Source organism: Aythya marila (assembly GCF_965140915.1).
Source record: "Aythya marila genome assembly, chromosome: 2".
NCBI classification, from domain to species: Eukaryota; Metazoa; Chordata; class Aves; order Anseriformes; family Anatidae; genus Aythya; species Aythya marila.
Genome location: NC_139043.1, coordinates 138932956 through 138993903, shown reverse-complemented (window position 1 = coordinate 138993903; position 60948 = coordinate 138932956). Strand labels below are relative to the sequence as shown.

Sequence of the window (60948 nt, the reverse complement as noted above, 5' to 3'; positions counted from 1 at the left end):
TTTCAAAAGGCCCAAACATCCACAAAATTAAAAATTACCAGTGATGTGGCAAAGCTAGAAAAGACATTTTCGTGGATCAGAATAGTGAGTCTTTGTAATTAAAGTAAATGTGAGAAGAATTACTGATGAAAGATAAAAATGCCTTTGTTTGAATAATTCAACCTTTGACCAGTTACTGAGGATGTGCAACATAGGTTAGAGACTTCTAACCACTCGTTCCCCAGCAACAAAGCACTAAAGAGGAAGGGCACCAGGAGCTTCATACAGGCTTTTAATTTCTTCATGCTATCAGGGTACTTAGGGAAAATGAGAAAGACTGTGCTCACTAGCACGTCATATTCCCATCTTCCACCAAATTCTTTCCCCTTCCGCATTTTTTGTTAAACATGTTTTTTTTGTTGTGTTTTTGCTGTGTGTGTGTGAGGAGAACCTGAACAGCTCTACACAACTGTACAGTACTGGATTATTAAAAACTAAAAAGTGAAATAGATGATACTGTGTTACAGTATATTGATCAGGAGCCATAGAACCACAAGTCCACTTTTTTTTTTTATTAAAATAACACCAAGAAATTGATTCAGTGCAAGGAAATTTCAACTCATACAAAAAAAAAAGAAACGAATTTCGATCATTAAGCATGGAAACTGAGTTCCAATCCTGACACAACTGACATAATGCAGAAACAGTAATACTGTATCCAAGACGACTGCTGTAGTTAAAGGTTGGCATGCTGAGCGAGGAAGGTTCTTATTCTTTGTAAGAGTTCTTTCTTCACACTGTCTGGTACCAAGGCTGAAATACATAAGAAAGCAAGAAATTAAAAAGACAAAAGGGAAAATATGCTAATACCAAGCAGGTTTCTGTATGACCATAGTCAAGAAAATTTGAGAACTTGAGGAAAAGGATTATTCAACAGTAGCAAGGACATAATGACCAGAAACTGCTTTGATCATCCTGGATACTTCTTTCATTCAGAAATTTAAGAGCAAAGATCTCAGCCATGACCACTGAGTGAAGGTATTAAGCACATTATCTTGAATATCTACTTTTTAAGACTGAATGAAGTTTCACCCATTAAAACCAAAGCTTATTAGAGAGTCCAAGAAAAACTATATAAAGAAATGTGTTTCCTGGATCTATGTCCCAGTGGAGGCTGGTAATGACTATTTGCTGGTGTCCCTCAGGGGTCTGTCCTGGGACCAGTACTGTTTAATGTCTTCATCAATGACGCAGACAGTGGGATTGAGTGCACCCTCAGCAAGTTTGCAGACAACACCAAGCTGCGTGGTGCAGCTGATACACCCGAAGGAAGGGATGCCATCCAAAGGGACCTGGGCAAGCTGGAGAATTGGCCCCATGAGAGCCTAACGAGGTTCAGCAAGGCCAAATGCAAGGTGCTGCACCTGGCTCAGGGCAATCCCAGAGAGCAGCGCAGACTGGGAAAACTCATTGAGAGTTCTCATTGCAGCCTTTCAGAACTTAAAGGAGGCTTATGGAAAAGATGGAGAGTGACTTACATTTACATAGGCAGATAATGATAGGACAAGGGGGAATGGTTTTAAACTAAAAGAGGGGAGATTTAGATTAGATGATAGGAGGAAATTCTTTACTATGAGGGTGGTGAGGCGTTGGAACAGATTGCCCTTGGAAGTTGTGGATCCCTTATCTCTGGGGGTGTTCAAGGTCAAGATGGATGGGGCTTTGGGAAACAGAAGACATCTTTATAAGACATTTTAATACATCTTTACCTCATACCCAAAATTTTGTTGGGAGCACCAAATCAATCATCAAGTTGAATACAGACTCATGACTAAATAACATAATCTGCAGAAGTAAACACACAGCTCATTACAACTTTTGAATGGCTGTTACACAACACCCATTTACATGTCTTATTCATAATTAAAATCAAGGTATTAATGTTTTTCCTTGCATCCAACACAGACAAGTTCATAGTTTCCATATATAATACATTAATGAACATACCTACCTGTATTGCAAGAATAACACCCATTCTTGTGTTTTCTTACCTCTGCCTTTTGGAGTGATTTCTGCCACCAGGTCGTCAACAGTGACATGCTCTAATCCTTTTTCTTTGATGACATCTGGGGAAGACCAAGACAGACATTTGAAGTCTTAATTCATTCAGTAGAAGACAAAACCTCTGTCAATGATTAAGATATAAAGCCTGCAGGTATCAGAGCAGCCTAGAGATTCTGACCTAGATGTAGGTTATTAACTCACTACCTACTACATTGCTCAGTGGATTTAGTCTCCAATTTGTGCCATAGGCTTCAGGATGGAAGCTTACTACTACTGATGTATCTCCGCCAGCACATAGTTTAAAATCAAATATTGGAAGGTTTAAGTTTATCTGAGCATTACCAGATGATGTGCACATTACTAGAGCATTTTGGAGTTTGCAAGCTAGCCTAAACATCTCTTCAAAATCATTATTTACATTACAGTGAGAAAGATACAACTGGAAAAAGTTTTTTACTGCACAGAGGCAGTAAACACTTACAACTCTTCCTAAATAGATTATAGAGCTATGTTGCTTAAACTTCAGGACAGTAAAAAAAAACAAGTTTGAAAGGTATAAATCTGCCACAAAATAAAAGCAATGCTTAAGACATCCCATATACACATACCTGCATTTTAACAAATTGCCTACTTATACTACCTAGAGGGCTACTGAAAAAAATGCAGAAGTCAATGCTGAAAAGCCTCAATTCAGAAGCACAAACCCAACACATTTTGTTTAAACATGCACGTTTTAACTGTATGTCAGTATTTTTGAGAAATGGAGAATCCTAGTCTCCAAGGTACCAAATATATTTTCTGAACTGACATCATGATTTGTCAACTATTTTGGGGCGTTAAATTCCTAAAGAAATTTATTTTGGATTGCTCAATTATTGGCCCTTATCCACACAGGTGAGAAGTTGTGGATGCCCCTCCTGGAAAGTGTTCTAAGCCAGGCTGGATGGGACTTAGCAACCTGGTCTGGTGGGAGGTGTCCCTATACCATTCCATGATATAGATCAAGCTACTGAAAACAAACAAACAAAACCCCTCTGTTTTCTACTGGAGGTTATTATGCCCTTAGTAAGGACAACTGAACTTACATCTGCCTTCTCAGCAGCTGCAGTTACAGTTCAAAATACAAACATAAATTCAGTAATTCCAAATAACTTTACTACAGCAGATTACAAAACGTATAGTTGAAAAGGCATATATACGTTCCCTTTATTATCCGTACTATTGAAATGAGTAATCTGTGGCACTGGCATCAGGCAGACAGCCATTTCAGCCTTCTCTGCAACTTCACTTATGAAAACAATTTGTCATACACAGCCCCATAAAAATTTCGGCTGATAGACCAAATCAGAATTAAAACGAAAGCTCAAAGGATATGTTATTTACACTAAGCAAATTTGACCATGTAGTAATACTTCTGGAGGCTGAAATACTATTTATAAAATAACAGTTTCATACAAGTCAGTAAACTGTAAAAATGATAGTTAATTCAACGCTGAAATTGTGGGTATGCAGAAGGTCATCAGCTTGTTTTCTCTCAGTTAGGCAGATGATCTTACTTTCATGAATTGTATTCACAAGTAGTAAAAATGCACATTTTTCACTCCTGTATGCAAATGACACAATTCTTTTATATTTTTAAGTTGTGTAAGAAATTGTCTTTCTCAAAAGAAAATGCTGTATGGTCATGAAAATTTAGGGAACTGATTTCATTTTTTTTTTTTTTTCCTCAGGCACTTATTGAATTTCAGATCAGAGAAGAGTTTCAAGATTTTTTTTGGCAAAGATGGCAAGATGCTTTCTTGCACATGAAAACAACTGCCAGGGATATTTTGCTTCCCTAAATACGATTTAAATCGACTGTTAGACAGTAAAAGTTTTCACATGGGACCTTTATTTGACCACAACCTCAGTTGACTACAAAGGATTATTTATTTGACCACCAATTACCTTTGCAATGTGCCTTCAACTGATCCTTCCAGCCACATTCAATTAACTTGGCTCTCAGCAAATCTTTAAGGCTATTAAGACAATAAACAAAATTATTAGGAACAGCACACATTCCCAGCAAGCTCAAATATGTTTCAGCATGAAAAGTAAGCCCACAGTTACTACTCATAGTAGAATTTCCAGACCAGCAGCAGAAATGGTTGAATGGCACGTGAATCCCACCCTGAACGGGTACCAATTTCAGTGTACAATGTTTGGACTATGAGAAGGAGTTGGTTCAGAAGCTATCTTAACTCAATCTTTCTTAAGGTAGCACTGATGCTGCAACCCCAGAGAAGAGGTAGAAGCTCACAAATCACGTGAACTACCTGAGACTACTCTGTTGCAAATATATGCTGACATTCAAAGCTGGAACATTTAGTTTAAACAAGGCTTTCAACATAAATAAAGCCTTCTCCCATCCTTTCTGAAACAACAATTTTGTGCTACTTTTGTCTTCAGCTGTCTCCCCAAATTGGAGCTGAGAAACCTGACCAATTAAACAACAGAAATCTACTTGTTATATATAAGGAATCTTTTCTACTTAATTTTATCAATTAAACTGAAACAAGTTTTGCATGAGCCAGGAGTTCCCCAACACAACCTACCAGACAAAGAAGCTTTGGAGTTCTCAGGTCAACCACCCCATCCTTTATTTGAAGGGTAAAATCAGAAAAGCGGTCAGACGATAATATTTTTATTCAGCCATTTAAAATTTCGGTGTTTTCGTGGTGTTCTGACCAAGGCACCACTCCCATCTGGCAGCAGCGCCCAACGCCCACTTACCGCTCCCGCTCCCCCGTTTCGATCAGCTTCTGGTTAATGGTGGCTCTCATCTGGGCGTCCTTATTCATGGTGCAAAGCTGACCTAGGCGGGGAAGCAGAAAGTTACGAGGCTACCGACACCGACAGGGCTGCGAGAAGACAACGGGGGGGACACGGGCGGGGGCTGCCCCGAGGAGCTGTGGCTGCCCCATCCCTGATGGGAGGGCAGGCTGGATGGGGCTGTGGGCACTCTGGGCAGGCAGGAGGTGTCCCTGCCCAAGACAGGGCTGGAGTTAGGGCTCGGGTCCCTTCCCACCAGGCCATTTTGTGGCTCCACGCCCGCCCCCTGCCACCGCTCACCCGCAGCCCCCCCCTCCCAGCGCCCCGGCCCCCTCAGCCCCTACCCCGCCCCCCCCACGGCCGGACCGAACCGAGCCGGGCCGGGCGCTCACCACCCGCTCCCTCCTCGCAGGGCCCGCTGGGAAATGTAGTTAGCGCGGCCACGCCGAGCTGGGCGCCCACAGCTCCCGGCGTGCTCCAGGGCTGAGGGCTCCTCCCGGCAGCAGCTTTCGGGGCGGAACTACAGCTCCCAGCGTGCCCCGCGGCGGCGTTGGAGTTGGCGGGCGGTGCTGACGGGCCCCGCGCAGCCCCGGCATGGCGGCCGCCACCAGCTGCTCGCTGCGCGCCAAGCGGCTGCTGCTGGAGCCCCGCTTCGAGGGCTACAAGCTGTCCCTGGAGCCGCTGGCCTGCTACCGCCTCGGGCTGGCCGACGGTGAGCGGCGGCGCTGCGGGCGGGCGGCCCCTGCCCTCCCCTGGCCTGCCCGGCCCTCCCCTCCGCGCTGTGACAGGGCCCCGGCATGGCGGCCGGCCCCGTCCCGCTCGCTTGGCGGACACGGAGCCGCCCGGACCCGCTGGGGGCTGTGGGGAGGGCCGGGGCTGGGGGTGGGTCGGAGGGATCTGGGGTGTTGTGCCCGGTTCTGGCTCAAAAAGGACGGGGAGATGCTGGAGAGCCCAGGGCAGAGCCACGAGGGGGATGAAGTGAGTAGGGTATCTCCTTTACGAGGAGAGGCTGAGGGAGCTGGGTCTGTTCAGCCTGGGGAAGAGGAGACCGAGGGGAGGCCTTATTAATGTTTATAACATGTGAAGGGTGAGCGTTAGGAGAGCAGAGGCAGGCTCTTCTCAGTGACATCTAATGATAGGACAAGGGGCAATGGGTGCATGCTGGACCATAAGGAGGTTCCACTTAAATGTGAGAAGAAACTTCACAGTGAGGGTGATTGAGCACTGGAGCAGGCTGCCCAGGGGGGCTGTGGAGTCTCCTCTGGAGACATTCAAAACCCGCCTGCACGTGTTCTTGCGTGAGCTGATCTACATGCTCCTGCTGCAGCAGGGGGATTGGACTAGGTGATCTTTCGAGGTCCCTTCCAACACCTAACATTCTGTGATTCAGTTAGCGTAGTCTTACACAGTCTTTTGCAAACTGCCATTTTCCTTTGCTTGTTGTTCACAGGTGGATGGTCAGGCTCTTCACTCCATGCTCTGTTTCTTCTACTAAGCAATATCAGTGTTTAAGGTGCTGCTCTGCCAGTGGGTTAATTACCACAGTCCTCAATTTGCTGAGCCATATGGGGTATGGGCCCACATACATACCCATGCCCCCCTGAAATTGCTCAGCATTCTAGCTTTATTGATGTGTGAAATTTGAGTCTGTTGTAAGGTACATGAAGTATCTACTTTTCTTCTTTTTATTTCCTTTCTTTTTTTTTTTAAGGACCAGACAGTAACGTACTATTTGGGCAAGCTGACCTTGTCTGTACATGTACCAGGCAATACACCAGTCTTCCGAGTTATCCATTAAGAATTGCTTTTACTTTTGTCTTAAGTACTTTATTTTAATAGCGGGGCACAAGATGTGTTGTATGTGAATTGTGTATCAAAGGATGAGTGAATGAAAGTTAGACAATACTATATGTAGACCTATGATAGGACTGAAAAACTTAATGACAGTGCCATTTTTGTTATGTAGTTTAACATTTCCACTCTAAGGCTTTACTCTATGGTGTAGGTGCTGCCTTTTAAAATACCATTCAAATGTAAAATTGTGTGTGTGTGTTAGGAGCGTGTTACAGCTCTATCAGCAGTAGCAAGAACTCATGTAATGTAAGTACAGCTTCTTAGTTCTGTGTCTTGGTTTCGAGATTAAAGTTTTGCAAAGCTGGTTTTTAAGATATTTTTGGACTGTCTTGCTAAAATACAAATGTTCTTTTTGAACAAGTGAGGTGTTTCATGTAGAAATTAAGTTGTCCATTTTATTTATATACAAACATATATAAGTATATATAGTTTTATCCTTACTATGATGTTCTGTCTGTAAAAAGGTCAAACAAGCTGTGTGGTTCTCAGATAAGTCTACTGCATACCTGCTCTACACAGATGAGGATTATAGAATTTGATTAGAACATGTGACTGATGGGAGTTCCTAATGGATCTCTCCATTGAGATGTTTTCCATAATAGTTGCAGTAACCTGTGTGATAGAAGTCAGTGTGTTCTTTTTTTTATCTGCTTCCCACAGCACAAAGACCCTGACTTATTTTCAGTCCAACTTATATGGCTGTCCTGCTGAATCATTAATACTAAATTGCTGTCATTAATCATTACTACTACATTCTGATGTGTTTGCGTGTGTGTACAGCTATCAGTCTACTGGAGAATAGAAACCCATTTTCTTTTTTTCTTTTTTTCTTTTTTTATTTTCCCCCTTTTAATTAGTAATCTGAAATCTAAACCAATCCAGGCTCTGTATGTGTCTTCTAGATGTTTTGTTTGTCTCATTCAGCCTGTCCTTGGGCCATGCACTGGCTCTTTCTCCCTTTTGTTTTTTTTCTGCTTACTTCAAGGCAGTTTCCTTATACTACAGAGATGGTCTGTACCTGGACTTTGTATTTCCTGCTCTCTGTGGTCTCCATTTGTGTTATACTGAGGGCATCTTCCCATAGCTGGGCTTGCATGTTGGGCAGAAGTAATGGGGTGAGTTGTAAAGACCAGGTATGGCCTGTAGGCCCTGGCTTTTTCAAATCACTTCACAAATCAATTAACACACAAATTGACATTGTATGACAGGGACAGGGAGTTTGCTTTTATTTCCTTGAATTGGGAGTGAATAATAAAAGATAATAGCTGAAGAAAATGTCAAATAAATAAGAATGCTGTCAGCATGACTAATTTATGATTTTATTTACAATTGTGCACAGAGATGTGATAGTAGAATCTAGAAGATTAATGGAAAATGGATGCTGAATTTTGTCTTTGTTTTCCAGGAAGGTGCTTCAGCTTGCCTCAAATGACCAGGGATTTGGACTTCTGCCTCTGTGGCATCCCAAATTTCATGGCAGTGAGATGAGCATGTAGGTTTTGGAGCTACTTGGAATATGTGACAATAAATAGGTCTTGTTCTTAAGCAGAACTGAATTACCCCTTCTGTAGCTGACATATGTGCAGTCTTATGACAAACTTGAGCATTAACCATTACCTTCTTTGCTCATTAAAAGAAGTATTTTTTTATTTCTTTGCTCATAAAAAGAATGTCACATTTGCTGTTTTTAAGTTGATCTGTCTTATGAATTTAACTGCCACCTTTACAATCAAATGAGAAAAAACCTTGTTGTATGGAATCAATGCAGATTTGTACTCGTGGAGCAGGTGGCCAGCAGCATGTGGTGTTGCTGGGCACCTTATAGTGTTGTGCTCGTGGCTACAGCAATTTTCAGTATCTGACCATCGTGTCAAACTGAGTTGCAGGTAGACTAGCAGTGAATACTGTCAGGCTCTGGTTGCCATGAATTTGCTGGTCAGATGTGCAGCTGAAGCTGAAAGAAATGTAAAACCTTGGTTTATTCATTGGATCTAATGGGAGAGCGAAATTTAATTGTGAATTTCTTAAATATATGCTCACAGTGGAAAAGAATGGTGAAATTTCGTTACAAGACATTCCCCTTTAAATACTCTGATGAGTGTGTTCTTTGTCTTCCTTACTGGCCACCCCTTCTGTCTAGTTCATCTCAACTTTCACTGGCTGTTGTCTTTCTTCACCTCACCCTGATAATATGTTTCAACTAGGAATGAGTCACACAGTGGTATGCCTTTAATGCCCAACTCTTCATGCTAAATTTTGTGTATTTTTCTCCTTATTCTCTCTAGTTTGTGTCCATAACTTTTATTCAGGTGCTACCCTTGCACTGAGTTTTGTAATGGCCTTTTGCATTCTTGAACAATGGTGTTAATAAGGTACTGCTCTGCTTGCAGTCTGCTTAGACTAGAAGTTCTGTGCTTCAGTGAAAAGTAGTTCCCCATTCACTGAATTTCACTGGAAAGTACCTGCCCCTTAGCAATGCTACAAGGCAAAATGCATTTGTGTCTTATGGAGACAAGGAAACTGATGGTTTCAAACTTTTATGGAGGTTTCCTTTTGTAGTATACTAGAAAAGTGAAAAATTACATGTAGAAAAAAGAACATCTTTAAAGTCATGTTTGGGAAGTAAAGTGCGAAGAAGAAAGTGCGAGGCATGGTTTCCCCGGGCTTTTTACAACTGTAGATCAGAAATCTAGGTTTAGATCTCAGGGATGTGTGACTGTTCTTATGTTTTACTTTAATTTGTTGAGAAAGAAAAAGATAACGTACAGGTGAGTTCTGCTGTACAGCTGCTGTTAATGGAAATGGTTCTCACAATTGGCACGAGTCAGCTTATAAATGAAGGTGTGTTGCCAAAGTGACAAGTGCCTTGCTAGTTTTTGCAGCTTCTTCAGTTTTTATGTTCATTTGAGTGTGCAGTAGAGCACATACATTCCATACCTGTGCAAGTAATTTGATCTGATGAAAATACCTCCTGACAATGACCTATAATGAAAACATGCATGTTTTCAGCAAGCTGTATGCTTGTTAAACAGTAAGCTTGTGTGTTCTGACTATTAACATTTACTACAGTAGACAAAGCAAGCTTTTTACTCAGCAACAACACAATGATGCTGCCATTAACAATAAAAACAGTTTTGTTAATGTTAAAAGAAAAATAACTGATGATGGGTTAGAAAGATCTCTGATAGATCTCTGAAAGATCACTGATACTAGAAAATAAATGAATATTTTCCATCGGTATGAAGTGTATATGAAATACTAAATTGCTTCCACTGGGTGGCACTGCAAAACAAAGAATGACATGGAAGCATGTATGTAGTATTTGATGCCCCAAACGATATGTTAGTATAATTATTTTACAGATTTTCCAGTATTTTAAAGTCATTGTGATGTATTCAACAATGAACAGTGTGGATTTCACACATTTTCTTCACTTTGTTTTTTCAAATTTGCTTTATGGTGTTTAATGACAGATGCAAGACTCAAGTATTCAGACAAAGTATGATAGTGTTGATATCCTTGATAGTGTTTTTTATTCAGAGGAGATATTTTGCGGTACAGAGGAATAATTATAAGGTGATCTCATTAGGATAGGAAAATCTTGCTGCTTTTGACTCTTATGAGTTGCTTTGTGTTAGTGCTTCTGCTTTTAGGTAAATTAGATATTAGTGATAATCTTGGCTTAATTAGTTTGGACATATTTTGAGTCAAATTACTTTTTTTAAACATTGTGTTGGAAACATACAGTTCTAGACGAGTGGTGTAATTTTCTTCAAGCCAGCCTGAACTGTGACACCTCACTGCAGTTGTATAATAATATTGAAAGCTGAGATTTAACGTATACATTCTGTACATTCTTTCTCATTACTGATGTGACAGTTTGAATTGATGTTCTTGGGTTTCAGCAGTGCAGATTTGGCTATCAGAAACTTAAGTAAGACTGTGTATCATTCTGTGGGAATAGCTGTCATAAACTGCTGCTTGGCAATTGGACCTCAAAGGTTGGTGCTATTGAATCAGTCCATGTTCTTGATCCAGTTCCTTAAGGCTCTTTTTCCTATGTAACTGAATCAGATGATGATCCAATTGAAATAATTATTTTCCCTTTATATTAGCTTCTATTTTGCTGGATTTTTATTTATTTTTTAATTCTTATTTTTTTTCATCTTGTACTTTACTTTTGCACTCTGCTCTGCTGGCTTTCTCCTCATTTTTTCCAAGGACCATCAGGAAAGTTGAACTTGGAAGGCCCTAGAAAGGAAAGAATGTAACTTCATCCTAGTATGAAATCTATAAACTGCCTGAGCACGTGGTATGTGATAGCAGATGGCATTTGTGTGCAGGTTTCACTTGATCACAGAATGAGTTTCAATTAATTAAGGCCAGAATAGTTGCTCTAATTATTTCTTCTTGGCACAGGAATGTATACACAGGGTACATTCTGTGAGCATTTGATAACTGTATTTGAAGCGTTATGTGACAGGACAGTACACACTTGCTTGATTTCCTGGTTTAAAATCACACATTGTATAGTTTCTGACTTGTATTTATGAAGAATTAATTACATAAGGCATCTTAAGGGATTTGGATCTCCTTTAACTGATGTCTTTATTCAGGGCTTGTCAAAACTGCAGCTGGAAAACTTCATCTTCTTTCAGCTTTTGCAAAGCTTATAGCCTCACAATCAGCTAATCAATGGTACATTGTTCCAAAGTTTCTTTTGAAAGTTATAAATTTGTTTAGGAAGCTTTTGATTTGGACTATTTTCAACATGTGTGTATATTTTAGTTAAAATTATGCCCATAACAATGTGCTTAGGGGGGTAGAGGGGAGAAGCGGAGAAACACTTTTTGTAAAGTTCTTTACAAAATGAGCCAGTTTTAGCTTTTCTGTGCTGAAAACGCTTTACATGCTTCAGTGTGTGAGTCGTAATTTCAGAAGATCAGGGAATGGATCTACATAGAAAGTAGGTGATAACTACTTGGTTTTGCTGAAAATAATTGTCTTGAGTTAGGTTTGTTTTTGTCTTTGTTTACAGAATATTCATGTCACCTCTTGTCGTGCTGGGAAATATATCTCTGTGATAAAGCTTGATTGTCCAAATGACTTTAAAAGGCATTTTCACAACGCAGCCTTTTAATTTCTTTTACAGTGTCATTTATGGTGAAACATTCAAATTAGTTAAAGCAGAAATCAGAATGGGTAGCATCTTCCCCATTATGAGGTTTTCTTCCTGCTCCTTTTTTTTTTTTTTTTTTTTTTTTTTTTTTTTTTTTGCTATTCCAGCTCTTTGTGGAGGGCCGTGCTTCATAGAACAGCAAGCTATGAATTGCAGAGGTGCTGAAATCTCTCCAGTGTGGTGGATGTGAATAATGATGTGAGCTGAGTGGAATTAATGCTGTCGGTTTGCAAATATCAGCAGTGATTAGGAAACTAATTGTACCGTCATTTTACAAACGTTTTCTATTCTGTGACTGGATTTTTTTTTTTTTTTAATCAGGCAGGATATGTTGCATAGTTTCCTATGGAAAAAAATAACTGCTGCTTCAGTAGGCTTTAAATAGATGCTAACGAAAAGTGTAAGAAATCTTGGTTTAAAAAGTGTAAGGTGAGGACTGCTGGATGGAGTTGTGAATGGTCCTTGCTCTGGTAAAGACAGAAGTGAAACTGGCAATTACTTCACTCTTTTTTTTTTGAGCTGAAAAGAGAAGAAAGTGTGGAAACTGGAGAAGTAGAAACTAGAATAACTATTGGGATGGGTTCACTTTGTTAGCCTTGAGGTGCTCTTCCCATGCTGGAGATTTGAAGCCTTTTCATCATGGGCTGACAGAGTTCCCATCTCCTAACTTTCTGAAGGACTTTTCTTGGCATATGAAGGGTGAGAGAGACTTCCCGCAGGGAAATGGAGGATCCTGGGCTGACTGTGGGGGCGGCTGAGCAGTTGCAATCTGTCTGAGACTATTTGGGAAGGATGGGCTAGACGCTTGCTCACGTCTTTGCTAGAACTTGAAGATTTTCTGCACTTGGATACATTGGGAGCAGAGCTGTTCAGTCTCCATATAGACGTGGGATAGCAGGAAGGAGCTGCAGCTAGGTTAAACTAGGTTAGTCTTGCAAAGATAATTCCAGCTGAGATTACTGGTAGCTGAGGGGAGGTTTTTAGTTGGAAACATGTTGCTCAAGGATGCTTTTAAGTAGCACAATTCCTGTCCTCAAGGAGGCATCATTATTAGTGAGCAGCTGTTCTTTGCAGCCTCCTTCAGACAAAACTTACACTGTAATTTTGATGGTGGTATCCTGGAGATTTCTGAAGATTTCTTCAACCTCAGTGGAAGTGCTAGGAACATATTGTTTCAGTAATGACCATGTGCTAATTCTGCTCTGTACTGTATTAATCTTTTGCTTTGCAAGTGTTGGTAGTTTGGTTCAGAATTTGAGATTATAAAATTCACATAGTTGGATGTTTTTTTTTTGTTGTTGTTTGTTGTTTTCTTTGAGTTACAGTAGAGCAGGATTGTTTTCCTTTACTGTAATACCATGTGTTTATCAAGAATGATTTTTCCTCTTTACAAGTAGACTTAAAAGTGAGTTTTACTCGGTGGTTTCTTGGGTATTTCCATGTTGTGAGGATTATTGACAAACTGGAGAGATCCAACACGTGTTGGAATAGGCAGTGTGGGACACCTTTAGTGGTGGTAGTTGATCCATTATCACAGTGAGTGATTGTGGTGACCTTTGGTGTGGATGGCTTGCTTTCCAAATTTATGGTGAAATTTTAAACTATACATAATGTATTTTTCTTCAAATAAACCAAGGCTGTGGGCTAAGGATGGACAAATTATTTTTAAATTCTTAATTGGAACTTTAAATTATTCAATTTTCAATTTTAAAACGTTGTTCTTTTTTCACAGCTGTAGCAGAAGTGAAACTCCGTGATGATCAATATACCCTTGACCACATGCGTGCTTTTGGCATGTATAATTACCTTCACCTTGACTCCTGGTCCCAGGATAATGTCTACTATGTTGATCAGTCTGGAAGGGTTATGAATTTGTCAGTGACTCTGGTAAGAACAAACTTATTTTTAAAATAACTGAATTTGAAATGGTAGGGGTAGAAAAATCAAGTAGAAAATACTTGTCAAGGAGAATCTGGATGCAAAATCAGAGGGAAAGCTAATGCCAGATAGAGAGGTAGATCAGACAAGAATGGTGTTTACCAGGAAGGATGAAGGGGGTTAAGTGAAATTTCTGACATCTTTCATTAAAGGTACTTTACTAGCATTGCGCTGCGTTGGTATTGCAGTCGTACGGCATCGTACTCCGTGATGGGGAAGGCAGACATATGGTGACAAGCTGAAGAAGAGAGCAGACGCTGCTTTTCCAGTTGCCAGCTGTTCCTCCTCTATTTTTTTTGGATGTTTGTCTGTCTGCTAATGTGAAAATCCAGTCCTTGTAGATATAATTCTAAACTGCACAGCTTCTTTCTCCCTTTATAAATAAAAGCGTGCATAGGCTAATAACTTGATCTGGGCATCACTCATTGCAGGCAAAAAGATGCCAGTGGCCTTGGGCAAACATGAAACAGTGTAAGCTAGACCAAGTCTGGAAAACAGGACAGTTCTTTGTTGTTATATTGATGTTCTTACACAGTTGTAAATTGTTTTCCATTTTTTTGAGGCATTTTGATGCATAGATATGCTAATTCTACTGCAAAGACATTCTTTATTCTGAAGGGACATATGGACACTAGGTTTCTGGTATGTGCAGTGGTAGTACTTGTTTATTAAGGGATAAGAGACTTACTGGTGGTGACTTTGGAGCTATCACAATGTCTTGGAGTGTATAATTTAGAGTAAGATTGTATCTCTGACGATTATGACTTGTACCCTGTTAAAGGTGTGCTTACAGTTTTTCATTAGAAAGTAGGGTTTTGTTTGTTTTTGTGACGATTTTGACTCAATCCTTCTGACTCACCAAGTATAGCTTCTTAAATAATCATCTATGCAGAAAGGAAAGTAAAAAGTCCATAATTGTAGACACTTGTTAGCTAATTTGAATAACAATATTTCATTCATCACCAGTTATTTGGTTAACATTTTATGTTGAGAAAGGTCATAACGTGTAGGTACTTCCATTCTCATCCTAAGATGTGTTCTGGCACTAATTGATTCAGAGCTGCTGTTTGATTTTTTATGTTTAAAAAAACTAATTTTATATAACAAGTCAGTTGAGATCTGCTATGGGTTTAATATAATTCTAGAAAATACAGCGTGCATCACATTAGTACTTCCCTCCTTCATAAAGCTGTTCCTGTTTCATTCATGTATGTTGGTGGGGCAGCCTCTTCCAGTTTCTGGATTCTGACTTTTGGAATCATGTTGGTTGACATAAAATTAAATAGATTGTGAGAGTGTGAAATAGAAGGTATCTTTACATCAGTTAGGAGGAGGAGAACATATTTAACCTCTTGTTAATTCACAGTAGTGGTATACTGCTGTGTTGTTTAAGTTTGTGGAGTCTGTTCATGTGGTTCTCTCTAGACTCCACAGAACAGTTTGCTTTGTGTCGTGACCTAAGCTTACTTCCTTGCTGTAGTTGGCTATATGTAATTTTCACATTTGGAAAGGAAAATATCCATTGTCATGCTACCCAGGAGTTTGAGTGTAACTCTGTGGGACAAAAGAAAACCCACGATACTGCCTGGTTTTTAAGAGAACGTGGCTTGTTCTGTGCAGGGCCCTAGGGGAAGAATTACAAGGTCAAGGCTAAGCTGAAAGAAATCCTGAGATGGTGGTTGTAGAGTTGGTGGGAAATACAGGTTTTCAGAGTATGGTGGGCTGAGAACTGGAGCTGCAAAATAGCTCCTTCACTTTTCAGAGAATGTACAAGCAGTCTGTGTGTTTGGCAGACTCTCATTGAGATAAAATAATAGAGGACTTCTTCCAAATCTTTGGAAATCATCTGGATTCCCAGCAGAACATCCAAAAGAAAGAAGTTTATCAGGGAAAACCTCCTGTGATCAGTGCCTTGTCACAATCTCATTTTTTGTGCTTTTTTCCCCATGGTTGGCTAACCTCACCTGGCTGCCATGTGCCCACTGCACTACCCTCTCACTTCTCAGCAGGCCAGGGGAAGAAAGTAAGATGGAAAAGCTCATCGGGTGATGGGCTTCGTGGGCTGCAGGGGGAGAGCCTGCTTCACCGTGGTCTCCTCCCCGAGCTGTGTGGGCATCTGTGCTCTGGTGCCTGGAGCACCTCCTCTCCCTTCTTCACTGACCTGCAGGGCTGTTTCACAATGTTCTCACCTCCTCTCTGTCACTGTGCAACACCTTTTTACTACTTCCCAAGTATGTTTTCCCAGAGGTGCCACCAGCCTGAGTGATGGGCTCAGCTGTGTCCTGTGGGGGTTTGTTACACAGCCAGCTGGAACCCGCTGTCCCTGACGTGGGGCACCCCTGGCCTTTTCTCACAGAGCCCACCCCACCTGCTGCCAACACCTGCATGTATAAACCCAGCACATCCCGTTACTAGGAGGGAGCTGCATCTGTGCATTTCATTCGTAGCAGATAAACCCGGGTAAAGGATTTTACAACAGGCAACAAGTTGCATTTATATGTGCGATACCTTTAAATAGATATTCTTGAAGCTAAAAATCCCTTGGACTGGTGTGTCCCTTGAAGTCTTCAAGGAAATGGCATTTTATTAATATAGTACAGTAGGTTTTAGTTATAGCAGACTGTCAAATTGCCACTGTCTTTTGTCCTAATATGCAGCGAAGTGCTGTTTTGCAGAGCCTATGTATTTGCATATGTATAAAGAGGAACTTGTGTTCAGAAACATCAACAAGGTCTCTCATTACAAATGTGCCTGCCCATATATTAGTCAAATGTATATCATAAATCTCATTACAGCCAAGCGTAGCTTACAAGTGAGCAAAGGCCACAATTCAACTGAATTTCAGTATTTTCTGTAACAGAAGATTCACCGTGTTAGCATGCTTATGCTAAATTCTTACCCAAAGAACGTGTGGGCTTTTTAACAAGTAATTATTTATAGTTCTGATTCCTATTTCTGTTGCAACTTCAGTTTTTGTTTGGAGGCGTGTTGCACTTACCCTTAGATGACAAATTATCCCTGCAACTGAAGTGTTTAGAAAGATGTCATCGCTCAATGCAGGAGGTACAGATAAGACTGTCACTTGCTCAAAATCAAACATAAATTGAAAAAAAAAAAGTGAGGAACATGAGCAGATTTTGTAAGTTGATGAATGAGTATTCAGATGTTATTTATACCAAGTTGAGAAAGTTGTTACCCTAACTCAGCTAGAAATATATTTTTGGCATTAACACTCATCTGTTGCAGCTATCAAGACTGTCACTCAGTAAGCCAGTATCGATGCTTTGATTTAAAGACCTAATGGCTAGTGCAGTGACAGAATTAGTGAGCTTGGGGAGGTTTGTTTGTTTTTGTTGGCTTTTTGTTTGTTTTTGCATCTGACTTTGCAAACATCACACAACTTAAAAACTGGAATTGAGCTGGAAAATAGTTCAGAGTTTTCTCCTATAGCAGGTAAATGTTTGGAGTTGTTTTCTTGACTGTCAGCTCTTCTTCCAAGGGAGACTTTTTATGTCAATAGAATGGAATTGAGATACTGTAGCAACAGTAACTCCTAATGGCACTCCTAAATCATGGAATGGTTTGGGTTGGAGGATACCTTAAAGTCCATCCAGCTCCACCCCCCTGCCCTGGGCAAGGACACCTCCCACCAGCCCAGGTTGCCCAAAGCCCCATCCAGCCTGGCCTTGAGCACCTGCAGGGATGGGGCATCCACAGCTTCTCTGGGCAGCCTGTGCCAGTGCATCACCACCCTTTGAGCGAAGAATTTCCTCCTAACATCTAATCTAAACCTACTCTCTTTTATTTTAAAGCAATTTCCCCTCGCCCTACCACTATACCCCCTGACCAAGAGTCCCTCCTCAGCTTTCCTGTAGGCCCCTTTAGGCACTGGAAGGCCACTAAAAGGTCTACCTGGAGACTTCTCTTCTCCAGGCTGAACAGCCCCAGCTCCCTCAGCCTGTAGGAGAGGTGCTCCAGCCCCTTATTCATCTTCATGGCCTCCTCTGGACTGACTCCAACAGGTCCATGTACTTTTTGTGCTGGGGGCTCCAGAGCTGAACGCAGCACGCCAGGTGGGGTCTCACAAGAGCAGACTAGAGGGGGAGAATCACAGTATAACTCAGGGCTGATTTTTGTCACTTCTTTTTGTTATGTTTTATGCAATATTGTTTATTTTTACATTATGGGAATTGTTGATAACAATGTGACTTCTTCATAAAACTTACAGAATTTAAATCTTACAGGCATGCTGACAACCCTACATACAATTTCACTGCGTGACTGTATGAGCTGGCATATGCTCATTTAAGTGGAGCCTGGGTGGGGAGGCGTCAGGAAGAGTAGAGGGAATTTTTTAGCTTGTATTTTATAGTTCTTTCTTAAAGGAACTGTTTGTTGATGTTTAAACCTAATTCCAGTGAGTACATCTGACTAGTATCTCAGCATCCCCTCCTACTTCTGAAGCAGGGAATCTAATACATTCCTAAATTTAAATTGCTGAACAGCAAATGAAGAATATTATAAGAGCATTTCCTTTCTTGACTTCTGAGGGGAGGCTTTGTGATTTAAAGATATATATTTTTTTTAAATTTTCCAGATATATTGAGTCCTGACATCCTTCCTTAGTGCTGATAACCTAATGTGAGCTTTAGAGAATTAAATGGCTGATAGCTGATAGTTTTTAAAAACAGAATTGCATCCAGGACTATTTGAAGCTTATTGTCATGATTCGCTTGAAGGCTGACAAAAGCATGGTCCTCTGTAGTGTTACATAGTGCAGCCCTGTAAATCACTATTCCAGCGCTGATGCTTTTTGTCTGTGATTTAGTTTCTTTTTCCTAGACGCAATGCTCATACAACTTGTTAGTTACAGTGGAACACCTCTATTGCAGAAAATACTGCCTTTCAGTAAAGCCTTTAAGAAATTGAGTAAAAGATGAGGATGCCTAGAGGTTTTGTTCCTAGTGTTTTAGTTTGGGGTAGCTTTTGTTTGTTTGTTTGTTTTTAATTTTCATCCTCTCCTCCTGAATGTGTTCTAAATTAGTCGAATAGTTGAAGGAGTATTGTGATACAACTGAATCTAGAGAGTGAACCTGAATGCTTCTGGTAATTAAAAATCTAATTTGCATCTTTTCCATTGCAGGTTTCATAATTGCCCTTGTGCCTTCTTGTAGTGCAACTGTAATCTCTGATATGAATTCAAGTAGGCGCAGAAGGCAAGCAGGCTCTCTTTGTCATCTGCTCTTTTTTGCTCTTGCTTATTAAAGTGGTACTTACCCAAATCCAATTTATCTTGCCTGCTTTTGAACATGTTCTAAATACACATCTGATTTTAATAACATCTGGAAAAATATGAAGGATTCAAGATTGTCTTAAATACAGTATTATTAAAAAATGAGGCTTATTTGTACTGCAAATGTGCACTTTCTGTGTTACATATACATGCACAAGTGCAAAGAACTATTCTAAAGATGTTGCTTTGTATTTTTCAGTGCCTTATTTCATGTACAAGAAGGAGTGGGTTTCTTTGGCTAGAAGTAGACATGTACATGCATGATCTCCCCCCTGCCTCTGTTGTGTGCTGCCCATTGCTTAAGTGAAGGCAGAGGGACAGCAGATGCTTAGAACATTTTGTGGCTGAAATTCCAGAGTCTGTAACGAGATGCTGTTTTAATCTGATGTTTTTCCACTGCTGTTTCTTAGTCCCTTTCTCACACTGTAACAGAAGGTGCGTTTGGTATGGCACATAATAGGTAGGTAGTTGGTTCCCTTCCCAGGTTTTCAATATTGGCATAAAAGAAAAAAATAAAGTTGCAGTGTGCCGCTGACATGGTATGCTAAATAAATGTATCTATCCTGATGCACTGTGTAATCATAATGTGATAGAAAAGTTATTTGCAAATATGACGTGAATACAGTTTTTTTTTCTAACTGATCACAATCATTACTTCTCTAATTTTCCGAGTGAGCTAACCACTCTAGGAAAGCTGAGAAATGTTTTATCGACTCAAATGTGCCAGTTGAGTAAGAGTGGGGTAAAATTTGTTTTAATTAGGAGTGAGTGCAAGTGAACAATTCTCTGGTTTTCATTTCACGTACAGTCTTGAGGATTTTATTGGGGCTGGAATTATTTGAGGGAAATGTTTGATTATACAGGAATGCTTGGGGAAAAGAAGTGAAAACCTTTTTTTAATGCAAAACATAACTAGTGATATAAAATCAAAGAAAAAAATGGAATGCTGAAATACCAATTACAAGACACTTCTGTTTTCAGTAAACAAACTCAGTCTGTACTGAAATTCCCTCACCTTTTCCACGTATGTGGAAGTGATTCTTGCTACCCACTTATTTCGGAATATGCTCAACTGCAACAAACAGGGGAATTGCCATTGAGATTTGTTATTCTTAATTTGTCTGTAATACTTGAATTGATAAGTACTTCCTAAAGTCTTGATCCATGACTTTGCTTACAGGACACTTCTCTACAAAAGCCAAGAGAAGTTTTCAGGCTCCCTGCAGACTTGACAGCTTGTGATAATCGCCTTTGTGCCTCTATATACTTCCCATCTTCCACGTGGGTTACCCTTTCTGATGGAACAGGAAGACTCTATTTAATCAAAACAGGCAAGCGTGGAGACAGTGCATCAGAAAAGTGGGAGGTAAGTCTTAAAGAATCATAGAATATCCTGAGTTGGAAGGGACCCATAAGGAACATCAAGTCCAACTCCTGGCACTGCACAGGTCTACCCAAAAGTTTAGACCATGTGACTAAGTGCACAGTCCAATTGCTTTTTAAATTCAGACAGGCTTGGTGCAGTGACTCCGTCCCTGGGGAGTCTGTTCCAGTGTGCAACCACCCTCTTGATGAAGAACCTCTTCCTGATGTCCAGCCTAAACTTCCCCTGCCTCAGCTTAACACCACTCTTGTGGGTCCTATCACTGGTGTTTACAGAGAATAGGTCACCTGCCTCTCCACTCCGCCTCGCGAGGAAGTTGTAGACTGCGATGAGGCCCCCCCTCAGCCTTCTCTTCTCCAGGCTGAACAGGCCCAGTGCGCTCAGCCGCTCCTCATATGTCTTCCCCTCTAGGCCTTTCACCAACTTCATCGCCCTCCTCTGGACACTCTCCAACAGTTTAATGTCCTTTTTGTACTCTGGTGCCCAGAACTTCACACAGTGCTCGAGGTGAGGCCACACCAGAGCAGAGCAGGACAATCACCTCCCTTGACTGACTAGCAATGCCGTGCTTGATGCATCCCAGGATACGGTTGGTCCTCCTGGCTGCCAGGGCACACTGCTGGCTCACATTCAACTTGCAGTCGACCACAACCCCCAGATCCCTCTCTGTGGGGCTGCTCTCCAGCGTCTCATCGCCCAGCCTGTATGTAAAGCCAGGGTTGCCCTGTCCCAGGTGCAGAACCCTGCACTTGCCTTTGTTAACATTGTGGTACAATATGGTAACAATGTGGTAACATTGTTGTACAGTAACATTTTATGAATTTTACATATACAAAGTAATTCTTATTCTTACCTTTCTTATAATTATTAAAAATTAATCTTTAAATCTGAACTCTATACTGTTGATAAATGGTTGTGTCCAAGCATAAAAATCATTCTACTGATTTCTTTATATGCAAAATATTTATAAAATTAAAATGGTTGAATGGGAACAGCTTCTTGACGGAAAAAGAATCTGTCTAAATAAAAGTGAGTGTTTCTAAATGGGTGGCTTAGTGCTTGTCAAGCTGAACTTCCAAGAACCATTTCCCCTTTGCAATTCATATGGATCTGCCTAGTTTTTTTTCCCACCATCATTTATTGTTTGTTTTTTCAACTGACCTGTGGAATAATAAATATTTTTTTAAGTCCAAAATTACCATCAGTCAAGCTAATAGCTGCTTTTGTTTTTAAGTTAAGAGACTTCTGAATTGCTTGTGCTGATGTAATTCTGCTTGAAATATTCACCATTTAATTTGCCCCATCATAAAAGTGTGTCCATGGAGACTAGAATAAAACTTATACAAAATTGCTCATTAAAAAGCTTTGATAAGTAGCCCTGTGGGTTACCTGCAGAGTAGATACAGTGCAAACAGTAATGTTTCCACATCTCTGGTAGAGAAAAACTTCACATTGTGCACTTAGCTCTGGCAAATATTGGTGCTTAATATTTTTTACTTTAAATTGTTGGTTGTAACTGAAGTTTGTTTTTGTGTTTCTCATGATGAAATAGTTTACAAAATGGATTATTTTAAGAAGCCTTGATAAGGTGCATTTTTTGTATCCACATCAATGTGGTGTTACAATACTAATACTCGTATCAGTTATCTTGCTTGGACACCATGAATGTAGTTGTTACTTTTCTACCTCAGCTGCTGTGAGCTCATTAGTTTGTCTTCTCTTAGTGTGAGAATATTGATCCATAAATAAGTTGCATCAGAGTTGTACTAAAACATCAAATTTTTATGCTGTCACCATTTAAATTCACCTTTTGAGTGTTTAGAACACCCAGTGGTTTACAGTGACTTTAACATCTCAACCTCACAAATCCTTAAACATTATCAGGTTTCAGTAACAACTAGATTGAGCCTATGCTCATTTATCCACTGCAGCTTAAATTCATTTTCCTTTATTCTCTGTGGCTGGCTGAATGGCAGAGCTCAGAGGGCTATGATCAGCGGCACAGTCTGTTTGGAAGCCTTTAGCTAGTGGTGTCCCTTGGGGTCAATACTGGGCCCAGTCTTGTTCAACTTACTCATCAGTGACCTGGTTGAAGGGACACAGCGCACTCTCAGCAAGTCTGCAGGTGACACAAAATGGGGAGGAGTGGCTGATCCACCAGAAAGCTGTGCTGTCATTCAGAGAGATCTGGACAGGCTGGAGAGTTGGGCTGAGAGGAATCTCATGAAGTTCAACAAGGGCAAGTGCAGGGTCCTGCAGCTAGGGAGGAATAACCCCAAACACCAGTACAGGCTGAGTGGTGACCTGCTGGAGAGCAGCTCTGCGGAGAGGGAACATGGGGGTCCTGGTGGACAACAGGCTGACCATGAGCCAGCAGTGTGCCCTTGTGGCCAAGAAGGCCAGTGGGATCTTGGGGTGCATTATGGAGAGCATTTCCAGCAGGTCAAGGGAGGTGATCCTGCCGCTCTACTCAGCCCTGGTGAGATCTTACCTGCAGTGCTGTATCCAGGTCTGGGCTCCCCATTACAGGAGAGACCTGGAGCTCCTGGAGTGAGTCCAGTGTAGGGCTGCAAAGATGATCGGAGGACTGGAGCATCTCTTTTGTGAGAAAAGGCTGAGAGGGCTGGGCATGTTTAGGTGATCCTCCTGGAGTAGGGCAGTTGGACTAGATGATCTTTAGAGGTCTCTTCCAACATCAACCACTCTGTGTCTGTGACTTTGATTTTAATGTATTAATGTTCTAGAAAATAAAGGATGTTTTATTTCTTATTTGCTCTTTGGATTTATTTTGTTTTTCAGCTTCTTGTGATTTATGCTGAATAAGCACCTTTTAAGAAAAAAAGCTGAAACACATAGTCTCTAGAATTAAAACTTCTTGCTGTAGGTAGTTACTTCTAAATGTCTCAAGGTTCGAGATATGCAGGCCTTCGGTATGACATTATTTCATGATTACAGTGATCCTGCCTAGTCACATAAAAATATAGATGGACTTTGCCAAACCCTATAAATAAAAAGTCAGAAAGTTCTGACTTAAACCCCTAATAAATGTGAATATTATACTTCATTTAATGGTAGGTTCTCTGTTTCTTATTCTTATTAGAGAATATTCCTATTAGCAAATAAGAAGTAAATCTCTTATAGTAATCAAATGAAGAGAGCCGCCTCTCTCAGCTTTGGTTGATGATGAAACACTGATAGCAATGTACTGGATCTTGTTTGCATGTGCCAAGGTCCACGATGATTTTTGGGATCTTGGATTGCTTAGGAGAGCAGTGAGGGTATTGGTGAAATGCCTGCATTTTCATCTTGTATGAGACTTTCTTCCCCAGTTGGTATGCCGTGCTTATGGATCCTGTTCTGTATGCTTATTTACTTTAGTACTAAACAGCTGCGATGTAGACACTTTTGTAGATCTTTGTGCTTTGTCTAATGGGCCATTTCAGTGATTCTGTAATAGAAACAACAATAACAAAAAACATTTCAGAACAGTTTATTGATAGCCAAAGAAGGAAGAGCCAGAAATAGAACAGAATAGAATAGTTCAGTTGGAAGGGACCTTTAGGGATCATCTAGTCCAACTGCCTGACCGCTTCAGGGCTATTCAAAAGTTAAAGCAGTTTGTGGCAAGCAAAAATTAACTGATGTTCGATGAAGCCTTTCGCTGCTTTCTGAGGCTGGGTTTTAACTGACTGACTTTTTGCCAATATTGTGTCTTCTAGATTGTGTTTAATGAAGAACTAGGCAGTCCATTTATTGTAGCACACAGTGTTTCATTTGTAAAATCTGGTACTCATTCAGTAGCTGTGCTGCTGCTTAGGGTAGAAAAAGATGAATTGGACACAAAAGGAAGTGGATTTCATGTTACCTTGGAATGGGTTACAATTGCAGAGATGAGCAAAGAGGGTAAGTGTTTTACATTTATGTTACTAGTGGTTAAGGAGAACTAAAACAAACAAAAACTGAAAACAAACAAACAAACAAAAAAACAGCTGTCATGCTTTCATTCTTTGTTTTAGAAGTTTATTTTTCTTCCGTTTCTGATATGTCCTTCCCACAAAAGCTCTACTCAGATAGGTAATTTTCTTTTGTTTTCAGATGAAGGTCTCAGTTTTAGACCTTAATTATGACAAATATTTGGAAGATAGGAAGAAGTAGACTTATACATGTGTGGCTAAAGTGATTAGAAAACAAACTAAGAACTTTACTTTGTGACATTATGAAATGAAGTTCCTTTAGCTTGGTCCAGTAAAATCAAGGTTCAAGATACCTATTTCTAATAAATATCTGTTGTACTTCTCATAATGTTGTATGAGTTATTACCTTCCCAGTACAGCACTCCTATTTGTCATCTGTATAGTCTGAGGTGATCTGTTTAAGGATGCTCCCTTGTTGCCTGGGGTTTTCTGAATGCATAGGTCTCTGACTCTGTTTCTGTTTAAAATGGCTATGTCTAGTCCATTAATACCCCTCTGCCCACACTCAAAAAAGGAGGGAGGGGGGCTTTAATTAACACCCCCAAGTACCAGAATTACATTGTAGTCTGGTTATTGTTTTTTATTCCACTTCTGAACTAACTTTTAGCAAGCACAAGTATGATAACTAGTTAAACCAGATCTAATTTGGGTCCCCTTATCTGTTATTCTCTGTATTCTGTGACTGTGATGTTTCCCTAAATGTAGCACTGATGTCAACCTGTCAACCAGGAACACATTAGACTGGAGTGGTATAGATGATTTTTACCTTCATGATGTGGTCTTGTCTAACGTCTCTGCTAATAAGTTCCTTTTTTTTTTTTTTTTTTTTTTTTGGCTGTTGTTGGTTTTCAAGTACAACAATTTCTTATAAAGAAGAGTTGAAGCATAGATGTGAAAAATCAAACAATTCTTGAGGATAATTTTAGCACCTGTGAGAATTTTATGAAGTTATTGGTTAATTCCTAAAAATCCGCTTGCACTATCTATTATTATTCAGAAGTCAATCAAATACTTAGGCATCTGAATCCAGGTAAATTTAAATGGAGGAAGAACACTAGAATGTATCGCCTTACCTGTGTTTTAAGTCATCGTTAGTCATGTGTTTGGGAGCACAGTAGGGAATGGTGTGGTCCTTGGTGCCAGTAGTTAACAATTAGGACCTCCTCAACTCTTGTAAAACGCTAGTCATCAACAGGGAAGGTAGGCATTTTCCATCATGAATTGTTGTCACAAGCTATTTCGTTGTTACTCAATTTTTTTTAGCACCTCAAAAATGTTTAGAAGAATTATTTGTGCAGAGACTGAGAGTGGTTTTCTGAATTGCCAGGCTAGCTGTGATCAAAGAAGTCATCATAAGGAAAAAAGAGCGATGTTAGATTAATTTTAGGATCTATATGTGTAATAAAATCATTGAAAAACAAAAGAGAAATTTCCTTTGAATCCATAGTACTGTTATTTAACCAGTAGAATTATGTAATGTTTTTAGGTGTAATGAGGTTCTTGAATGAGATTTTGCGCTGTAGAAAAATAGTACTGCTCAGATTTTTTTTTCTTCATTTTACAGGTGATCATCAATATGAAATCTGCAGAAAGAGAGTTTTACAAGGCAAATCAGTCCCCCATTATGCAGCAATAGAGCCAAGTGGGGATGGTCTAATGATTCTTTCCTACAAACCATTCAAATCTATACAACAAGAAGAAGAAAAGTTAGTAGAAAATGATGATGCAAAAACAGCAAATGAAAAGACAGGTAAAACTTAACTGTCAGGTTATGACAGACTGCTCTTTGTTTTGTCAAAGAAAAGAGCTTGTCAGTTTAGAATCTGTTTGGAAACTCCAGCAGTAAATGTTTGTCTTTAATATCTGCCTTCCAGGTTGTTTTTTTTTTTTTTTTTTTTTTTGTAAAGACAGATAGGCTTTTTTTAACGTATTTGTTTTCTTCCTAGGAAGTTGTGTTGGGTATAAACCTATATGAGAAGTCTTTTTGGATAGGAAGCACTTAAAGAATTTCCTTGTCTCAAGAAAAAGAATATTCTGCAAACAACTGTACTCATTATTTGCTAACAGTTAAGACAACAGTTAAGTTACCTAAATGCAGGTATCTAGCTGAAGTGTTCAAATCCAGAAGCTAGATTTAGGTGAGAGAATGGAGCATGACACCCAAACAGTTGTTCAGCAGAAAGGTATCTCTGATATGGAAATCACTCCCGCCTTTCAAACAACAAAAAAAGGTTTTTTTTTTTTTTTTTTTTTTTTTTAAGATGAAAATCTAGTAAAAGACTCCAGTAAGAAAGTAGTTTAGAGGAAAAAAGAATCAACTTCATCAAAATACACTCATACTTTTCTACTTTTCTTCTAGGAGATCAAAGCAAAATGAAGTATATGAACCCCTACTAAGTATTAATCCTAAATGTCACAGAGTTCACAATATGTATATTTATGTAGCTATATTGTGTTATTTAAGATTTGATTTTTGCTTCTGAATATGAGAGAGAGGCTAATGAACCTATCTTAACTGAATGATACTAGCACAATTTTTTCAGCAGTGCAGAAATCTATTAGCCTAACCTGGGCTATAATTTTGGTTCCATGGCTATATGAAATTGCAGGCATAGCAGATACCAAATAGCAAAACAAGATGTGCTGGCAATAATGCTCTAATTTTTATATGAGTTTACAACAATACATGAGGAAACATTAAGGTGGTTGTGTTGCTTATTGGTATTTTGGCTTTTTCTTTGTCCTTTCAGATTCTACTCCATACATACTTGACAACTAATAAGGTAGTCTAGAAGATAGTGTAGAAAAGAAGGGCCGAAGGTATTTTTGGGTCTCATTCTGTTGTCTTACAAATTAGGACTTTAATATCAGATACAGTCTGTGTCACAATTTAGAATTTTGATGGCCGTTGCATCTCATATAATAATAGTTCTTGGGAAGTGTATTTGTAGCATCTGTGACTGATCCTGTAGCAAACAGGAAACTCACAGTACCAGGCAACAGTGTAAGAGTCCTTCCAGAGTTACAGTTGGTGAGATGATCAGCTAAATCTTGTACTATGACACCTTGAGAGCTTTCAAACCGTTCCAGAGAATGAGCCTGTCCATGCTTTGCTTTCCATCTAACTAGGAAGGTAACATGTAAAAGAAAATGAATACATCTGTGGTTACATTTTCTGTGACCAGCTGTGCGCTACCCAGTCATGCTGTCATAGCCTTTAGATTTTTTTAGATTTAGATTCTCTCCATGTAGAATAACTTAGCTTCAGTTGTGAGGGAAATACAAAGATCAAGTCCAACTGTCAAGACTACCCTGGGGCCGATGCAAAGCTAGAACATATAGTAAAGAGCATTATCCAAATGCCTCCTAAAAATTGACAGACGTGGGCCATCAACATCCTCTAGGAAGCTGTGGTGGTTTTACCCTGCATGGCAACCAAACTCCGCCACAACCATTCTCTCACTCACCCTCTTCAAAGGAAAGAGGGGAGAAAATATGATGAAAAGGGCTCAAGGGTTGAGATGTGGACAGGGAGATAACAATTATTGTCATGGGCAAAACAGACTCAGCATATGGAGATTAAAATTAAATTATTGCTTGTCACTAGCAGACTAGACTACTGAAAAACTAAAAGCAAAACAAAAACAGCTCCCCCCCCCATCTACCCTCTTCTGTGTCCTCCCACTGAGCAGGACAGGGGAATGGGGGCTGCGGTCAGACCCTGACGCTTCATCTCTACCTCTCCTTCACGGTCCCTCTCTGCCTCTGCTCCCCATGGGGTCCCTCCCACGGGATGCCGTCCTTCCAGAACTGAGCCTGCAGTGGCTGCCCACAGGCAGCAGCACTTCAAGCACTGCTCCCACACGGCTCCATCCCATGGGGTCCATCCTCCAGGAGCAAACTGCTCCAGCACGGGTCCCCCACGGGTGCTGGCAGCTCCCCCCAGCCCCCCTGCTCCTGCATGGGCTCATCTCCACGGGCTGCAGCTCCTGTCTGAGGCCTGCTCCTGCGGGGGCTCTCCATGGGCCGCAGCCTCCTCCAGGCCACATCCACCTGCTCCACCGGGGGCTCCTCCACCCATGGGGGGGCTGCAGCGTGGAGATCTGCTCCATGTGGGACCCATGGGCTGCAGGGGGACAGCCTGCTCCACCAGGGGCCTCTCCCTGCACAGGCCGCAGGGGAACTGCTGCTGCCTGCCTGGAGCACCTCCTGCCCTCCTGCTGCACTGACCTTGGGGTCTGCAGGACTGGTTCTCACTCCTCTCTCTCCCAGCTGCTGCTGCACAGCGGTTTTCCCTTTCTTAACTCCGCTCTCCCAGAGGCCCAAACAGCATCACTCACTGGCTCAGCTCTGGCCAGCAACAGGTCCCTTTGGAGCCATCTGGAGCTGGCTCTGCTCTGATGTAGGGCAGCTGCTGGGCTCTGCTCACAGAGTCCTCAACTGCAGCCCCTGCTACCAAAACCTTTCCATGTAAACCCACTACAGAAGCTTATCCAGAGGACTAACTACTGTCTCAGTAATAAGCTTTTTCTTATGTCCAGTCTGAACTTACCCTGTCACAGATTTGAGCCATTCCTGCATGTCCTGTCACAAGAAGAACACCTCGCTCCCAGCTTGTCCTTCTCAGAAAGCTTATAGGGAGCAATAAGGTCACCCTCCTCCTTTTCTCCAAGTTTAACAATCTTAGTGTCCTCATCTGCTCCTTACAGTGCATGCCTTCTAGCCCTTTAACCAGCTTTGTTGCCGTCCTGTGTACAAGTATTTCTTATAGAAGTACAGTTCTTCTAGCAGTATAATACAGATAGGTATGAGGCAGATTCTAGGCCCAGGAGCAAAGGTCAAACATTACCCCTTGGCAGGCAGTTTTATTTCATCTCTGTCTTCTGAGGCAGATGAAGACTACTTGGTGTTTTAAAACCATTTCTGTTGAATAGTCAGTGTAACTTCTAGCAAAGTAGATTAGAGGAAAACGTTCACATTTCTGAACGGCATATACTTCAGAGTATGGAGTAGCTTATCATAACCACTGCACCTGGTGTCTTTTTAACCAAGTTACTGATCATTAATGCTTCAGTGCATTTGAATGTTCTGGAGCATGTCTGGAGAAGGGCTACGAAGCTGGGGAAGGACACAAGTCCTATGAGGAGTGGCTGAGGGAGCTGGGGTTGTTTAGTCTGGTGTAGTGGGTTTACGTGGCAAGGTTTTGGTAGCAGGGAGCCATAGGGGTGGTTTCTGTGAGAAAGATCTAGAAGCTGCCCCATGTTTGGGAAGGGCCCCATTGTCTTCCAGATCCGAGCCAATAAGCGATGTTGTTTTGCGCCTCTGTGAGAGCATATTTAAGACAGGGAAAAAACGCTGCGCCACACAGCAGCCGGGAGAGTCAAGGGAGTGAAAGAACAGCCTTGCACCAAGGTCAGTGTAGAAGGAGGGGGAGAGGTGCTCCAGGCGCCGGAGCAGAAGTCCCCTGCGGCCTGTGGTGAGGACCATGGTGAAGCAGGATGTCCCCCTGCAGCCCATGGAGTACCACGGTGGAGCAGGGTTCCACGCTGCAGCCCGTGGAGGAGACCACGGTGGAGCAGGTGACCCTGCACCGACGGAGGCTGCCGCCTGTGGAAGACCCCTGCCGGAGCAGATTCCGGGCCGGACCTGTAGCCCGTGGAGAGGAGCCCACGCAGGAGCAGGTGACCTGGCAGGAGCTGCTGCCCGTAGGGGAGCCAGGTTGGAGCAGTTTTCTCCTGAGGGATGGACCCCGTGGTACGGACCCATATCTGGAGCAGTTCTGGAAGAGCTGCTGCCTGTGGGAAGCCCACGCTGGATCAGTTCATCAAGGACTGCATCCCGTGGGTGGGACCCCACAGCACAGGGGACGAGAGTGACCGAGAAGGAGCGGCAGAGAAGAAGTGCTGTAGACTGACCATAACCCCCATTCCCCGTTCCCCTGCGCCGCTCGGGGGGAGGAGGTGGAAAAGGGTGGATGGGGGGGGAAGGTGCTTTTGTTTTTTTTTTCCTTTGTTTTCTCACTTCTCTCGCTTGTTAGTTGTAGGCAATAAATCTTACTGTCTCCTTATGCCGAGTCTGTTTTGCCCGTTACAATAATTATTGCGTGATTTTCTCGTCCTTATCTCAATCCTTGAGCCCTTTTCACATATTTTCTCCCCATTCCTCTTTGAGGAGGGGGAGTGAGAGAGCGGCTGTGGTGGAGCTCGGCTGCCCACTCGAGCGGAACCACGACATCTGGAGAAGAGGAGGCTCAGGGGAAACCTTATTGCTGTCTACAGCTACCTGAAAGGAAGTTGTGGGGAGCTGGGGGTCAGCCTCTTCTCGCAGATAACTAGTGATAGGACTAGAGGGAATGGCCTCAAGTTGTGCCAGGGGAGGTTCAGGTTGGAAATGAGAAGACATTTCTTCTCAGAAAGAGCAGTCAGGCACTGGGACGGGTTGCCCAGGGAGGCGGTGGAGTTACCATCCCTGGGGGTGTTTAAGGAAAAGTCAGATGTGGTGCTCAGGGACAGGGTTTAGTGGGTGACATTGGTGGTAGGGTGATGGTTGGACCAGAAGATACTGGAGGTCTTTTCTAACCTTTATGATTCTACGATACATTTTGGCTATCCATTCTGTAATATCTTTCACAATAAGTTTCCCAATTAACTTTAGAGTAATATTTAATGCCCATTGGATAACTCTGTCAGCATATTTGAGTATAGTTATGAATACAAGATGTTTTCCAACCGAGGGACTCGAAATGAACTTGATTGCTTTAAAAAAAAGTTTTTCTATTTTATAATCAGAATATATTTTAAGGAAGTTGTTCAGATTAGAAGCTTATTTCTGCCCTTCCCCAACCATGGCTCCCAGCAGCATTGCATGCTGTGGAAACCAGGACAGCATTTTTTAATCTGGTTGACGTTTTTCTGTACGTTTTCAATTGTAGACCCTCTCTATTACTGGCAGCAGACTGAAGATGATGTGACAATAACAATTCACATTCCTCAAGACATCACTAAGGATGACATAAAAGTACACTTTTCCCCTGAGAACATACGTGTTACACTGAAAGACCAGCCTCCTTTGATGGAAGGAAAACTACATTCTTCTGTGGACCATGAAAGCTGCACATGGATAATTAAAGAGAATAAAAGGTGTTGTATATGGTTTTTAGATTTACTACTGCTGGGAATTGATTTCAGAGTGTGTATCATATCTGACTTCTGGGCCCTCTGGGAATGGACTCATTTAATGCTAGACCCTGAACTCCTCCTTACAAGGTTGTATCTCCTCTGCTGAAAGTAGCTCACTGGCTTCTGCAATTCTGTCTTACAGTACTGTTTCTTTAACTAATTGTGAAAGTAGTTCCCTCTTCTTACAGTTACTTGCTTATGAGGTTATATGACAAGCTATTTTTTACAATGACACAGAACAGCCTTTTCAAGCTAAAAATTTATTTTTCACACAAAAAAATGTATATGGTACTGACAGCTATCCTCGTGTCAGACCAGGAAATTCGTTTTCCACTACTGAGCTGTGAAGCAGAATTCTTCACAGTGTTGGGATACATCAATGCTCATGCCTTTTCACTATTTTCGTATGCTTTGCCTGTGCTTATTGGCAACCAGAGATAATGTGATGTTTTAAAACCTTTGGTTGTCTTTCTATAACAGTATTCGGTGGTGTACTCTACTGAAACTTAACCCATACGTGTCTGTGTTTTTTTTATTCTCTTTGAGAATATCTTGTCCATTCACTTCTAGTTGGTCACAGTGCAAAAGTGAAAAGGTTAAACTGTTAAATGATTCTCACAAAGACCGTTTATCATAAAATCGGGAAACTTTTGGTGATAAATTCAGTAAGGAAATTTAGTAATATTTTGAAGTACTAAAAATGTCCAGGGGAAAAAAAAAAGATACAAACATAAAAAAAAAAAAAAAAAAAAAAAGCTTTGTATCAAAGTAAGGTTAATCGATTATTTTTTTCCTTTTTTTGTTATTTTTTTTCTTCTCATGACAATTCAGGATTGATTAACTGGACTTTCACCCTGTTTTTCACAGACACTTTTTTTTTTTTAATAACAAGAAATTTGATAGAATAGATGGAATTTGTCTTGGATCTTCAACAAGTATAAGAAAAGTAACAAACTGACAGTATATCATATATATTTGAACATTTACTACTTTTGCTCTTAGGATAAAGTAATGAGCCACTATGCACTGAAACAAGCACGTTTGGTTTAATGGTTTCTTAAAGAGTAATTTCCATGTATGGTATCATCAGGTGAAAAAAAAAAAAAAAAGAAGAAAAAAAAAGAAGAAAGTTGTTTTGAAGTAAAGAGTTTTTTTTTTTTTTCCTTTAAAGAAGGTAAAATGAAGTTTTTTCTCTGGAACAGTTTTGGAAGTAAGGTTCCCAGACCTGATGGTGCAGAAATTAAGGACTAATGTTTGGGAAGACTGAATTCTTGCCATTATAATGCTTTAAAATACTAAATGAAAGAAGATATGCTAGGAATGATGACTTTGAGGTGTTTGGGCAAGCTTCACGTTAATCTTGATGCACTGTGTGGACTTGCACGTGTAGTATGTGAAGTACAGTGAAGCCTGTACTTTGTGAGAATTGGTTGTAGTAGGAAAACAACAACTGAAATTGAAAACTACTGGAAAGACATTCCCAGTTAAAGTTTTTTTTTTTTTTTCTAAATTTAATTTGATAAGTTTGTTTTCCTTGAGTTTTCTTTCATAAAAATCTTTGCTTTTTCCCAAAAGGTAGCTAATGAAAGTTTATGTAATTCCTCTGGAGAATAGCTAAAAGACTAATATTTATATGCAGATTATGCTAATGCTGTATACTGAAATGTGAGTGCGTAGTAGTTGATCATTAGACAAATAGCTAAATGATTCAAGTTTGAGCTAATTATCAAGTGGTTAATACTGCATGACTCTCAGGTGTCTGTTTTAATATGAAATAGTATTTACGCATTTGAATGTTGTAAGTAGTACTTGATTTTTAATAGTGACACTGCAATTCCACTTTAAATTTTTTGATTAAAAAAACTTGCTCCAAATTATCTTCTATAAAATAATTGTATTTCTGATAACCAATGTAGTGGTTTCAGTTATAAAATTAAGGTAATTCAGAGGTCACCAAATACTCTGATGCAGTACTTAGTAACTTAGAAAGTTTTCTTGTTGTGTCAGGTAAACAACTGATGTTCTAGACCTTGTAGGTGTGTCTAAAAAGCATGTCTATTGAAACTGTATTTGTTGTTCTACCCATGTGTAATTAAATAGAATTACACTGCTGACACATCCGGTTTTCTTCATTATTTACTTATGTATTTATTTATTCCTTATACCAAGTTCTTAAGTGTTTTTTTTTTTTTCCTCACAAGTTAAAGTAATTGTACATTTTTATGTAGAATTTTATGTAGACAGTGTAGGTAACAGTTGTACTATTTCTGAGGCTTATAAAATACAAATATTTTTGTTCTACACATTATACAAAGGTAGCGTGCGCTTGAGGGGTGGCATTTAGTACCTGTTAGGTTTCAAATAAACTTCTGCAGTGAAATTTTCTCTCTCTGAATTGATTTACTTATAGGTGATCTCCTGCAGTATTTAAAAACTAACAAAACTACTTCAGAGGAAACCACAGTTGAATTGAAAACTCTGAGGGCACTTCCATGAATACATTTTATTCATTATTAAACTTTTAGAAATCACTTCTCTTTCATCTTATTTTCTTTGGGATATTTTGGGATATTTTCCATTAGAATAGTTTATTTTATAAGTTGGTTCCTTGTGTTTTCTGTTACGAGGTTTGCATTATCAGTTTGTAGAGGAGAAGCTCTCAAATCTATATTCAGAGCTTTCTGACTGTCATCTGAAAAAAGGATGCAGTGTGTTCATCTACTACTCATTGTCTTCTATTTGCATTTTAGCTTGGAAATTTCTCTAATTAAGAAAAATGAGGGTCTCCGGTGGCCAGAGCTAATAATTGGCGACACAAATGGGGAATTCATTATGGACACTGAAATGAGTGAATGTCTGATGCATCTGACCTCCGAAGAAATGGTAAGAAGTTGAAAAATAAAATATTTAAAATTCTTGCACATTTGTATGTTGTCTTTTCTTGATACCCTATTTCGCACATCATTGGTAGACCTTCAGTTCATTTACTATTCAGAATCCTAACACCAGATTCATTGTTATCTGAAATTGGTAACAAACTAATGGCACTAGAGTTCTGAACATGTTTAGAACTGTACTGTTTTCATCTGGGACTGAATTTAGCTTACATTATAGTGTCTGTGCAACAAAACAAGTCTGATTAATTCAAAAAATAGATTTTGTTCCCATGATGGGCCAATTTTAAAGCAGTTGATTGAAGTAAATTTTAAGTATGTCCATTCCTTGTTTATCAGTAGGTTAGCAACAACCGTATGCTGTCTTTTTAGGGTTGCTGTACTTGGCTTATATTGACTGTGAGTGTTAATGAAATGGTTTCCTAGGCTTGCCTTTTAAAATAAGCATGACTCACAAACTTTCTGGCATTGTTATACAGGGAGTCTTTACTTGAAATGTAATTTTAAAGTACTGTTTGTTTGATACTTCACCTTTTGGTTTGATTAGAAAGTGGTATCTCATCTAAAACTTGTGAAATATGACTCCCTGTGGATCTTAATATATTAGTTGTGGATTACTGCTTTTTTGAAGAGGGCTGAAAAAAGTTATACTACAATAAATTCTGGTTAGTGCTTAAAATTGATTTCACTCCTCTCTCCCCCACTGTTCATGGGCAAGATACTGTAGCACATCTAAACATATTTTCATTGGGAACTTCAAATGTCTTTGCTTTTGCAACTCATACTGAGGATAAGGGGATTTTTTTGTCACAAGTTTTCAGTTCTTGTGCAGTAATTACCATGATGAGGGTAATTAGGGCTACTTAGACAATAAATCAATCCAATTTTTTTTGTAGCATTTTCAGTAGCAATCTGAAAGAATTTTACAGTGATGTAAATTTACTTTTACCTACTTAGGTTGTTTTCAGGATCATATACTCTTGCTACTTATGGGGGAGAAATATTGTCCATGTTTTGCTGGTATATGTTCCTTTCCTTAAGCTGAAATACATTTTGTTGTACCTGCCACCCATGCTATCTTCCACAACAGAAATGGTGGCTTTCATTTTGGTTAAGTACATCGTAATTTGATCTTTAAGTATAAAGGGATATGCAAATGATTCTTATAGTTCCATGGATTGTTTTTGTTTTAGAAAGGGATTGATACATATACAGCTGTATTTAAAGCTCAGTTTTTCAGAGTTTTCATTGTCTTTCTGTTTCAGAATCCAAACCCCGAAAAGGAAAACCCACCTTGTAATGCACAAGAATTAGAAGAATGTGATGCTTTTCTTGAAGACAGTGCAACTTTATGCAGATTTGATGGTGATACCCTAAAGGTCACTCATGTAGTAAGTACTGTAGATTATTACAGAAATATTTTTAAATATTGTTTTTCTGATATGAACATAAAATTCTGTTATCAGAACAAAAATCTGTGCAAGTCCTTGAAACCACATACATTTCTTCCATAACATAAAATCACAGCAACAATAAAAAATTATCTACCCATGTGTCCTTCAGTAGCACTTTGATGTAAAAGTAAGGCTGCTCTTATCTCGTTTTTACAATATGTATGTGTATGTATATATGCATTTAAATCTGTGTATATCTGTATAGATATATCTACATAGGCACACTTTCACTCAAAGTGAGTCAATTGAAAAAGCAAAGGTATGTCAGAATAATGACATGAATGGAGTCTTCTTCAGGGACAAATTTTTTGTAGGTTCCATAGCTTTTATTTTTTTCACTAACTTTTCAGATAGCCTGGTAGGAAGCTGCACCTTTTTTACTACAAAAATAAAGCATAGATCCATTTTTTTTTGTGATCACTGTTGGTCAGTCACATTGGAAATAGCAGTGAGCAAAATGCTTAATCTAGATTTTGAGCAATGTCCCCCACTATCAGTAAGTTAGAACTTGGTCTGGTTTATTCCCTAAAGGAACAAACAAAATAATCATCTGAGAGCATCACAGATTGTGGTTGTCATTATTATTATTATTATTATACTTTTTTTTTTTCAAGATACCTCTACTAAGCTTGTAATAAATGTTGGTGTTCTACTCAAAGCACATTTAGAACAACCTTTGTTCTGCAGAACACGTCATGGTTACAGAGTAAGATCCTGAATCCTAATTTCCCATTTCCTTAGAAAAGCTCTAGAAAAAGTCTTGAGGATATATTTTTCAGCTTGTGGTTTACTGTCTGTTTAGGTAGTGTTCATCCATTTCTAGATCTCAAAAATATATGTGCTTGCTACTTTATTATGTATGAGAATATATAAAGTTCAACACTAGCACATTGTAGTAGACCTTTTATTTTCACTTACAAAACCAGTTATTGCAGCAAGCTCAGTATCTTTCAAAACTAGTTTTACTCTTTTATGATAGCAAATTCCAAAATTTCTACGTGCTTGGAAATAAAATTATTTTTATTAATTAATAACATTAATAATAAATACAAGAGCTGTTTTTTTGTTGTTGTTGTTTTTTTAATAATTTGCATCTGTACATGTAAGAGATTTTGAATTGTAGGCTGGGAAGGCAGAATATCATGGTATTCAGGCTGAACATGGGGTCTCCCAAATCTGCTTTTTGGAAAGCAGTTGACTATAAAGGTCATCAGTGTCACAGAGAAGGAACTTTTGTTTCCTTGATCATTCACTGAAAGAAGTTTTTATTTATTTTGGAGGTAATCGGGATTGGCAGGATATGCCTGTCTCACTTCTCTTATGATCATTCCTGATGTATAGAAGTAGTTGTTGAATGGTTTTGGTCATCTAGACACTTGATGAACAGAGTGCTAGTCTGGAACTTAGTAATTACTTCATTGTGAGAAAATACAAAACTGTTGACATTTCATCATTTTAGTATTCTAACTAATCCTTTTTCCAGTGCTCACCAACTTTTATTTTTGCATAGGGACAGTATTTCCTTCCCTATTGGCATGGCAGAAAAACAGCACTAATTTTTTAAGTAGAGAGAATCTTTTCCTAACATCAGGTGTTGTAGATTAGGATCCATCCTAGAAAATCATTTCTATACAAAAGCATTTATTCCTGTGTGCTCGTGTAATGGGCATAATCCTTCCCTAAACATTATCCCAAGAAACTACGTTGCACGTGTTTGAAATGTGTTAGCCACCTGTTGTGTACTGAGATCAGTTTGAACACATCATCATAATGTGTTCAAACATTTTATCAACTGGCAAACATTAATCTGTTAAACATCCAACTGTGGCAGCATGTGACAGAATCCGTTATTCGTGCTTTGTATCAGTATTTTGTATTTCTTTTTGTTTTCAGATTAATCTTGGAAGCAACCAGTATCTTTTCTCAGCTGTTGTGGATCCCAGAGAAATGCCTTGCTTCTGCCTGAGGCACGATGTTGATGCTCTTCTTTGGCAGCCCCACCCTGACCAGCCAGAAAACATGTGGGAACACATTGCAACTTTTAATGCTTTAGGTAGGATATTGACTCTGTGTCACATTTCTGAGACATTCCTGCCTGAATTCTCTCAGTATGGCTTCTGTTGATATTTCACTTAATTAAATTTGAATTGAAAGGCACTGTAATTCTGTAGGTAACAGAATGCTAGCTTAATTCTAGAAATACCAGAATACCATAAGATGTTTATGCCTTGAGAAAAATGAACCTATTCAGACTATATACATGACGCAAGCGCAGTACTGCACAGCAAAAAGGAGAGTTCATTGGATAAGTGAACTTGATTTAAAGACTTCTAAAAGCACAGTAAACACCTTAAAAGACAGAAAAAAAACAGGGCAACAGTTGAGGTTCGCTGATGATGTTCATGTCTAATTTTGTATGTGCTTATGGTAAGGTATTTTAGTAAGAGACCATTAAACTTTTCCTATCTCATTGTCCCAGGTGGCAGGTCTGAGGAACTGGAAATGATTGTTCAATGTTTATTCTGTTACAAGAGCTAGCAACATCAAATTATGTTGGTACATAGTAGGTTCAAAAGAAACTAAAATAAATACTTAGCAAAGGCATATTTATGCTGTGGAACTTTCTTCTATAAAACCTTGTGGATGGGAAAAGTTTTAATGAATTTAAAATAAACAAACATGACAGGAAAAATAAAGAGCATAACTGTGCCAGCTATGGCTACAGAAACCACTTTACCTCTGAGATTAGACTGCCAGAAATGTAGGAAAATGTGACTGTGAAAACCCTTAGTTATTGCTGTATTCTTGCACTCAAGTGTAGGATTTTTTTTTAGTGAAAGCTGGAAGCAGAATTCATAAGCTAAGAAGCAGAAAATACTTAAAATAAATAGATAAAAGAGTAAGTAAGAATTGATGTATCAGGTAAAGCAGAATGGTCTACATAGCACAGTGTTGTACCTATAACTTAATAAAGATAAATCAGGTTTCGTTTAATCTAGTGCACCATTTACTATTTATTTATTATAGTGTTCATGTTCTCTAAGTGTGGTCTGGACCTACTCCTTTAACAGTGCCGTGTGACAATTTATTCCCTCTGTCCCCTAAATACATTTGTTTGACCACTCCACTCTGTCTGCATATAAAATGAAATGGAAGGCACGAGCTGTTTTATAGAGCTCATGTAGGTTTCCATAATGCATAATTGATTTTGGTCTGGATTTTTGCAGTTTATTTGGTTTTGTATATGAATGCTCTTTTTTTATAGCCTGTTATTTTCACTTATGGTCATATTAAGCGGTAAGTATCTTAAAAGTTCTCTAACAAAAGAGATTAATTCCACAATTTGTTCTTTGCTCATTTCAACTTTCATTATACTAGGAAAAAAATGGATGATAAGGATTAAGGTGATTTTTTTTTTTCAAATTATTGCTAGTTTCAATTTCTATGCTGACTTTGTAGTACTCTTTTTATAATGTGTTTCAATTGTTTTGAAAATAACAGGAAGGAAATCAGGATATCTTTGATGTTTTTATACCTATGGTGATAAAACAAAATGTTTCTCCAATTCTTTCTCCCTATAGTCCTATCATTTTACAATACTATATTGAAGTTTGTACATCTGTACTAACCTAGTACACTTTTTTTGTGCCATGTATGATATAAGACCTCAACTTGTTCATCTGTAGCCAAATCTTGAAGTACTGTAGAAGAGCTAGAAATAAAAATGAGTATTTTATTGGTTAACAAACTAAATTTCTAAAACTTGTTACTTTGGACAAAACTGTGCTATTAGTGCTAATTCCATCTTTATTTGCTTGAACTTTTGGGATTACTTTTTAACAAGCAATACAATGATGAAGATTGCAAAATTGTTACTTTTCAGTCCAAGTTTTAGACTGAAACCTAAGGAAGGAATCGAAGGGCAACTGAAGCGACCAAGAGTTTTCTTGCTCTGTGTATCTTTCCTAACAGCTTTCTCTTGAAAAGGGGGATAATTTTGAATAAACACTGGTCAGATTACAAGTAAATTCTAATGTTTTGCTGCTGGTTAAAGGAGCAATACTTGATCTTGCCCCTTCTTACTGCAGTTTTCTGAAGGAGCCTCTCCATCCCTCTGATGAGTTTGGTCAGCTGTCTCCTCCCAAGTTCTTGAGCATTCTAAACCTATTGGCTGTGTGGGGCAAAGAGTTGGAAAAAGAGGAAGCCTTAACACTGTGCAAGTCTGGCCATAGACAAACTATTCATGTTTTATCAACCCTGTTTTAGTCACAGATTCAAAATTTTGTTAGTAATTGCTTATTATTTTTGAAGCTAAGCTTGATTTTGACTTAGCCGTTTAAAGTGCTCTTGAAGCTAATATATTGCATCTTCTTCCTATATATCTTTTTGGGCTGTGCAGGTTACGTACAAGCATCAAAACAAGACAAGAAGTTCATGGCTTGTGCCCCAGACTACTCCTATTCTGCTCTTTGTGAGTGCTTGCGGCGAGTTTTCATCTACCGCCAGCCAGCTCCTCTGTCCACAGTTCTCTACAACAGGAAGGAAGGAAGACAAGTAGGACAGGTTGCCAAGCAGCTGGTAGCAACCCTGGAAGCCAATGATCCCATCCTAGGCTTTCAAGCTACAAATGAGAGATTATTTGTTCTCACAGCAAAGACCTTGTTTTTAATAAAGGTGAACACTGGAAATTAATTACTGAGTATATTCTGCTGCAGTTATGTTTATGTTTGAGGAATTGGTAGGTAAAGGATCTGAAGAGTTCAGTATGTTTTGCTGAAACTTAAAGGGATTTTACAGGGGAATCATTATTTTTGTTAGAACTTGTCTGTAAGTCAGTGGGAAAGTTTTTCAACTTTGCTGTCACTGAACCAAGCTTTTTCAGAGACACAGAAAAATACCTTTTGTGCTAGCAGCTTACTCAAAGCAATCTTCAGAGGCTGCTGTTTACATAGGTGAAACAGATTTATGCATTGGTTTTTCCAAATGACTCTTTGCCGCACTTCTAAAATTTGAGAATTCACTTCTGTTTTTAATCGACACTGTTTACCTCTGAAAGAAGTAATCAGGTATAGAAAATAAAGCCTTGAGTTACAAATGTATGGTGTGCGAAATAAAGAAGTGTGTATCATAAAGAAAAAACTAGAAATTCAAATAGTATTGGCCAAAAAATGATTGAATATTATGATATTCAATACCATTGAATGGAATGTGAGTGGAATGAATGGAGTATTGTTTCTTATACAGTTATTTAATCCAAGTGGAATGATTTCATTGTATATCCAATATGTAAAGTCTGTGACTTACTCATGCTTGCAGTGGAATCTAGTCACATTTTAAGAGATGTTGGATAGCTTCTGGTAGATTTTTCTTGAAAGAGAATCCAGGATGACTGCATAGCTGGTGACAACGTAGTGAAAGGTACAAGGCAAACTCTCATACTCTCAATTGTTATTTTAATTGGAAGAACTTAAGTGACTAATTTGCAATTAGAAAACTGCTAACAGGAAATGTACCTGTCTTGTAAAATGAGATGGGAAACTCAAAGGTTCTGCTTCTGCCTTAAATAATGTCATACCACCCTAAATAATGTGTTACTTGATAACTGTTTTGTCCCTGATGTACAAGTCCAAAAGTGGTGTATTTCCAATGTGAGAGTATGAATATGGATGCTTTAAAGATGCTGTTTACCAAACAGGCATGGTTAATTTTGTTGAAAAGCTGTATTTAAAGATTTTATTTTTTTTTTTAATTTAAAGTGACCATGTCAATACAGTTAAACCAAAAAGGGTCAGTTGTGTAAGTCCTGCTCCCCACCTTTTTTTTTTTTTTTTCTCCATAATTTGCTTATAACTCCATAGGAATGAATGCCTAATGAATACATTGTGTACTAAAGCTGCCATGGCCTGGGCTACTGGAGTACTGAGACAAACAGTGTGTGTCCCCTGGTAGTCTGCATCTCTGTCAATATTATTTCGGACCTCTGTAAGAATCTATTGAGAAGAAAATGTGTTCCTTTTTTATGGACTATCAAGTTTTTGGCTGTGGTTCTTTTGACTATTCCATAAATTCTGCAGTCTTGTATCAGTGAAATGATTAAATGATATGGTGGCAATTTAAGAGGGAGACAAGCAGTTGTCTTGGGAAAAAAAATAAATCCAAATTTAGCAGCTTTTCCTCAAAAGCAAATTCAGCCTGATTTTCCTTCTCTTTACTGCAAACCTTCACTTCTTTTATTTTTTAAACTGGCTTGAAAATACTTTTTAATAAGTCTCAGTGAATGTATTACTGTTTCATGACTTTGCTTCTAAATTTCCGTATTGGGCAATAATGCCAACAGCGTGGTGGAAATCATGTAGTGGCCCATGCAGTCAATTACTTTGCAGCATAAAGTAAGTGCATTGAGATTTATTTGAATATTACTTAGTAACCTGAATATAGATGAGACTTTCAGCTCTTTTTCAAATTCCCCCTTGCTGTGGCGTGCACATCTGGGAACATACTTCTGTTGTTTTCTGGAACAGATAAAAAACAAAGTCAAGTAAAATGGTCCCCTTTTCAGAGACTGTATTATCATATGTAGTGACTTAAAATATTCTGCTCCAATGTGTGTCTGTTTCAAGGGAGTTATTGTTTTCTCATGGGAACAACTGAACATGGTGAAGAGGTTCATTCATGTTCTCTGTTACTTGTCTATCTGCAATCATGGGGTTCTCAGAAAAGATGTCAGTTTCTTTTATTTTGCTTTCCCTGTGAATTAAGGACACTATTATTTAAAATATTTGCTGCCTTCAGGAACCTTGCATGCTGTCGCACAGCAAGCTATTATAATTAAATGGCTGCAAGCCGCAGGGAGGCACTTACTAGCAGCATTTCCAATTCTGTGTTCAGTTAATTGTAAGGCTTATTTGTTTAGTGTATTATTGCGGGCTTATACAAAGTATTGGGTGTATTTAAGAGGTGGTTTTCTGAGAACCACACTTCAATTTTTCTAGAATTTTACTTCTTGAAATCTAACATTTTAAGACAGTACTTCCTGAAAAGTCCCAATCACAGTCTGTTTACAGAATTTCTGAGAAACTACTTGGCTATTACAGACTTGCATTATTTATTTCAAATATTCTCGTTAGTGTTTCCCTTGGTTGGCTGCACATTTGGAATGTATCATGTATTCTTCTACAAGTTTAAATAAATGGAAACAAAATGTTACATTTATTAATAAAGTTTTTTAAATTATTTTAATGGATTTTTATTCCTTTCAAATGTACATCCGTCCTACGTTACTGAAACAAAATATAGAAATAGAAACAAGCGGTTTCTTAAAATAAGAGTGGTTATGTTAAGGACTGTTCTGTTGGGGCAAAGTTCTGATGGTTGTCAGCACAGCAAGGTCATGTCTTGGTCAAGGACATACGCCGTATGTCAAAGACTGGCTCTTCATTAATGAAACAGCAGATGCTGAGAGAGTAACAGGTAATATTGAAGGTTATATTTCATTTCAGTTTGCTGTGCTTTGTTTCAATAATAGTCATTATTCCCACTAACTTTTGAATTTCCTTGCTTTCTGTTAGTTTATAAATTCTGTTCTCATCATGCAGATTAGATGGACTTAAAACCTGCAGCCAATTGCACATTAGCAAGTAATAAGAATCTTATTATATACTGGAATTATTGCTGTCTGATTCTGCCACACAAAATATTTTGGGTGTAGTACTCAGTACTGTTTTGCTTGGAGAAGTAGCAAAGTATTTTTTTTGGCCTTTAAAAGTAGCTTAAATCACTTAAAAATAAATAAATAAATAAATAAAATATTTACCATGATGTGGTAGTTGGATATTAATATATTAAAATATAATGATAAATTAACAAGTTTGGATTTAGACTTGGAAAACTCCATAATCATTACTGGTCTAATGCTATAGGCAAAATATTGTTTAAAAACTATTCCAGTGTGGTTTTGTAATCTATAATTGGCACTTGCAAGCAATTGCCAAGATCAATGCAAGGAATCCAAATTCTAAAAATGAATTATCTTAGGGGGTGTTGGAGAACAGTCAGACTTGTTAGTGTCACTGATAAGAATGGGGCTTGGGCGAAGGGGAGCTGAGCAGCTTGCTGCTGCTCATCTCTTGCACCAACTTTGTGCGTTGAGGTCTGCAAGCTTGGCATGAGGGGATGCCGAGGCATGTATGTAAGTAGATTCTTTGAGATACATTTCTATACCAGATGTGGTTTATACCATAACAAATTGTTTATGTGTTTTCAACTTTGAGTTGATTAATGTTTACAATTAATGGATTCCCACAACTCAGATTTTCTAGCGGAATTATTCTCAGAACTTTATGTAAACATATGAGAACATTAATTCAGAGCTTGTGATAATTAGCACTTCTCATTAGTATTTCATTTTCAGTCAGTTACTCAATCTTCATTATGTAAACTAAATTTCTTGAAACCTATAAAAAATAGAGATTAATGAGTACTTTATGATGCTTTAGAAGCACGCTTAAAAGCACACTGCCAATGCAAAGGGAGAACAACTGCTAAAATCCTACCCTTTCTCAATGTTCCCTGAGCTTGGTAGCCCTCATTTATATCTAAATGAGACTACAGTCTAGGAAGAAGCAACTCGCTGTGAATCACGTCCTCTTTTTCTATTTAAGCCAAGCTCATCTCAAGTAGTGATCGCAGTTCCTAACTTTCTGGTTCCCAGCACAGGACCCATCTGGCAGTTTTAGCTGCAGTCCCTGGGAACCCAGCCCTTGCCGCCATGTAGCGCTGCGAAGACTCTCACTGTGCAAAATTGGTAACATATGTGGAGCTGCGGAATACCACTGATGTCCAGCTGTGCCCATCTGCAAAGGGTTTTCCTCTGAAATGCACTGCATATGTGTGGTTGAGTTTGAAATAAAAATCTATAACTAGGTGGTCAGATCAAAGAATCGTAGAATATCCTGAGTGGGAAGGGACCCACAAGGATCTTCAAGTCCAATGCCTGGCTGCACACAGGACCACACAAAATTCAGACCACATGTCTGAGAGCATTGTCCAAACACTCTCTTGAACTCCAGCAGGCTCGGTGCTGTGACCACTGCCCTGTGGAGCCTGTCCCAGTGCCTGACCACCCTCTGGGTGCAGAACCTTTCCCTAACCCCCAGCCTGACCCTCCCCTGTCCCAGCTCCATGCTGTCCCCTCGGGTCCTGTCGCTGTCCCCAGAGAGCAGAGCTCAGTGCCTGCCCCTCTGCTCCCCTCGTGAGGGAGCTGCAGGCCGCCATGAGGCCTCCCCTCACCCTGCTCTGCTCGGGGCTGAACAAACCAAAGGACCTCAGCTGCTCCTTAAATGTCTTGCCCTCTAGACCCTTTACCATCTTTGTGGCACTCCTTTGGACACTCTCTAACATTTTTATGTACTTTTTATTCTGTGGTGCCCAAAACTGCACACAGTGCTCGAGGTGAGGCTGCACCATGTCTGCAGACATAAGAATTATTTCTTCAAGAAATCTGGTCAATAATATGCTTTGTATGTCAAGGTTGTTCCTAAATCAAATGTGTATACCATTCTTAAGACTTATCAGGTAGCCACTATTAGGGAAAAAAAGCAAATTCCTTTTGAAGTAGAATGGGGCAGTCACTTCTGAAACTCGGCCTCTTCCTGTCTTGTGGCCCTGTAGAACTGCTCACATGTTCCTTCCTGGGGACATTGCTCAGTCCCTTCATGGGACTGAAGTGTTGCCAGAAGCCGAGTCTAGCAGCTGTGTGAAAGGCAATGAGCTCCTGGGGGGGGACGGTCTGTGTCTCTGAACCCTGGCTAAAATGTCTTCTTGCTCTGCCCTCCCCAGGCTAGCACTCTCCTCTGTCTGTTTCAACTGAGGCCACTTCCATTGTGGCATGAGTTACAGTGCCTGCAGTGACAGGACAGAACTAAAATTCAGCGAAACTGTTCCAAAGCAAGGTAAGGGAGGGTGCATTGCTTTTTATGCTGTTTTGATACCCCTCCTCCCTTCATTAAAATACTTGAGAGAAAACAGGATATATGATTGCTGCCAATTGAGAAAAACATTCACAGAAAGCTGAGGGTATATTTTAAACAAATTGAGTATCATATGTGTTTATATGTATGAAAGCGTGCGCAGAAGATGAGGAGAGAAATGAGCCATATGGCAGTGGGTTACCAACGGCTGCACTGCTTAGGGAAATTAATAACTCTGAGCATTGATATATATGAGCCTGCTGGGGTTCAGATGTTCATGTTCTGGTGCTTCAAGAAACTAGGTGAATCAATAAACAAATACTTGAAAGACAAAAAACAAGCCAGCATCCAGCTGAAGATATCTGAAAATAAGCCCTTAAAAAAACTTTTTTAAAAAAATAAATCTGCACTTCTACTAAGATTCTGAAATATGCTGTCTTTAGCTACTTAGAAAGCATCTGTTTTCTGATGTTTGCTGATATTTTCTCACTCAAAGTATTCTATTAACATCAATATAACTTCTGTAATTACTGAAGCAGAATTGAAGATACCTTTAAAGCCAGCAGTCTTAACCATGGACTCCAAAATACATGCTTTTTTCCTTCATAAAAGAGAGAAATGTATTTATACAATACTTCATTTATATATACTTCCTCTTCCTTCCTCTGTCTTTTATTTGGCAGAAATATAGTCCTTTAGAAAATAAATGTTCTGTAAGCCCCGTAAAAAACATGAAGTTTGAAGCAAAGCTGTCAGCAACTTTTTCTTCACCGATCCACAGCAGCAGCAGGGTGTCTAAGGATCATTTAGGTTGGATTTGGGCATTCTTCTAACAACACTTTGGTTTCCTCTTTGAGCCCGAAGAAGTAGATTGAAAACTTGATTCTCTCTTTGACCTAAAGTACTCCATGTTGGCTGCTTTCCACAGACTCCTGTGAAGAGTTAGCCTCACCATGCACCTTATGAGGGATATAGCTGACTCTGCTGTCGAGGCTTATATTCTCCCTGGCGTAAAAGTTGAAATTCGTTGTTATAGCACCTGGATGGGAGCTGTATGAGGAACACGATGTCTTCATAACAGACCATAAGTGGCCTGGCAAAACTGTGTGATAGCATGCTGGTTTTCTCTTCAGCCAAGGCCTGCTTGCCCTAACCTGCATGAATCAGACTTTTTAATGTTGTAATTTCCTAGAAAGAAAATAAATATAAATAGTTAACAGTGCCACATTGTTTATTTAGATTTATAAATATAAATTTATATTATGAATATAAGGCAATATAAAAATCACTTTATATTCATATGAGAGTAGTATCACTTGATTTATAAGGAAGTAAGACAATCAGATTGTAGTTAAATAAAATTAACTGACAGCTAGCAGCATTCAGTGTCTCCATTAACTCAAACAAGCAGCTTTAGTAAGTGCATTGATGAGCTATCAGTGAAATTAGTTTTCACATGTAGCATAAGCCAAGTGGATGGAGTGACACAGTGGGGGTCTCTCCTGGCCCCAGGCTGCCCTGCAAGGTGATGCAGAGGCTGCCTGAGGCTGTCTGAGGGCTGGCACCTGGTTTGAAAGCCAACCGAGAGGCACATCAACTAGCTTCTGTTGTACCTCTGAAAACAGACTACGATTTATAAACTCTTGTCTCTGCCTATCAACATCTCTCTTCAAAAAAGTAAATGTGAGTAAAGCCAATGAAAAGAAGGTGTCATGTGCTTTTATGTGTTTATTTTCTGACAAAGACATAACCCTGGCTGCCCAAAGTCCAAGGCAATTCATTTATTTGATCCCTTTGTAGAGAAAACTAGTAAAACAAAGCAATATGCTGATAAGAGGTTTATATTTTTAACTCCTTTAGTTTTACATAGCTTGTAGTTTCTAATTTATAGTTGATCCTTTTAGTTACAGAAGGATTTAAAGAAATAAACCAGTGTTACATTCATGTATTCCTTGACTTTTTTTTTTTTTTTTTCTTTAACCTGTTTCCCATTTTCTGTGAATCTCTGTGTTTAAACCCTGGGAATGGTTCTCCAGCTTTTGCTACCACTTCTAAGGTTACTCTGTGTCTTTGTTCAAACTGGGCACCAGAACATTAAGTTTTTACATTTTTACACAGTTTTTATGAGAGAATGGATTACTTTCTATAACTCTTATATATTAGGAGGTAATGTTTTTATTTTCAGAAAAATCTTGTCCTAGTGAACAGAACTACTGTGTGACTATACTGAAATGCACAGGAAGAGAGCAAAAGGCCATAGATTTGTAGTGTTAAACTGCAGGTCTGATGTGCTCTGCGGTGGCAGGAACTGATAAAACTTTGACTAATAAAACTTTTATAGTATCTGACTTTCTATGTAAAATTTTGCTCCAGTTTTACTATAAATTAAAGTATCCTGGTCTCCAGAAAATCTCATATTGTGAACCAGACCTGTGGCCATGTTATAATATATTTCAAGCTTAAAAACCTGTTACCTAAGTGAGATCATGGCAATGTCCTGTTTTGAAAGCTAGAACAACTGATGCATATTAGAAGCAGCCTGCTGGTTCTGCTTGCTGTTTTTACTGAACACACCCTGACTGTATATACTAATATGTATAATTTCTCTACCCCTCCATTCCAGGCAGGATAAGAAAAGCTTAGCTTACCACTAAGGCTATGTACTAATATACTTCAAGATCCTGATTGTTTTGGGTAATTGTGAAATGCCTTCTTTTGGTCATATTCATTGCAGATAATCTCCCTAAATTTCCCTAAGTCTTTGGTGTACATGATGAGCACTTATTACAAGAACAGGTCTGTGTTTACTAAGCACATTGTGTTGGTTGAGGTACTCTCTGCTACCCCACAGACCTAAGAAAGCAGAAGACACACATGAAGTCTTGGGCTAAGCAAAATGCATTTCTTCTTAGCTGCCAGGCAGAGAAGGACCTGGGAGTGATGGTGGATAGTCGGCTGAATATGAGCCAGCAGTGTGCTCAGGTGGCCAAGAAGGCCAACGGCATCCTGGCTTGCATAAGAAACAGTGTGACCAGCAGGGCTAGGGAGGTGATCGTCCCCCTGTACTCAGCTCTGGTGAGGCCGCACCTCGAGTACTGTGTTCAGTTTTGGGCCCCTCGCTACAAGAAGGACATCGAGGTGCTTGAGCGGGTGCAGAGAAGGGCGACAAAGCTGGTGAGGGGCCTGGAGAACAAGTCCTACGAGGAGCGGCTGAGGGAGCTGGGCTTGTTCAGCCTGGAGAAGAGGAGGCTCAGGGGCGACCTTATCGCTCTCTATAGGTACCTCAAGGGAGGCTGTAGAGAGGTGGGGGTTCGTCTGTTCTCCCATGTGCCTGGTGACAGGACGAGGGGGAATGGGCTTAAGTTGAGCCAGGGGAGTTTTAGGTTAGATGTTAGGAAGAACTTCTTTACTGAAAGGGTTGTGAGGCACTGGAACAGGCTGCCCAGGGAAGTGGTGGAGTCACCATCCCTGGAAGTCTTCAAAAGACGTTTAGATGTAGAGCTTAGGGATATGGTTTAGTGGGGACTGCTAGTGTTAGGTCAGAGGTTGGGCTCGATGATCTTGAGGTCTCTTCCAACCTAGAAATTCTGTGATTCTGTGATTCTGGTACAAATCCATTGCTCTGAGAAATGGCTGATGTGATCGTCACCTACTCATCTTGTCTGTTTCTCCTTTGACTGCCAAACAATCTGTTATTCTGCACATACTGCTCATCCCACAAACCTTTCACCTTCAGTGGGCCAGTTGGCTCAGCTCAGTTGCATTCTTGTCTCTCTCCTGTGTCTCCAAAACAGCTTATTTCTTTCTGATCCACTCCTATTCTTCCCTGCAGCCGCTGTGCCCTCTGAAGCACAATTCTCCCGAGCCTCAAGGCCCTCACTGCACTTTCCCAGTCCTTGTGTGACAAGAGGGACAAAAGACCACTATAGCTTGTTCACTGGGTGAATACTGGGTCTAAGTTTACGTTAGAATAGGTTAGGTTCACAAGTGCTTTTTTACACATGTAAATGATCTGGCTTTTTAATATTTTGGTTTCCCCCTCAGGATATGGGATGCATTTATCTGCAGATGAAACAGTTATGCATATCCACCATAATTCTATTTGTATTCTTTTCTATCAACTTCTTAGTTGATCTGTCTGCAATCAGCATTTTTAGTAATCACCCTGTCCAGATGTAATTTCCTGGATTATGGTTGGGACCTTAATTTTTCTGCCCATGACATTACTGGTCAGCTTCATTTTTTTGAACTGCTTTGTTGACCCTGAAGCCCAGGATGTTAATAATCCAGTTATCTCCACAGCAAACTGTAAAGACTCAAAATCCATTAGGAGTCTGTCAGGTTAGCAGTGTGAAAATACAGGTCAAAATTCAAATCGAGCTGAGAGTTTTATCAGTTGTGTGGTTAAACTACAGGATTTATTGGTTTGTATTTATGCATAGCTGTTTATTTATGATACTTACTGATAAATAAGAAATAGGCATGTTACTTGACAATTTTTTTCCATTTGCTTTTTTTTTTTTTTTTTTTGTCCTTTTTTTTCAGGCTTTAAACAAACGCACATGGAACTGTGACAAGTTTTCACTGCTGGTATGGGTGGAAAGAAGGGGAAAAAAAAGCCATACACCTGTTTGGCTATATCATATTAAATTGTATTAGGTGGGATTTTTCCCTTGGGCTCAAATATGACTGACACGGGATTACAAAATGGTCCCAAAGGGGATTGCTGATGTTTCCTCTTTTTCAGGTTGCTCTGGTGTTGACTTAGATGAGCAACGCTTATGTGCTAGTGTGTCAGCTGGTGAAATGGTAGGAGTTGCCATTTCCCTGACATATGCTGGCTCAGACACACCTGGCACAGGTTTTTGTGTTTTTGTGCCAGATTATGGCACTTCGCAGGTGCTAAAATTTCTCTTTCCTGGAAAGGGTTCAACCTTATTTATTTATAGATGGATTTAGTTGCTCTAGGAGAAGGCAAAAGGAGAACTGAGGAACAGGATACAAGCCAGCATCACTAACAGATGAGCTCTGGAGTTCATCACTGCAGGCATATGTGAAAGAAACAGGAAGGGCTGTTTGACAAATGCCATGAAAAGTACATTAGTGGTTTGCTTTCTCAATAAATTACATTTAAAAAGCTAATCGATTTACAGTATTAAACATTTCTTAGTGAAACAGTTGTTCTTGTGGAGAATACCCAATTCCACCATAACTGAAGATATACTAAATTTAGGTTATGCACAGGGACTGGAGACTTTCTTTCTACCCCATCTGGCTCTCCTTTTGGGGTTTAAAGTTAATTAAGTGTTTCTTTCTGGTAACTCCTCTCATTCAGTAGCTGAAGAGAAGTTGGTGTTCTACTAAAAAGACCTGGAACCTCTCATCTAAGGTATGAATAGTGCTTTAAAACCTCCTTGCATTTAGTTTCAAAGCTGAAAATACAGTTCTTCCGTAAGGTTTTTTCTTTCAGCACATAGGACTCCACACACAAATCTGGCCCGTGAGTATTGCTGTTTGCTGCGGATCCTGGGACATCCCTGCCTTCTCCACTCTGTCCTCTGACACCCTCACCTCGACCAGAAAGTGGATTCACCCAGAGGGAAAACTTTCAGATAAGAGAGAGTTTTCTTTTTCTGCTGTCAGAGCAAAACAAAATATTAAAAATAGTCAAAATTGAGACATAACTTTTCATGCATCTTTACTGCACATACCAACTCACTGGAGCTCACTAGAAAGACCTGAGGGGAGAAAGATAAAAGACCAATCCAAACCTAAGAAGAAGCACAAAAGAGAGAAGACCTTTTATGTCCTAGAAGTATCACAACTGTAGGGATAAAACCCATCAGTCTTCTTTTTGTGACTCTTGGAAAGGCTCAAGTTGACAGTTTTTCTCTTGTTACATCAAAAAATATGGATCTTAGTAAGCTGGTTTATTCTCTTCTTTCTTTTCATCTTTTTCTCCCCCAAAAAGAAACTTGGCTTGTTTTCTGTGGTGTGCTCAGTGACACAAAGACTACACCTAGTGCTGTGCATACTAGCTATTCATTTTCTGTAACAGCAATCTTTGATCCTGTGGCATGACATGGCTTTTGAGTACCATTTGCAAATTATTGCTCATTGAATTTTTGGGAGATAAATATTTTTCTGGAAGAGTAGAGGACACTTCCAGCTGAATTTAAAGATGTACGTTCTTACTGAATGAAAACTTAGTTTACATTTGCCTTTTTTTTGTTGTGGTTTTATCCTGCTGGGCAGCTGAACTCCACCATCTTCTCACCCACCTCTTCTCAGAGGAAGAGGGAGAGAAAATACAATGGAACAGGCTCAAGGGTTGAGATAAGGACAGAGAGATCACTAATTATTTTCACGTCCAAAACAGACTCAGCATAGGGAGATTAATATAATTTATTGCCTATGATCAGCAGAATAGAACAGTAAGAAACTAAAAGCAAACCAAAATCACCTTCTCCCTCAACTACCTTCTTTAACCTCCTCCTCCTAAGAGGTGCAGGGGAACAGGGAATGGGGGCTGCAGTCAGTCCCTAACAGTTCATCTCTACCTCTCCTTCACGGTCCCTCTCTGCCTCTGCTCCCCATGGGGTCCCTCCCACGGGATGCCGTCCTTCCAGAACTGAGCCTGCGGGGGCTGCCCACAGGCAGTAGCTCTTCAAGCACTGCTCCCACACGGCTCCATCCCACGGGGTCCATCCTCCAGGAGCAAACTGCTCCAGCACGGGTCCCCCATGGGTGGGTGGCAGCTCCCCCCAGCCCCCCTGCTGCTGCGTGGGCTCCTCTCCACAGGCTGCAGCTCTGGCCCGGGACCTGCTCCTGCGGGGGCTCTCCATGGGCCGCAGCCTCCTCCAGGCCACATCCACCTGCTCCACTGGGGGCTCCTCCACCCATGGGGGGGCTGCAGCGTGGAGATCTGCTCCATGTGGGACCCCATGGGCTGCAGGGGGACAGCCTGCTCCACCAGGGGCCTCTCCCTGCACAGGCCGCAGGGGAACTGCTGCTGCCTGCCTGGAGCACCTCCTGCCCTCCTGCTGCACTGACCTTGGGGTCTCAGGGCTGCTTCTCACTCCTCTCCCAGCTTTTTTTTTTTTTTTTTTTTCCTTTTCTTAAATCCGCTCTCCCAGAGGCCCAACCAGCATCACACACTTGCTAAGCTCTGGCAAGGAGCAGGTCTGTTTGGAGCCATCTGCAGCTGGCAGTGCTCCGACATGGGGCAGCTGCTGGGCTCTGCTCACAGAGTCCTCAACTGCAGCTCCTGCTACCAAAACCTTTCCATGTAAATCCAGTACAGTTTGCTATAGTGACTGATTTCTACCCAGTCAGCAGAAATGTTTATATTCCACCAAATAAGATTCCTGTAAATTTCATTAAAATGATTTGCTGGGAAGAGGAAAGAAACCTTAAAAATGTCACAGCTAAGGCAAAGGCATCAGTCAGAGCTTCTTTTCTTTCATACTGGTATCAGGAAGTCCCTAGAAGAATTTTTTTAGGAAACAGGACTAATTTTCTTGTTCACAATACCTGTGGAAAAACTTGTTTCCAGGAGTGTGCATATCATTGATTAAATCCTTAAAAGCAAAGGGGCACAGTTTGAGTCCAGTGTTGAATATGACCAAACTGCAGAGACAGCATGAAAATGCCTGAGGATAGAAAGGATGCTGGGTTATTGAACAATATGGATTTATACTGGAGGCAAGTTTCTAAAAAGGATGATGATGCAGATTAGCTGTAACTGGCCTTGAATATCAGCCTGTAATGTGGAAATCTTAGAAGCTCCACATTTCATAGAATAGCCTGAGGCCCAGTCTATCCTGGGAAGCTGATCTCACTGCATGGAATGTGCACCTCCTGTGTGCTGCAGCCCGGGAGGGACAGGTACAGGTTCTGTAATGCTGGGTGCAAGAAGGGGAATAACACGAGCAGAAGCACTATTATACAGATAGATTATACATCTGCGTTGTCCCCCTTGGTATATATACCAGCATGTGTGAAATGCAAGAGGATTTTCAGACTAGATACTGACTAGGGAATAGTAGTGTCTCTGCTCCGGTTAATGGCTTGGCTAAACCTAACGAAGTGGAAAAGCATACTGAAACACTTGAGCACTCTTTGTTTAGGTAGCTTGCCTTTATTTACTGACTGAGAGAGTGTTTTTTTTCAGGCTCACTTTTAGCAGTGATGACAGGAAGACATCACAAATTACACTCTAAATTATCATGACTAAAAATCTAGCCAATTAGCTAGGTCTGAAGTTAATTAAACTTCTGCCTTTTCGGGTCCTGACTAAGTTGCCTGCTATTTTTTTTTCCTTCCCTGCTGTTCATGTCTGTTTTCTGTCACTACAGTTCTGGATATTGTGTGCTTTGCCCTGCAGGTCTTTGATGATAGGCTGGTGTCCAACTGCTGAAGCCTGGTCTTTCCTGGAGCTTCACTTCACTATGCATCTCTGCTCTGTCTGGCAAATGTTTGGAGTCTGAAGTGCATATTTGCAGACCAACTGCAATTCACAAAGTTGTCTTAACACTTCCAGAGATGGCAGGAAGTCTTTCAGGAATATTTCCCCAGAGCCCAATACACTTTTAGCTACCATGGCCCAAGCAGTGTGACTTGTACTGTGGCTTGAAATGCTAAACTTGCTTCACTCCTCTGTTTTCATTCTGACCTGTGAAGGAATGCAGTGGTGAAATCAGTATAGACACAGTGCTATATGTCCAGTATTAATGCTTTCTGAGGCAGAGCTCACCCCTCCTATAGTGTGATGCTCATTGGAAAAGCTTGCTACCCTTCTGCTCCCAGACAAACACCCAGAGAACTGGCACCCAGGGGTGGGCACCAGGGCTGCAGCTTCTTTCAGCTGCCCAAAATGTGGGATCCAGCTGCTCTGCCTAACATACATGTTTGAAGGGCACCTGAGAGGCAGTTCAGCTTAAAGAGAATTAAGGCTGACTAGTAGTTGTGCTGTATCAGTTCTAAAACAGAGCTTCCCATTTTTGTAAGATATTCCTATCTTTATTATAAAGAGAATAAAGGCAGCTATTACTCATTTTATTTTATTTTATTTTATTTTATTTTATTTTATTTTATTTTATTTTATTTTATTTTATTTTATTTTATTTTATTTTATTTTATTTTATTTTATTTTATTTTATTCTTGCTAATGTTTTTACTTTCCTTGTGTAGTATGTAGGAAAGGAAGATAAATCATTTTAAGGAGAGAAGAGAGAACAGACATTTTATAGCAAAGTCCTTCTTGAAAGCAAGCTACCAGGGAAGCAATTTTCATAAATAATAGCACCAGATAACAAAATTTATTTTGAACTAAAGTTATTAAAAGTGTGTGTTTCTTTTCTCTTTCAAAGTTAAGATGTGGTGCTGCCTATCTTAGAAAATACAAGATTGCTAGGTGGTAAGTGAGAATTTTATAAAGAGGTTTATCAGCTGCTATGCAGTTAGCACTGTTAATGCCTTCCAGAGCTGAAAGACAGGGAAGCATGCCAAAGAACCAATTGTCATGCACAAATTTAACTTTAAGGCAGACAGCAAAGTCCACCTTCTGAGAAGCACACAGCAATTGAATTAGGAAATCTGAAGAACTATCATGCATCCGTTTAGAAATGTTTCTACTCCTTTCAATTGGACGTGTTTCAAAGAATAAATATTCCAGTTTTCTTAATACAGCAAGATTTGTTTTCAAGCCTCAGATCTGCAAAATTTTCTGAAATTTTAGGCAGATATTAAATTTCTCCATGCCTGTTCCCTCTGGGTGATTCCTGTTTCTGAATCCTGAATTAACATCACCTCTTCTAGGTGAGGAGAAATTTATCACTCTTGTGGGAATAAATGTGGCTACCACTTTTCAGGCAACTAGACTATTCCCTTACAAACTATATTATGCTGTTTAAACAAACAAACAAACAAACAAAAAACTTATCTTGAAATAATGCACAACTGTCACTCTTTGGGACATTTGATGGCACTTGGATTTAATGGATCCCTATTTTTCTCTGATTTGATGAAATCAGGAGCAATCAAAGCAGCCTGTAGAGTTACTACACCCTGACTATATCTATATAAAAGATCTTTACAAACTGTGCAAGAAGTTCTATTTAAAAAATGTAAAATAATCTTAATATTTTAAATCGTGGGCTTCTTGAGGCTTGTTATGCAAGCTGACAATATGAAATCAGTCTCATAAAGGTTTTGCGCTAATTAGTATGTGGATAACCACTTCCAGATTATTATTATTATTTTTTTTTTACTTTGTTAAAACCACACAGAACAGGTTTCTTTAAAGCATAACATTGATATGAATTTTTAAGCATTTAGGGCTTTCCTTGTAGTACCAGATGGGATATCTGGCAGAAAATAGCTGGAAATTGTTGACTTCTTTTTCTGGGTGTTTAATTCAGAATCCACAGGACTTCTAGTCTTTCTATTTCTATATATAGTTTCTAACAACTATTTGGGTAGCTGTTGCTGCCTTCCCATTGCCATCACAGCATTCTGGGGTCAGAGATGCACACAGGTGTGTTTGCATACACCTGACATGTCATCACAGTATATAACTGCATAATGAGAAGATGCGAGCATACATAGAAGGCAAGAAGAATAGTGAGATTCAGGAACACCTTAAGATGGACTGTCTTCTCAATAGCCTCAGGACAGTGTGCTCTTTTGGGGCTTGTTAGGTAAACACTGAAGATGAGAAAGTACTATGATGTAGGTCTGGGATGAATTAATCCAACTTTGGGGTGTAAAGGAGAACCCAAGAATGCAGAACACTCAGATGCAATGTACTAGGCAGATTAACATGACTCATGTAACAAAAGGGCTTCGTAGAGCATACTTCATGATAAAATGCTAACTGAAATGGTTAAATTTAGTGTGAATTGGATTGATCTTCCATCTCTGGAGGTGTTCAAGGCCAGGTTGGATGGGGGCTTTGGGCAACCTGGTCTGGTGGAAGGTGTCCCTTTCCATGGCAGGAGGGTGGAACTAGATAGTATTTCCCAACCCAAATCATTCTGTGACGCTATGATTTCAATTAGATTTGCAGAAGTGCTGTCTTAGGATTCTTTCTGCTAAAATAGGAGGCTCTTTTCATATTGATGGATAAAATGACTATTCATGAACCTGACACTGGGACCTGACAGCACAAATGGTGCAGACCAGCAAGTCTGGAAATCTGGGAGATAAAATAGTTGATGCTGAGTACCTGAGGTTCACACACTATATATATATATATATATTTTTTTTTATTTTATTTTTATTATTTTTTTTTTCTTCTTGTTTTTGGACTGGCATTGTTTGCAGCCTTGGATCAGCCTGAGTAGTGGTTGCAGTTCATTATGAGTTCTACTGGTTGCATTTTTCTAGGTTAGTTTTATGCAAAAGGATTTAGATTGCATTGTCCAGGATGGAAACGCCCAGGATGGAAACCATTGTGAAGACAATTGGGAGATTTGCCTCTAAAGGAATTTCTAATCCAAATTAAAACTTATTTAACGGACTATATTTGTTTCCTGAAATTGACATTAAAGTGCCTGAATTGACATCTACATTTAAGTTCCTGTGCTTTTCTCTGTCTTTTTACAGTGTAAGTGAAATGAGTAATTTACTGAAAAATCATTTATATTCACGTACAGTTTTTTCACTCCTTATTTTCTTTCTGTGCGAAAAGATCAAATAATTGTTTGTCAATGACATTTTGAACCCAAAGGAATAAACCTGACCCTGCCATATTTCTTGGTAGTTTAAATTTTGGTTAGCAGATCATCTGTCCTTATGATATTTTGTCTTTAAAAACAGTGTCATAAACTGAGGAAAAAAAGAGGATCATTCTGTTCAAAAGCTAATATAAGGGCACTCCTCCATGGTTATAGTTGGTGAAAGTTTCATTTCCAGCCCTGTGAAAATGACCTGTACTTTCAGCTGAGCTATTATGGTCCTACTTGTGTTTGTAGTATAATAGAAGTGATGTGGGGAATCACCTACTACAAACATATCAAATATGTGGGTCATGCTGCGCGCTATGTTTTAAAACTCTTATCATTGCTAGTTGTCCACTTCATGTTCTTGTCTGCATTTTTCTTAAAGTTCAGCATCCAAAATCAGACAGATTGATTTAGCTGAGGCATTCCTAATGCCACTGAGATGCTGAAAATTACTCAGTGAGGAAGAAGCTTTTTAAAAAATTTGTATCATGGACTGTTATTTTTTCTAGAATCTAATTCCTTGGCTGACTGATAAGGATATCATTCCAGGCAGTGTTAAAACTCTTCTGAATTTTAGATATAAAGGTAAGTCTTTTTTTTTTTTTTTCCTTCTGACTGAATTTTGACAAACACATAAAGACATTTGACTCCTGTTTTGTTAACCTTTCTTGATCTAAAATTTCCAATGCTGCCTTCTTCCCCTACCAAGAGATAGGCATTGTATCTGGTTTTCCCTGTTTCTCTTAGAATTTCTAACAATAGAAATTCTCAAAGATATTCAGCGACGGTTGAAACAGAGAGAAGAAGAAGTAAAAATTCTGTCTTTTAAAAATGCTAAACTGTTCCAAAGTAACCAATGACTATTCTCTAGAGAGGGATCCTTATAACTGCATTAGATTGATTTTTTTTTATTCATAATTGGTAGTTCTGCTACTTTTGTATTTATTCACAAACCCATTCCCTAGTCTGTTTTCTGAGGTTAGTGAAAGTCAAATGACACTGCCATGGGAAAAATCCTGATCCTATCAGCATCTGTAGGAATTCTGCCACATCAATGCTTTACTCCTTCAGCTTAAGATACACACAGCATGTACCTTTCCTTTCTTCCTGTACCTAAAGCTCCATATATTTAGCTTTGACAAGTCTTGTTTTGAAATCAGCTTTGCATACCTTTCAGAAATGCTCATTGATGGGGCACTCTTCCCACAAGGGTGTAAAATCTAAGGGGAAGTGCCTTAATTAAGCTTGCTCCAGCAAACTGACTTGGAAATCTGAGGAACTTCAGCTTTCTGAAGTTCAAGGGATAAGGGATAAGGCATAACAGATTAGTACTGCCTTACTGCTTAGGATAACAACATATAGTTCATCTTCTACAAATCTGAAAGGCTTTTTTTTGGTAGTTTTAAATTTCAATCACTTTGTTTATGTCAACACAGAGGCTAGTGCCAGGCATAGACAGCCAAGCTAACTTCAAACATCTAATTCTAGAACTAAAGGCACCCCAATATGCATGTTAACTCACATGCAGTTCTACAATAACAACCTTCCCCAAACCCAAATTATTGTTTGGGCAATGTCTGAATGTCATTTTCTACAATTTTGGATATTTTAGCACTGTATTCTAGTATTATTTGACTCCATGCAGCCTATGAAGTTGCTTAAGTGATATGGAAATGATAAATGTTAGCTGCAGAAAATTCCCCATGAAGTCTTGGGAGTCAGACATTTAGGACTTGTTCTTCTGATATAAATCTCACTGCCTGTTCAAATGTGAACATGTCACTCAAAATCCTTGTACTTTCAGATGGAAAATCAGAGGGGGGTTGTGGTGGAGTCATCTATGTTCAGACTCTAAAAGGAAGCCACGTTGAGAGCCTTGTCTATAACATAACCTTAACACCTGCCTTTATTCCTAGGATAAATTAATACTTGCAAAAGACTTTGAATTTAAAAGCACTCCACAAGTACTATGCATCAATGATAAAATGTACTGAGTCCTCCATTACATTGTTATTTACTGTGACTGAACCAGGTGCACCTGTTCTTATAGATTTATTTTTAATCTTTCCTGGCTGACACAGATGGGATCTCTAAGGAGCAAAGTCAGTGTTTAAGAGACATCTTATCCCAACTTTGCTTAATTTGAAAACCTAAACTTCTGATGGAGGAAAACAAACCTAATTCAAAGTTTAGATACTTATGGGGCTCTTTAGCTCTTATTGGTTTCTATCTTGACAGTCTTCAAGCTGCTAATACTTAAATGTTTTGCAAATGAGGTCCTGAGTATCTTGTTTTCCCCAGAAAAACATTGAATTCTAATTAGTCAGCTGAACATGAAAGTGTGTCTAGCTCTAAGCAATGAGAGAGTCTGCAATTCTGATTAGCCATCCAAGCATAAGCATTTTGCAACTTTGATTACTCATCCAGTTAGGAAGAGTTTCTAGTTCTAATACAACCAGATGATATTTAGCAGTAAAATTAAGGCAAAACTGATGGAGATGGAGACTTGTTTTCTCAAGAGACATGATGCTACATCATGAAGAATTAAATATATTGACTCTGTCAAGCTACAGTAGTTTTTTTCCTGTAGAAGATTAATCTGTTAAGGTTACATTTGTTATAGGCAACCTCAACATAGCTCTAAAAGCTCTACAAAAAGGTCTACAGCAAAACACAATGTGCCTTCTTTTTCAGGGAATTCAGTATCTTCCCTGGCTCAGTGATGCTGCCTTTTTTTGAATAGGAGGTTTCGTCCAAGATGAGACTACTAAGCAGATAACAAACCGAGGACATTTTACATTATAACTGTGTTGAATTAAGAACCATAATATTTGGCTAAAAAGCATTTTACTCTAGGACAAAAAGTGGATAATGTAAAAGATAAATTGTGATCATGAAACAAGAACAGGATAGTAAACAAGTGAAGAATGGACGAACAGCTAGATATGGGATGAAATCTTAAGAATATTGACATTAATCATTAGAATGCTATGTTAAACACTGCCTTCATCAAGAAAATGTTTGTTACCCCTTGGCTGTTACTATTGTTTCTAGACAGCACTGTTACAAGTAAGGTAGAGTTATGTCTCTGATTTGGCTTTAATTTGAACCTTTAAAAAATATATTTGATGCTTCCTATAGTCAACTAATTCCTTGCTTTCTATTGGTAGTTTTCTGCTTCTAGCAGCATGTGTGGCAATATTTTTGAGTGTTATCTTCAGCCTACCAGAAATATAGGCAACGACTTCCTCT

At 39.5% G+C, this 60948-nt stretch overlaps 2 protein-coding genes across 6 annotated transcripts; one reads left to right on the top strand and one right to left on the bottom strand.

Moving 5' to 3' along the window:
- Positions 1–537: 537 nt before the first annotated feature.
- ENY2 (ENY2 transcription and export complex 2 subunit) lies at positions 538–5293 on the bottom strand. Of its 4 annotated transcripts, none has more exons than XM_082755120.1 (5): positions 5247–5293; positions 4816–4897; positions 3991–4061; positions 2031–2105; positions 538–792 (listed from the first exon to the last, which is right to left on the bottom strand). In XM_082755120.1, the coding sequence occupies exons 2-5, from the start codon at positions 4881–4883 to the stop codon at positions 716–718; spliced, it is 291 nt and encodes a 96-aa protein (XP_082611246.1). In that variant the 5' UTR covers positions 4884–4897; positions 5247–5293; the 3' UTR covers positions 538–715. The 4 variants fall into 4 exon arrangements, with proteins under 4 accessions (XP_082611246.1, XP_082611248.1, XP_082611245.1 ...); XM_082755122.1 differs by having other exon boundaries at positions 5226–5282; XM_082755119.1 differs by having other exon boundaries at positions 5221–5280.
- A 149-nt stretch (positions 5294–5442) lies between these two features.
- NUDCD1 (NudC domain containing 1) lies at positions 5443–43223 on the top strand. Of its 2 annotated transcripts, none has more exons than XM_082752265.1 (10): positions 5443–5566; positions 13620–13774; positions 20299–20484; positions 24222–24405; positions 26041–26226; positions 31408–31615; positions 34405–34537; positions 35814–35939; positions 37896–38055; positions 40402–43223. In XM_082752265.1, exons 1-10 carry the CDS (start codon positions 5449–5451, stop codon positions 40692–40694), a joined length of 1749 nt encoding a protein of 582 aa, XP_082608391.1. In that variant the 5' UTR covers positions 5443–5448; the 3' UTR covers positions 40695–43223. The 2 variants fall into 2 exon arrangements, with proteins under 2 accessions (XP_082608391.1, XP_082608392.1); XM_082752266.1 differs by lacking the exon at positions 5443–5566 and adding an exon at positions 8113–8200.
- The last annotated feature ends 17725 nt before the right edge of the window (positions 43224–60948 follow it).

Coding starts and splice junctions, on each gene's coding strand:
- ENY2 (XM_082755120.1), bottom strand. CDS start 4,883: ATGAATAAGGACGCCCAGATGAGAGCCACCATTAACCAGAAGCTGATC. Junction 4,062..4,815: donor GAAACGGGGGAGCGGGAGCG/GTAAGTGGGCGT, acceptor TTGTCTTAATAG/CCTTAAAGATTTGCTGAGAG. Junction 2,106..3,990: donor GTTGAAGGCACATTGCAAAG/GTAATTGGTGGT, acceptor GGTCTTCCCCAG/ATGTCATCAAAGAAAAAGGA.
- NUDCD1 (XM_082752265.1), top strand. CDS start 5,449: ATGGCGGCCGCCACCAGCTGCTCGCTGCGCGCCAAGCGGCTGCTGCTG. Junction 5,567..13,619: donor CCGCCTCGGGCTGGCCGACG/GTGAGCGGCGGC, acceptor CTTTTTTCACAG/CTGTAGCAGAAGTGAAACTC. Junction 26,227..31,407: donor AACAGCAAATGAAAAGACAG/GTAAAACTTAAC, acceptor TTTCAATTGTAG/ACCCTCTCTATTACTGGCAG.